The sequence below is a fragment of the Erythrolamprus reginae genome, chromosome 3 (genome assembly GCF_031021105.1).
Source record: "Erythrolamprus reginae isolate rEryReg1 chromosome 3, rEryReg1.hap1, whole genome shotgun sequence".
Taxonomy (NCBI): domain Eukaryota; kingdom Metazoa; phylum Chordata; class Lepidosauria; order Squamata; family Dipsadidae; genus Erythrolamprus; species Erythrolamprus reginae.
In genome coordinates this window covers 127,055,490-127,127,578 of record NC_091952.1, presented here as the reverse complement: position 1 = coordinate 127,127,578, position 72,089 = coordinate 127,055,490, and the positions used below count along the sequence as shown (strand labels likewise).

Genomic DNA, 72,089 nt, shown 5'->3' with positions numbered 1-72,089 from the left:
ATGCTTCAACAACTCAGTTACTGAAGTCATATTTTTTACAGTCAAGTTTGGAGAGGTTAATATTAAGTTTAAATCTGTTGTGTGCTCTTGTGTTTTTGTGGTTGAAGCTGAAGTAGTCGCCGACAGGCAGGACGTTGCAGCATATGATCTTGTGGGCAATACTTAGATCTTGTTTAAGGGGTCTTAGTTCTAAGCTTTCTAGGCCCAGGATTGAAAGTCTAGTCTCGTAGGGTATTCTATTTCGAGTGGAGGAGTGAAGGGCTCTTCTGGTGAAGTATCTTTGGACATTTTCATGGGTGTTAATGTCTGAGATGCGATATGGGTTCCAAACAGATGAGCTGTATTCAAGGAGGAGCCTGGCAAAAGTTTTGTAAACTCTGGTAAGTAGTGTGAGATTGCCAGAGCAGAAGCTGTGTAGGATTAGGTTTACAACTCTTGAAGCCTTCTTGGCTATGTTGTTGCAGTGGGCTTTGGCACTTAAATCTTTTGTTATTAGTATACCGAGGTCTTTAACCGGAATGGGGATTATCTGTGATAATTTGATTATTCAGTTCGTATTTGGAGTTCAGATTCTTCTTCCCAATGTGTAGGACAGAGCATTTGCTAGTTGAGATTTGGAGTTGCCATGTGTTACACCACTCAGAAACAGAGTCCAGGTCTTTTTGAAGAGTAGTTGTGTTATCGGTGGTGCTGAAGAGTTTTACATCATCGGCGAAGAGGATACAGTTGCTTGTGATGTAATCGCAAAGGTCATTGATGTAGAGAATGAAGAGCATTGGTCCCAGTACACTACCTTGGGGAACACCGCTTTTAACTGGGATGGGGGTGGATATGGTGCTTCCTATTTTGACCACTTGTTGTCTGTTTGACAGGAATGCTGTAACCCAGCTATGGAGGGATCCTGAGATGCCATAGGATTTGAGTTTTAGGAGTAGTTTGTTGTTTATCACACACTTAATGCCATGTATTCTTTAACTACCTGACTGTTTGACTGTTGTCACTGAACAAGTAGAAAAATAGTGATCGTATGTAATCCTCTATGAATGTCAGCTTAATTTTTTTTTCAATTGGCAATTCCACAAATGTCATGGGATTGTAGAGCAGTGTTTCCTCAAGTTTAGCAACTTTAGAACAAACCAGCAACGCTTTGAATTCTGGAAGTTGAAGTCCACTTTTGTTAAATTTGCTAAGGTTGAGAAACACTGCTTTGAGGTTAATTTGTCTCTTCTTGGTCTCTTTCTCTCTTCTCTCCACTTGGCTTATTCTTTTGATCTTGAAACACACAGAATCATCCACACCTGACTGCAAATTTAGTCCTTTAAAAGCTAACTCTCCTATTTACAAAAGCATCTGGACCCTGGTAGCATATTCTTTGGTGCAATAAATGTATGGGTAATCCTCAATCATTTTATTTTATTTTCCTTTATTTATTTTGTCAATAATATGTAGATACATGATACTGGTAAAAGTTTAAAACTTGAAAGAAAAAAGAAAAGCATTAGAAGTAATAATATCCATACATATGCAACAAGTAAAAATGAAGAAACAGTAAGGACAGGGGACGGGAGGCACGCAGGTGCACTTATGCACATCCCTTGCTGACTTCTTAGGAATTGGGAGAGGTCAATAGTGGATAGTCTAATGGTAAAGTTTTGGGGGTTAGGAGATGATACTACAGAGTCTGGTGGTGAGTTCCATGCATCAACTACTTGGTTACTGAAGTTGTATTTCCTGCAGTCAAGTTTGGAGCGGTTTACATTAAGTTTGTATCTGTTGTGTGCTTGTGTGTTGTTGTGTGACCTATGACCAGCCCTTGCAGCACTTACAATCGTCAGAGTCATGTGATCAAAATTCAGGCACTTGGAAACCAGCATGTATTTACAATGGCTGCAGCATCTTAGGGTCATATGAGTGCCATCTGCAACCTTCCCAGCTGGCTTCCAACAAGCAAAGTCAATGGGGGAAGATGGATGCACTTAACTACATGATTTGCTTAACACTGTGACGATTCACTTCAGTCTTGGCAAAAAGGTTGTAAAATCAGGTGCAACCCACTTAACAATGGAATTTCAATGGAAATTCTGGTTCTGGTTGTAGTAGTAAATTAAGGATGCAATTTGCAATATGCAATTTGGAGGGTTGCAGTTCCTCACTGCTCTTACTTTGTCTGCTATACAATCTAATTCCAGGAGGGAGAGCCTTTCATAAACAATTTCCCATCCTCAGCTATATAACAATGCTTTCCTTTAAGACATTATTGCATCCTTTCTCGGTAATATATTTTACTGAAAACAAACTTGACTTCAGATCTGGGACACTGTCAGCGTTCCAAGATAGACCAAGCTTGGAAACCAAAGACACAAAAGCTAATATTACTTTTATTATAAGATTACAGTAACAGAATCTTTCAAGTCTGAATGTGTTTCTCCCTTTTTCTCCATGAGAATTATGAAAGGCCAGATCTAAGATGCTTTATCAAATTACATTTCTGTCCTGGACTTCTATTTCTTTTATCTGCTGTCTCGGCTGCAACTCTTTCTCCTGTTCCTAAAGATTATTCTTTTTCTCCCTTACAGACATAGAAGGCATTTTAATTGTTATACAAAGTACTTCTCTAATGAAAAACAGGATTTTATAAAGCTTCTTTCATCTGAGATGGCCTTTTACCCATTTGTCAAATAAATTATAAGTTTATACACTTACTGCATAAACTTTAAGTCTATAAACCTTCTTAAATATGATGTGACTGCAGAATCCTCTCCTGTTTTCTTATGCAGGCTGAAGTCAGTATGTTTTGACTTTTAAAATGAAGTCTAACAAGTTTGCCCTGCCTCCCTTTTCTAGAACAATTGGTTTGCAGATGACCCAAGCCCTTGCCCATGAATCATTTCCTTTCTTTTCTTCTGAAGGGTTTTAACAGAAACCACATCTCATTTTTAAAGAGTTATACAAAATACAATTTGATCAGTGACTTATCAACAAATTGAGATCTGCTTTCTTTCTCTTTCTAGTGTTTCCTTTAGTTGCTCAAGGAGATTCACTCTTCCTTGTTCCTTTGCAAATCTCTTTTTCACAATCGCTTCAGTTTCTGCAGTCTATAATTCTTTTGGAGAAGTGTCTTTATGTGTTCCTGACACCAGCCACAGCAATGATTAGTGAAGCTAGTTGTATAACCAGGTCAGTTTTCTAGATAGATGGATGGATGGATGGAAGCAGTGAAGGGCTACCCAATTTTTTACTACCACACTGTGGGTGTGGCTTATGCATTTTCTTTCAACATCTTTCAGTGCAAATTAGATACTCTGGGGTGGAGTTCCATTTTCGCTACCTCACTGCCCCCCCCTTCCAGGCAGTACCCCATCCCTGGATGTAAGATACATAGATATAACCTGCCGACTAAGCAATGCAAATTGGCGGGGCCGTGAGGGAGGGCCTTCTCTGTGGCCACCCCAACTCTATGGAACCAACTCCCCCTGATGTCCATACTTCTCCCACACTGTTGTCCTTCTGAAAGTCTACGAAGACCGGGCTTTGCCAGCAGGCCTGCGGGCCATGAATTTACATCTTTCATGGCCAAATTGTATTGAATGGTATGTTGTGTTGATTGGATTGCTGAGTTGTGAGTTTTTACTGGGGTTATTGTTTTAACTTTCTCCGGGACCGCCTTCTGCCGCACGAATCCCAGCAACCAATTAGGTCCCACAGAGTTGGCCTTCTCCGGGTCCCGTCGATGAAACAATGTCGTCTGGCAGGACCCAGGGAAAGAGCCTTCTCCGTGGTGGCCCTGACCCTCTAGAATCAACTCTCGCCGGAGATCAGGACTGCCCCCATCCTCCTTGCTTTTCACAAATTCCTTAAAACCCACCTCTGCCGTCAGGCATGGGGAAATTGATTCCCCTGGGCCATTCCGTTTTATGCATGGTATGTCTGATTGTTTTTATATTAAGGGTTTAAAATTGTTTTTAATAATTGGATTTGTACTGTGCTTTATTGTTGTGAGCCGCTCCGAGTCTTTGGAGAGGAGCGGCATACAAATCTAATAAATAATAATAATAATAATAATAACCTATATTGGACTTCTTTTGATTGTTAACTGTATTTTTATATTTTGTTGTAAGCCGCCCTGAGTCCTTCAGGATTGGGCAGCATAAAAGTGGAATAAATAAAGAGATAGAGATAGAGACAGAGACAGAGACAGAGACAGAGACAGATATATAGAGATATAGATTGAAATTGATCAACTCATACCTTATTAGTTTTGGTAAAGTTATTTAAAATAGAATTGTTTCAGAGGAACCTTGATAATGTCACCATCTTGTTAATTTGTGATTGATTGTTTTGATGGGGGGGGGGGTTTCTTACATTTTTAACTGTTTATATCTTTTTATAATTACCCACTTAATGTATTTACTGTGGAGGTTTTAACATGATGGTAACTTACCAAGAGTCTCTCAGCTGAGGCAGGAAAATATATAATGGATAAATGTTTCACGTATATTCCATTGCCCTCTTGTAGACTGTAGGTGCTGAAAAGTGAGCGCCACTGGAACCATATGACCAACACATCCCCAGAACTAAAGAAATTGCTGTATAAAACATCCAAATTTGCTATTTTGCCCAAAGTGCACCCCCTATATAGCAGATGTTGACAACATTATGCACAATCAGAAACCAGAATCATATAAAGAATTGGAATGGGACGCTTAAACCTCAAGTTTAATCTCTTCTTTAGGTCATATGATCGTACATGTTTTGTTATAGGATAGCCACTATTCTAAACAGGAGAGCCGCTTTGTTGTTCTGATTATTTGCAACCAATTTAGTCCTTACTGCTAGAACTTGGAATTCTATTATTTTACTGGTTTACTGCCCACCAAGAACTATATGGTCTCCAGGAAACTAAATGTGTGTCAGCAAAAAAAGAGCCTTAAAGGTGGAAGGAGAAAGAAACTATCTCTGTTGCATACAAAACTAAGGATGATGCAGTGCAAAACTAAGGATAATGCAGTGTGTGCTTCTCCAAGGATTTTTAACTGGGCCAATAAGTGTAAAATTATTACTGCATTTCTTCATTTCGGCTCTATTATTATTTCTATCTTTTTTGGACTTTCAAAGTAACATATGTACCCACTGACCACTAGATGGAGCAATTTAATTTCAGTAGTTCCGTATTAGAAGGAAGATCTGCAAATTTGAAATCTGAACAATTTCTCAGTACAGTACCATTTATCTAATTTTCCCATTTAAGAAAGACCAAAACAATTTGAAGCAACAGCTGTCTTTGTAGCATAAGCAAAAGACATTCTATTCTATATTAGGTAAAGCCCACAGATATTTTTTTTTAGTCAATATAATTTTTTATGTTTTACTTAAGTGCAACTAAATTTTCATAATATCCTTTTTTATTTAAATTAGCAATGCAAAAGTTAATGGCCTAATATTATCACCAGCATGTGTCATGTCAGCCCATTATTATAAGCCTGTGTGATTTGCTTTGAAATCACATTCCATTTCAGTATCATACACTATCTGTGCTCTTACAGTTATGGATTAAACCTGATGGAAGTAAATGGATGGGAAAATTATCCTAGCACAGTCTGCTCATTACCTACTGCCATTAAGAAATAAGACATGTTTTGTCTTCATGCTGGACATAGAGGTTATGCAGTTACTTATCCTTCCAGTAATGCTCACCTAGATTTCCTTGCCCCCTCTACTAATAACAAAAGCAGTCTGCAGAAGATCATGAGGAATGGGAAGAATACAGTTTTTACTTACAGGTACCAGCCATCTGATAAATAAAACCAAGCACTGAACTTTTGGCAAGCTTCTCCACTACTCTTATTTATTATTTATTTATTTATTGGATTTATATACCGCCCCTCTCCAAGGAATCAGGGCGGCTTACAATACATAAAGGAACAATATAGCATCCAAAATCAAAATCATTGCCATTCAATCAACTAGTTCACAATACATTCGTCGGCCAGGGAGCTAGAGTCTAGTGAACCCAAGCCTGGTATATATGAGTCTTTAGACTCTTGCAGAAGGCGAGGAGGGTGGGGGCAGTATGAACCTCTGGGGGGAGCTGATTTCAGAGAGCCGGGGGGCCCACAGAGAAGGCTCTTCTCCTAGGCCCTGCCAAGCGACATTGTCTGGTTGATGGGACCTGGAGAAGGTTGACTGTGTGGGACCTAATAGGTCACTGGGATTCATGCAGCAGAAAGCAATCCCACAAGTATTCAGATCTGATGCCATACAGGGCTTTGTAGGTCGTAACCAACACTTTGAATTGCACCCAGAAACCAATTTGCAGCCAATGCAGTCCGCGGAGTGCTAGAAAAACATGAGCAGGCCTAGGCAAGCCATTGACCGCTTGCGTGGCTGCACAATTTGCAGTTTCCGAACTCTTTTCAAAGGTAGCCCCATGTAGAGAGCATTGCAATAGTCGAATCTTGAGGTTATAAGGGCATGAGTGACTGTGAATAGAGACTCCATGTCCAAATAGGGCCGGAACTGGTGCACCAGGCGAACCTGGGCAAACGCCCCCCTCGTCACACCCGAAACATGATGTTCCAAAGTCAGCTGTGGATCGAGGAGGATGCCCAAGTTGTGGACCCTCTCTCAGGGGGTTGAAAGTTCCCCCTTCCCCACCAGGGTGATGGACAGACGGATGGAAGTGTCCTTGGGAGGCAGAACCCACAGCCACTCCATCTTGTCGGGGTTGAGCATGAGCCTGTTAGCACCCATCCAGACCCTAACAGCCTCCAGGCACCAGCACATCACTTCCATTGCTTCACTGAGTGCACACGAGGTGGAGAGGTATAGCTGAGTATCTTCAGCATACTGATGGTAACTCACCATGTCCTTGCATGCGCAGAAGCAAAAAATCTCCCCGGAACACGGGCACACCAGTGTCTCCGTGCATGGTTTTGCTACTTGCACAGGTGCAGAAGAATAATTCCGCTCAAAGTTACGATACCTCCAGAGCCGTGGAGGCGAGCCCAATTAAGCATTTCAGCTAGCAGCCCACCACTGTCTGGAATTAACAAGGAGTAAGTTGAAAACAGTCCTGGATCAGGGGTGGGTTCCACTTTTCGTTGCTACCAGTTCACTGGTTGCACGCGCATGTGCAGTTCAAAGGGAATAGAATTTCTGCATTGCAAACTAGACAAACAGCTATGGAGCAGAAATTCAACCTGCCCCTGATCAGCTGGGCTTCAGAAGCAGAGATAAAGTTCAGTATAACACAGGGGCTGGGTTGGAGTAGGCCCACTTTCATGGGCACAGGGAACCAGTACTGTCTCAGTTTGGAGTCATTGCTACTGGTTCTAAAGAACCGATCTGAATTAGCAGCAGCCCACCATTCTATGGATTCTATGAGCCCAGAACCTTACAGAAAATAAGTCGCTAGATCCCTGGTTTCCTGCTGATTTAACCGAAGGAAATTAGAACTATACTGCTCAAAAAGAATAAAGGGAACACTCAAATAACACATCCTAGATTTGAATGAATGAAACATTCTCAGTGAATATTTCATTTGCACAGCTATTCCATTTGCACAACAGCATGTGAAATTGACTGTCAATCGGTGTTGCTTCCTAAGTGGACAGTTTGATTTCACAGAAGTTTGATTTACTTGAAGTTATATTCTGGTTTTTTTTAAGTGTTCCCTTTATTTTTTTGAGCAGTGTATATTTTCTTCTTGGTTGCTGATTAGAAGCTCTATAGGCATATTTCATACAGCTGTAACTTATCTACCTATATATTCAAATAATGCACTGCAGTTAGCATTTGGGGAGAGATAAGCTATTCAATGCCCGCCAGATGTTTTGGACTTTAAAATGTATCACTTTTTATCTTGGCAAACGGCAAGAAGACAAGTTGAGAGCCAACTCCTACATTACAGCAAAGATTTCTTGACAAATTACCTCTCTCCAAAAATGTGGTGCTACTTGAGCATCAGCGAAATGTGTTATGAGCTGTTATGCCTCCCCTTAAATCCCATAAGAAGAAAGAATCGTAAGTATTATAAAGCTGCACGCTTGCTCCAAGGTACTTTGAACAGATTACAGTTTTAATATTGTAAGCTGCCCAGAGTTACCCTGTGGTAAGATGAGTGGGCAATAAATTTGACAGACAGTCAGATGATAGGAAGGTAGCTAGATAGATATATACCGTAAGTAGTAGGAAGGTAGCTAAGTAGAAAGGAAGGAGAGGGGGCAAGCATGGATGGATGGGGAGTAAGGAAGGAAGGAAGGAAGGAAGGAAGGAAGGAAGGAAGGAAGGAAGGAAGGAAGGAAGGAAGGAAGGAAGGAAGGAAGGAAGGAAGGAAAGAGACAGAGACAGAGACAGAGATAGAGATTATTTTTATTTTTTATTATTATTATTTATTAGATTTGTTTGCCGCCCTTCTCCATAGACTCGGGGCGGCTTACAGCAATAATAAGAACAATATACGGTAACAAATCTAATAATTAAAAAACTAAAAAAAACCTTATTTAAAAATAAAACATACACACAAACATACCATGCATAAAATATATAGGCCAGGGGAGATGTCTCAATTCCCCAATGCCTGACGGCAGAGGTGGGTCTTAAGAAGTTTACGAAAGGCAAGGAGGGTGGGGGCAATCCTAATCTCCGAGGGGAGCTGGTTCCAAAGGGTTGAGGCCACCACAGAGAAGGCTCTTCCCCTGGTCCCGCCAGCCGACATTGTTTAGTCCAGTGTTTCCCAACCTTTTTTGAGTCGCGGCACATTATTCATATTTTCAAAATCCCGGGGAACACTGAAAGGGGGGGGCGGGGCGGGGGGGAGGGCTAAAGAAAAGTTTGGACAAAAAAACCCTCTCTCTTCCTCCCTTTCGCTCTATTTCTCCCTCTTTCTCTTTTCCTTCCTTCCCTTCTTTCTCTCTCTCCATCCCTCTTTCTTTCTTTCTCTCTTTTTTGCTCTCTTTCTCTCTCCCTCCTTCCCTTCCTCTATGTCTTTCTCTCTCCTTTGCTCTCTCTCTCTCTCTGTCTCTCTTGCTATCTCTTTCTTGCTTTTCTCTCTCTCTTGCTCTCTCTCTCTCTTTCACTGTCTTGCTATATGTCTCTTTCTTTCTCTTTGCCTCTCTTGCTATCTCTCTTTCTTTCTCTTTCTCTCTTTCTCTCTCTCTGTCTCTCTTGCTATGTCTCTCTTTCTTTCTCTTTCTCTCTCTCTCTGTGCCTCTCTTGCTAAGTCTCTCTTTTTCTCTTGCTATGTCTCTCTTTCTTTTTCTCTCTCTCTGCCTCTCTTGCTATGTCTCTCTTTCTCTGCCTCTCTTTCTTGCTCTGTCTCTCTCTCTCTGCCTCTCTTGCTATGTCTCTCTTTCTCTCTCTCTCTTTCTCTGCCTCTCTTTCTTGCTCTGTCTCTTTCTCTGCCTCTCTTGCTATGTCTCTCTTTCTCTCTCTCTCTGCCTCTCTTATATGTCTCTCTTTCTTTCTCTCTCTCAGCTGACTGCAAGCGGGAGCCCTGACGGCGGCAGCTGGACGTGCTGCTGGACACCGTATATGCCAGGCCCGCAGCGCCAGCATGTACGACGTCTAGCAGCACGTCCAACCGCCACCGTCAGGGCTCCCGCTTGCAGTCAGCTGAGAGAGAGAGAGAGAGCGCTCCCTCTCGCCGCCGCCATCTCCCCACGACTGCCTGCGGCCACTGCGGCCGCCCCCGCCCCCCGCTCCCATCGCCAGTGCCCTCCCGCCGGGCCACAAAGGACACTTGCCGTCGACGCAGGAGAAGCTCCAGCTGGGCGGGGCGCTGCCGGTACTTCCGTCTTGGGGCTCCCGCTTGCAGCTGTCAACCGGCTCCTGCTCGATGCCGCGGTTTTCGGCGCTCTCCTGCTGGGTCCCAAAGAAGGAAGGCGGGGAAAAGGCGCGAAGAATAAAGCTCTCCTTCTTCCTGCCTTCCTTCTTTGGCGCCCAGCAGGAGAGCGCCGAAAACCGCGGCATCGAGCAGGAGGCGGAGGACAGCTGTGAGCGGGAGCCCCAGGACGGAAGTACCGGCAGCGCCCCGCCCAGCTGGAGCTTAGCGGCACACCTGGCCATGTCTCGCGGCACACCGGTGTGCCGCGGCACACCGGTTGGAAAACGCTGGTTTAGTCGACAGGACCTGGAGAAAGCCAACTCTGTGGGACCTAACTGGCCGCTGGGATTCGTGCGGCAGAAGGCGGTCCCGGAGATATTCTGGTCCGATGCCATAAAGGGCTTTATAGGTCATAACCAACACTTTGAATTGTGACCAGAAACTGATCGGAAACCAATGCGGAGTGTTGGTGTAACATGGGCAAACTTAGGGAAGCCCATGATTGCTCTCGCAACTGCATTCTGCACGATCTGAAGTTTCTGAAAACTTTTCAAAGGTAGCCCCATGTAGAGAGCATTACAGTAGTCGAACCTCAAGGTGATGAGGGCATGAGTGACTGTGAGCAGTGACTCCCGGTCCAAATAGGGCCGCAACTGGTGCACCAGGCAAACCTGGGCAAATGCCCCCCTCGCCACAGCTGAAAGATGGTTCTCTAATGTGAGCTATGGATCAAGGAGGACACCCAAGTTGCGGACCCTCTCTGAGGGGGTCAGTGATTCCCCTCTCAGGGTAATGGACGGATAGATTGAATTGTCCTTGGGAGGCAAAACCCACAGCCACTCCATCTTATCAGGGTTGAGTTTGAGTCTGTTGACACCCATCCAGACCCCAACAGCGTCCAGAAACCGGCACATCACTTCCACTGCTTTGTTGACTGGACATGGGGTGGAGATGTACAACTGGGTGTCATCAGCGTACTGATAATACCTCACCCCATGCCCTTGGATGACCTCGCCCAGAGATAGAGATAGAGATATGCAGATAGATGAGAGAGAGATGGATGGATAAATAGATAAGTAGGTAAGTAGGTAGGTAGGTAGGTAGGTAGGTAGGTAGGTGGGTGGGTGGGTGGATGGATGGATGGATGGATGGATGGATGGATGGATGGATAGATAGATAGATAGATAGATAGATAGATAGATAGATAGATAGATAGATAGATGGATGGATAGATAGATAGATTAGACTAATGATGGCGAACCTATGGCATGGGTGCTACAGGTGGCACATGGAGCCATATCTGCTGGCACATGAGCCATTGTCCTAGTTCAGCTCTAACATGCATGTGTGTGCCAGCCAGTTGATTTTTTTGCTCTGTGAGTCTCCGGGAGGGCGTTTTTGGCTTCCAGAGAGCCTCCGGGGGGGAAGGGATTTTTACCCTCCCCTGGCTCCAGGGAAGCCTTTGGAACCCGGGGAGGGTGAAACACAAGCCTATTGGGCCCACCAGAAGTTGGGAAACAGTCCATTTCAAGCCTCCAGGGGGGAGGAGAAGCTTTTTACGCCTTCCCCAGGCATTGAATTGTAGGTGTGGGCACTCGTGCATACTATAGTGTGCACACATGCTTTTTCGGCGTCCAAGGAAAAAAAGGTACACCATCCCTGAATTAGACGACAGATCAGCGAGACAAATTAGATATAGGTATAGGTATAAATTATATATAGATAGATATATTTAGATATACCGATATAGATATATAGATCAACAAGATACAAATTCCTTGTGTTTCTAATCACATTTGGCCAATAAATAATTTTAATTCTGATAGATAGATAATATGTATGTACTGTACTATGTAGGTAGATAGACAGGCAGACAGATAGACAGACACATAGACAGATAGACTATTGATACTTCTTCATTCCGGGATGTGAGCCAGCAGCGAGGCTGAGTACATTTCAGATGCAATTTCCCACTTACAGTACGCTTGTTCTTTGATAAACCACTTAGCCAGAACATGTGCCTTGGCAGGACTGAGATTTAAGTAGCTTTGTCCTTTTCCGGCATTTTACCAATTCCAAGCCTTAGTTTAGGACATTCATGGTTTCACCTAAAAGAAACCAAGGGGAAAATAGAAAATAAGCGTAAGCTGAATTTTGTAAATTAAGAAATTGTCACTTTAAAGCAGTTATATGTCTCTGCCATGCCAAAGAGAAGACAATTTCAGTGACAAGAGCCATCTGTCAAAAGGAGAGGTTAAATAATTCCAGCCAATCTGAAACCATTTGCACTAATAAGCTTGCCTAACTTTATGAGGCTTGGAATTGTCAGAGAAACCAATACATGGGAACTAACTAATGTACAGAATGGGTATTCCTTGTATTTCAGATCAATTTCAGTGGGGTATTTAAACTTGTTAACATCAGACATGTGCCAGAAATAATTTAAGTAAGGCATTATTTTAAGGCCTTGTTTTTCTCTGATAGATAAGCCGGCACATAATAATAATTTAATAATAATTTATTAGATTTGTATGCCGCCCCTCTCCGAAGACATGCGACACAGGGAAGGTATGTCCATAAAAAATTACAGAGAAAGATAGTTATGCAATCAAATAAGGATACGTTATTGTAAATATATTTAACTAATATGAAATATGTACAAAAGAAAAATGATGTTGTGATAAAATGTGTGCTTATGATATGCAATGTACAGTGGTACCTCTACCTAAGAACACCTCTTCTTAAGAACCATTTTCTACTTAACAACCGGAGCCCGGAAAAATTTCCCAGGAAATTTGAGAGCAGCACGAAGGCCGGCCAGTTTCCTGCCATTCCCCCTGGGTTTCTCTCTCTGGCACAGTGTATGGGAGGCAGCCACACACCGGGTGTATGGGAGGCACATGCTCCTCCTCGCCGCCTCACAGTACCTCTCTTTTTTTTAAGCCTTAAAGTTTTGGAGTTTTTTTTATTCCCCTCACCTCACCTTCTTCCTTTGGCAGCGACTGTCCTCCTCCTCTTCTTCCTCCTCCTCCTCTCACCCAAATTCCGAGCTTTTATTTCTTTCCTAATGGGTATGCATGCTTTTACATTGATTCCTACGGGAAAAATTGCTTCTACTTACAAACTTTTCTACTCAAGAACCTGGTCATGGAACAAATTAAGTTCTTAAGTAGAGGGACCACTGTATGTTTATATGTTTGTTGGTCAAACTTTTTGTTGTTTTTTTAATTTAAATATTTAATAAAGATTTTTTTTTTAAACTACAATTATTAAACATGCAATACTGAATTACTGCTATATCCTATCATCTCTGCAAGCAGAAATATTCTCTTATTTATTCCATTATTTCAAGAATAAAAGGTGCAGCAGAAGTTCCTACTTCACAGGGGAAGTTAGAAAGCTTCTTGTGATCTTTCATGTCATCAAAAACACCGTACTTCAATCCTGAGCTACAGCTGCTATTGGAAGTTGTGCTTTCTCTAAGTTTGCCAAACCACTAAGAGCCATATCTATTAGCACCTCATCCACAGAATACAATTCACATCAATGAACACTACTTTTGAAAACTACTGATTTTAAAAGATGGTCAATTCAATATCATCGATGCTATATACTCGAATGAATCCGCCAAAATTATCTTAAATAATGAACAAACAGAAAGGTTAGAATTATTTAGAGGAGTTAGACGGCATTGCTCTATCTCACCATTGTTATTTATTTTAACGTTAGAAACATTATTAATAAAAATAAGAGCCAACAGAGATATTAAAGGATTAGAGATTAAAAAAGAATCTTATAAAGCTCAGACATTCGCTGACAACGTAGTTTTTATAACAGAAGACCCTTTGACATCAATATCAAAATTAATAGAATTAATAGAAGATTATGGAAAAGTGGCAGGTTTGAAAATTAATAAGGAAAAAACGCAATTATTAACTAAAATTATGATAGATTTACAGAAAAATCAATTAGAGAAACATGAAAAAACATGAAAAATCAATTGACAAACATGAAAATAGCAAAGAAAGTAAAATATTTAGGTATTTGGATTACAGCCAAAACTATATAATTAAAGAATGATAATTATGAGAAACTCTTAGGCAAAATTAAAAAAGATCTAGAAATATGGAATAATCTACAATTAACACTACTTGGAAGAATTTCTACAATAAAAATGAATATTCTTCCCAAAATATTGTTCCTATTTCAGGTGATCCCAATCAATCCGGAAACAAATTTTTTAAGGAATTGACTAAGATCAGAAAAAAATGTATATGGCAAGGGGAAAAAACCAAGAATAAAACAAAGTGCCTTAGAAGATTTGAAGATGAGGGGCGGACTCGCTCTTCCATATTGGAAGTTGTATTACCAAGCAGCAGCCTTACCTTGGATAAAAGAATGGTTAACTTTAGAAAATAGAAGATTATTAACTCTTGAAGGACACGATTTAATCTTAGGATGGCATTTGGTATGATAAGTATAAACAACATTTTTACTTTAAAAGACATACAATCAGAAAGGCTTTACTAAATAAATGGAATACAATAAGGAAAAATCATTTCTTAGTAATGCCAGAATGGATCTCTCCAATAGAAGCTACATGCCCCCCAAACTTACTACAAGAAGGTATAGATATAGAATAGATCATATAAAGAAATACTATAGAGATGTTTCACTTTTCTGATCTGATCTAAATAATAATACACTTTTCTTTTCTGTATTAACATAACTTCAACACTGAGCGGAGCATTTGTAGCTCCTTTTCATGTTATGTGTTATATTTTGTTTATTTTATGTTGGTTTGTCTTGTTATGTCTTATTATTTTGAAAATAATAAAAATATTTTTTTTAAAAAATAGAAGATTGCTGAGAAGACAAGAGGAGTTGCATAGAAAAAGGTATTAGCTCACAGACTTAGCCTCTTTGGGATGTGATGTCACTTTCAAGCAGTATAAAAGAAAGGGATTTGGGGTAATTGGGAGTGGGATTTAGAACAGATTGTGGAGTGGGGGTGTGCTTGAGCAAGGCTTCAAAACCATGATTTCTGCCTCAATAAAAGACATTCTCTGCTGGAAGAGTTTTGCTCTGAATCTTGTTGAGCCGATTCATATGCTTAAATAATAAATGGACTTGTTATCTAAGGGTTATCTAAGGGTCCTCGGAGAGGGGCGGCATACAAGACTAATAAATAATAATAATAATAATAATAATAATAATAATAATAATAATAATAATAATAATAATGTGGTACAGATGATCCACTGGAACCTGTGCCAGAACTACCATTTACCAGTGGCAAAGAACTGGTGGGACCATAAGGCCGAAAAAGTGGTCGAAAATGAGCAAGCAAACTACTGTGGGACTTCCGACTTCAGACTGACCGAATTCTGAAGCATAACACACCAGACATTGTGATCGTGGAGAAAAAGAAAGTATGGATCATCAACATTGCAATCCCAGGAGACAGCAGAATTGAGGAGAAGCAGCTAGAGAAATTAGTGAAATACGAAGATCTAAATATCGAGCTTCAATGACTCTGGCATAAGCCAGTGAAAGTGGTCCCAGTGGTACTTGGCACGTTGGGCACAGTATCAAAGGATCTCAGTGGACATTTGAAAACCATCGGAATTGATAAAATCTCCACCTGTCAATTGCAAAAGGCCACTTTACTGGGATTGGCAAACATAATTCGCCGCTACATCACACAGTCCTAGATGCTTGGGAAGCGCCCGACTGGTGATGAAATACGAAATCCAACATAGTGATCTCGTTTGCTGTGTTGTACTGACATAATAATAATAATAATAATAATAATAATAATAATAATAATAACAACAACAACAACAACAACAACAACAACAACAATAAAGTTGATGCTTAGCTCCAGAGAGAAAAATAACTCTCTTCTTCCCTGCCGTTGAAAATCTGCTTTTAACTATGTGTGCTTTTATCAATTAAAAAGTTTGATTTTGCCATGAAAGAAGGGATTTTTGAGTTGGTGGGTTTGCTCCGAGGGTTGTGCACAGAACAGTTGCCATCTTGTTTTCGGCTTTTTCCCCCCCAGATTTTTCGGCACTCCACATGCATGAGCCCATGAGGTATGCCCACATGATGCAGGAGGAAGCGAACCAATATCAAGCTAAGTTAGAACCCACCCCTGTCAGGGACCTTAACAGAATGTACATTCTGAGACCAATCTTGTTGATGACTTACGTACTGGAAGAAGATTGAGTTCATCCAGCTTTTTTCTGTCACTGAGGCAATTACAGAGGGAGGTTTTCCTCACACCCTTCCCATTATCCATAATTCATTTTTATTTTTTATTTTTTGGCAGGTCCCCACTTGTGTAAACAATACATTTATAGAGGAAGACTAAGCTCAGGAAGAAATTCCATCCCAAAATGAAGCCAGCAAAGCTAAAAGGATTCGGCAAAAAGCCTGAACCAATGTTGTATTTATTGCACATAATTCAAAACACACTTTCTGTTGCATGCTGAATGCTAAGGTTTTTGCAGATGTTGTGCCATCTCTTCTGTCCTCTGCCTCACCAAAACAAGTTCCCCTTGGGCTACTGTTATGTTCCAGCCTATGAGAGCTTTCTGGTTAAACTGACTTGAATGCCAAATTTCCACTAGTTCAGTTATGTCTGCCAGAATATTGCCCACTGTCTCCTTTTCAAAACACATTCTCCCTCCCTCCTTCTCTTTTTTTTTTAATACAGAGTTGTTCTCTTGATTTGAATTATAGCTCCAGATGCCAACTCTTTGTTTTCATCCCTCTTTTTCAATCTATTTCTTCCAAACTATCTAAACAGAAAAGCATTTTTTGCAGAGCAGAACCTATGATTTATTTTTTTTAGCCACACATATTTAGTGTGCTTCCCTTAAAAGTTCATTAGATTAGTATTTCCCCCTCAAAAGCAATAATTTTGAAAAAGCAACCCTTTTGGAAAGTTAGCAAAATTGTATTTGTACAGGCTCGGGGGAGGCGTTTGCTCCTTTAAAAAAAATCTATCTTGTCAGTTGTCTCACACTTGCCTCAAATGAGGTTACATGGAGAAGTTCTAAAAATCAGTGGAAAAAATATGGTGCTGAGTCAATACTCTCCACCCTGTTTTCCAAACCTAGTGAGCATGCTCAAACCAACGGACTTAAAAAATCAGGCTCTATAATTCTGTCAACTTCCAAAAAAGCCATGGGAGTGAAAGCTGCAGAAGGGAATCTCTGGAATTGGGGAGTACCAAGGAAGAACAAACACTTAAATTATTTAAAGGTAAACTTTAAATTTTCTTCTTCTCTTGATAAATTCTGTAGCATGCTCTTTTCCCCACCTTTTGAATCTTTTATTTTCCTTCAATATGGGAAAGGAATATTGTCTGTATTTACCAAGTCATGAGATTTCCACATTAGGCCTTCTTTGTCTGCTTCCTTAAGAAAATACTCTGTTTTGCTCTAACAAAAAGAATCTGCCCACAAAACAAAGAAAAAGGAATTCTAACCAAACTACAGTACTTAGTATCAAATCCTCAGGTTTTACTAAGCCAATTTTATACTTGATCATAGTCAGACAGTCTTGTTTTCGGGTAACAAGCACATCCTCTTTTGAAGCATCTCTGATAAAACTCAGAATCACCTTTCCAGGCCAAATGTGGTTGAACGATGAAAATTATTGATTAATAAATTAAATTCTATTTGTATTAAATTAGTTCAGGATGGGCATGTTCTGTTTGCTTGTACCTCTGTACATTCCAAAGCACAGACCCTGAGATAAACTGCAACAAATAAATTTATTTAGAATTTTGGAAGACTTCTATTTCCTGGCTTGTTGCACTCATTTTGCAACAGTTGCATTAGCTTCGAATTCACCCTTAAAAGGCCACCTTACCCTAGCCTTTTAAAAAGAGGCAAAGCAAATTCTTCTCCGTATCCTAATTGTAGTGAAGGTATTATTCTTATTGATAGAGAAGCAGAGAGTGCTTCATGGAATTTCTTACCTAGGTAGGCTCAGCTAACACCTCCTGCCTTAGCTTTCTACAATCTGGCTAAGGAATTTTTATTTATTTTTATTTTTATTTTTATTTTTTATTTTTATTTGTTTGTTTGTTTGTTTGTTTTGTCCAATACACAATGAAGATTATAGAGGTTATACTCGAGTAAAATATATTAGAGAAAGAATAGAAGTGACAATTTAGGAATAGAATATATCAATTAGAGAATAGAAGGATATTATGAGAGTAGTATAAGAGGATTAGAATAGAAGAATAGTAGATATGATATATGAGATATACGGGAGACAATTGGTCAGGGGATGGGAGGCACGCTAGTGCACTTATGCACACCCCTTACTGACCTCTTAGGAATCTGGAGAGGTCAACTGTGGATAGTCTAAGGGTAAAGTGTTGGGGGTTTGGGGATGACACTATGGAGTCCGGTAATGAGTTCCATGCTTCAACAACTCGATTACTAAAGTCGTATTTTTTACAGTCCAATTTGGAGCAGTTAATATTAAGCTTGTATCTGTTGTGTGCTCTTGTGTTGTTGTGGTTGAAGCTGAAGTTGAAGCAGGACATTGCAACATATGATCTTGTGGGCAATACTTAGATCATATTTAAGGCGTCGCAGTTGTAAGCTTTCTAGACCTTAATCTTAATGAAATAATGCCCTTGTTACAAATTGGGGTTTTTTTCTGCTGCACCTATTGATTATTATTGTTACTGAGTTCATGATTTAAAAAGAAAACTGAGTTCACAAGTTAATAGCACTAGTATGAAATACTTGCAAGTTGATTCCAAAGCAGAAATAATGGCTCAAGAAAAGACAACTGCTGTCTAGGTTCTCATAACACAATGACAACTATGGTCTGGCTTCAACAGAGGTTTGTTTCAGCCTTGATTTATTAGATAACCCGCAGATGCATTTATATCCATCAAAAGAATCAAATCAAACCCAGAGGTGAAATGCTCTCGCTTCGCTCGTGCCTGTCAGTCATCGGAGAGCCAGTTGCGAAGAGAGAGCGAGGTTCTGCCCACCTGCCCAGACACTGCCATTTGGGTTCTTTTATCCACTGTGCATACGCAAAGCATATGAGCATGCGCAGAGTTTAAAAATCCAAATGGTGGCAGCTGGGTGGAGCCTCACACTCCCTTTGCGACCAGCTCTTCTATGACTGACAGGCACGAGAGAATCGGGAGCATTTCACCCCTGTCCAAACCACAATAAGGCTTATCAAAACGAGTGGACCCAGCAACTATTTATTTCACATAAGTCACTATTTCACAAAAGTTAAGTTTGTGATTATGATTGAAGTTGGATTTCGTCTCTGGCTAATCAAAGATTTAATGCCATCATTTTCAGTTATGAACATAGACTATTTTAAAAGTCCCAGAAGCTTTGCATGAAAGAGCTGCAAATATGATGAAGAATGTATGGGTATATTAGATTTTGTTCCAATAAGCCATTTTTATTGGACTATTAAATCTGAATCAGTTCCTTTTTCCAAAAAGGATGTAAAGTATCTTTACAGAATTTTGATAACCTTTATCTCTGGCAAACAAACTAAAACAAATATTTATGCACAGTCAGGAAAGTTCATTCACAGTAAAATCTCACTAAGTTCAGTAGGACACCACTTCAAGATTATAACCTGATGTAAACTTGGCCTTTTATTGTTTCTATTTGTAAACTAGGTTAAGTTGCTCTATGATTCTCTGCATTTTACAAAGATTTTTTTTCCTAGAAAGTACTCTTTAGGCTAACAAACCATTTGATATTTTGTTTGTCTCATGATAAAATAACATGATTATTGGGCTTATTTAGTAATAATAATAATAATAATAATAATAATAATAATAATTTATTAGATTTGTATGCTGCCCCTATCTGAGGAATTGAAGCAGCTCACAACAAGTAAAAACATCAAATACAGATCCAATATTAAAACAGTTTTTAAAAAACCCTATCAAAAAACAATCATACAACCCAAACACACTATATATAAAGTCAAGACAGTTCCCCCCCCCTTATCTTTCTTCTTACTAGAGCCGCCACAGAGAAGGCTCTTCCCCTGGGTCCCACCAGACGGCATTGTTTTATCAACGAGACCCGGAGAAGGCCAACTCTCAGTCGGTGGGATTCATGCAGCAGCAGGCAGTCCCAGAGATATTCTGGTCCAATGCCATGTAGGGCTTTATAGGTCATAACCAACACTTTGAATTGTGACCCGAAACTGATCAGCAGACAGTGCAGGCTGCAGAGTGTTGATGAAATCTGGGAATGCCCATGATATCTGGGAATGCCCATGATAGCTCTGGCACACGCATTCTGCATGATCTGAAGTTTCTGAACACTTTTCAAAGGTAGCCCCAGGCTGGTTATGTTAACTGATACTGGTTATGTTAACTGATACAGAACAGAACAGAATAGAATTCTTTATCTGCCCCGAGTCTTCGGAGAGGGGTTGCAATGTTTATGGTGCATATGCTCTCAATGTACATAAACGAAAAGATGCATTTGTCAAGAATCATGAGGTACAACACTTAATGATTGTCATAGGGTATAAATAAGCAAACCGGAAACAATATTAATATATATTGTAATCATACAAGCAACAAGTTATAGTCATACAGTCATAAGTAGGAGGAGGTGAGTGATAAGAATGACAGTGGTGAGGGAATTATTTGTTTAGCAGAATGATGGCGTTCAAGAAAAAAATGTTCTTGTGTCTGGTTGTCTTGGTGTGCAGTGCTCTATAGCATTTTTTTGAGGGTACGAGTTGAAACAATTTATGTCCAGGAGGCGAGGGGTTGGTAAATATTTTCAAAGGCCTCTTTTTGACTTGTACAGTATACAGGTCCTCAATGGAAGGTAGGTTGGTAGCATTTTTTTCTGCAGTTCTAATTATCCTCTGAAGTCTGTGTCTGTCTTATTGGGTTGCAGAACCGAACCGGACCATTGTTGAGGTACAGATGACAAACTCAATAATTCCTCTGTAGAATTGTATCAGCAGCTCCTTGGGCAGTTTGAGCTACCTGAGTTGGTGAAGAAAGAACATTCTTTGTTGTGTGTTTTTTTAAAAAAAATTAATGTTAGGTTACCATTTTAGATCTTGAGCGATGATAGAACCTAGAAATTTGAAGGTCTCTACTGTTGACATTGTGTTGTCTAGTATTATAAGAGGTGGTAGAATGGGAAGGTTTCCCCTAAAGTCTACCATCATTTCTTCAGCTTTAAGTGTGTTCAGTTCCAGATTGTTCTGATCATATCATGAGACTAGTTGTTCAACCTCCCATCTGTATGCGGTTTTATCACTATCTCAAATGACATAAATCACTGTTGTGTCATCTGCAAAATTCAGTAGTGTAACAGATGGATCGTTTGAGATGCAGTCATTGGTATATAGAGAGAAGTGGTGAGAGCACACAGCTTTGGGAGGACCCTGTGTGCTAATTGTGATTTTGCCTAGCTTCATCTGCTGCTTCCTGTTTGTTAGGAAGCTTGTGATCCACTTACAAGTGTGTTCAGGTACCGTTAGTTTAGTTAAAAGAATGTCCGGTATAATGATATTGAATGCTGAACTAAAGTCTACAAAGAGAACCCTTGTGTAGGTCTTCGGAGATTCAAGATATTATAGAATATAGTGCAGAGCCATATTAACAACATCATCTGTCAATCTATTTGCTCAGTATGCAAATTTCAGGGAGGGGGGTGTCTAACAGTGGATCAGTAATGGTTTTCAAGTGGGACAGCACTAGCCTTTCAAAGGTTTTCATAATTAGAGATAATAAAGCAACTGGTCTGTGGTCATTCAGTTCCTTGATGGAGGGCTTCTCCGGCACTGGAATGATAGTGGAGTGTTTGAAGCAAGAAGGAACATGGCAGTGATCTAGTGATTTGTTGAAGATTTGGGTAAAAAATGGGGGGCAATTGGTCAGTACAGACTTTTAAGCAAGAAAAAGTTATCTTGTTTGGGCCTGGGCTTTTCTTGGCTTCTGTCTGTGAAACAGATCTTGCACTTCCTTTTCTGTGATCGCCAGGGGTTGTGAACCCAATGGGATGGGGTCAGCTGTAGGAGGTTTGACTGTTGTTGGTGTGTCTTGAGATGGAGATTGTGGAGATAGGTGGCTGTAGTTTCCTTTCAAAGCTGCAGGTCATCTGCCAGTTGCTGATTTCCTTCAGTTTGGGAAGGAGGTTTGCCATAACCAGTGATGTTTTTAAGAGTTTTCCATATGTTTGCTGGTTCATTTATTGAGAACTGATTCCTAGCTTTTCAGAGTAGCTTCTTTTTGCTGCTCTGATCTCTCTTGTTAATACATTTTTGGCCTGATTGTACAACATTCTATCACCTTTTCTGTAGGCTTCCTCTTTGGAATGACATAGCTGCTTAGGTTTAGCTGTAAAACAAGATTTATTGTTACTGTATATTTGCAGGTTCCTGGTCGGTACACATAGGTCTTCACAGAATTGATATATGATGTTACAGTATCTGTGAGTTCATCCAGGTCTACAGAGGTGTCTTTAAAAATATTCCAGTCCATGCAGTCAAAGCAAGCTTGTAGCTTTAACTTTGCCTCTTCGGTCCAAGTCCTCATTGATTTAATTGTTGGTTTCCTGGTGTTAAATCTTTGTCTGTAAGCAGGTACAAAAGGTGAATCATGCAATGATCAGAGTGGCTCACAGCTGCTCATGGTAAGAACCAATAAGCATCTTTTAGTGCTGTATAGCAGTGGCCTAAAGTATTCTTGCCTCTGGTGGGACAATTGACATGCTGAAAATATTTTGGAAGCACTTCCCTTAAGTTACCTTTGTTGAAATCACCTGGAATAATGGCCAGTGAATCTGGGTATTTGGCTTTAGCCTCTATTATCTGGTAAGCTAGAGTTCATAAGGCCTTGTTTACACAGGCTTGTGGTAAGATACACAACAGCAGGCCTAAGGGCTATGAGAAATTGATACTTCTCTTGATTTCTGCCTCAATAATATATGAATTTGGTTGTATGCTATTGTGTGATTGTATGAATGAGATTATGTTTTATACTATTGTCATTGTGTTTATTAATTGTATATATTGTTTTATTATTCTTGTTGTTGTAAGCGATGGGAGGCATACAAATTTAAACAAACAAATGAATGAATGAATAAAAATGATGAGAACTCACATGGAGAATAAAAAGGTTTGCAGTTGATAAGTAAAGACAGGTTTTCATCTCAGAATTTGTATATTAGTTATGTCTTGAGACCAGTTATGTTGATATATATCATAAGCTTCCTACTTTTTTTCCCTGACAGTTCTACAATCCTACCTGCTCTAAGTATTTCAAACTCTGGTATATGCATGCTATTGTCTCAAATTTCTTTGTTTAGTCAGGATTCAATAAAGAATAGGGGAGATGCTTGTAAAAATCAGAATTACATCTATTTAAAAGGAGTATTTTATCCATCTTCATAGCAGGTGAACATAAATTGGTAAGAGTTCCAAAGGAGGGGGGATTTAACTCCCTTATTCCTTAGTCTATTTAAAATGCCCTCCCCCCTTTACCTCTTCATCTCTGGCATCTGTGTTTGCTTTTAGTGATCCATAACTCTGGGGCAGGGTTAGGTTCTAATCTCGCTGCCAGCTTGCTTCCGCCCACGCTATGAGGGCACGCCTCTTGGGCACATGTACATATGCATGCACAGTGCTAAAAAATCTGGAAAAAAATTAAAAAGCCCAAAACAAGATGGTGACCACACGCACAGTGCCTGAAACTCAGCTTCTGCACATGCTCAAAATAAAAAAAATCAATTAAAAAAAAATAATTAAAAAATTGGTAGCACTTACGGACCAGCACCAGTAGTGGATTCCTGTCGGTACGGCTAATTGCATGCAGCTCAATGACTCTGGCACACGAGTGCAGGTTCAAGCGCAATTTTGCTTCATGCACCAGGTAGCAAAATCTCACACAAGGATGCACGTGCATGCATGTTTTGATGAGGTTTTTTTGCACGGAAGCATGTGCAGAAGCAAAAACCTCACCGAAACATGCACACATGTATGTCTCCATGTGAGATTTTGCTACCTACACAGGTGCAGGTTCCTTAAGCTCCCAATAACATTAATTATTTCTTTTTAAAGTAAAAAATAGAATTTATACTTAATGTTTGTTTTCCCCGGCAGATGATAATAGACTCTTTAAATTCATTTGCTGGCTGGGGAATTCTGGGAGTTGAAGTCCAAATATCTTAAAGTTGCCAAGGTTGGGAAACACTGGACTAGATAATTGGGAGATGCAAAGATGGCATATCATCAGCCAATAGGATACTTTAAAAAAACATTTTAAAGCAGTACTTCGCTACTGTTCATATACTTGCAATACAATAGTAGTAGACTAAAAAAATGAGTATGAGTCAACAGTGGGATGGAGATGCAAAAACATAACATTTTAAGCTGTATCAGCAGAAATATAATTCCAAATTATGGGGGAAATGTCATATCTATCACATCAAAGAAACAGGACATAAAATAATACAGCTAAGGAACAAAGATTCTGATTGAATGTTAGACAAAACATTGTTAGGCAAAAGAAAGAGGAGTTTGAGTAAAATCAGTTACCCAGAGATGTAGATGGTTCTTCTTCCATGGACATGTTTAGCTAGGATGGTTCTTCTTCCATGGACATGTTTAGGTAGGAGCTAGTCAGCCATGTGCATAGGATACTTTTAGATATCTGCACTCAGCAGAAGGAGTGGACTCATGCTCTTTTTTTGGACATTTTACAGGCCAGGAGCAAATTGCTTTATGGAGCAACCTATATTTTTGTCCCTGGTAAACTAATCTAATAGCAGTGGGCAATAATGAATAGGAACATAAGCATTTAGTTTTTGATTTATTTATATCCAGCCTTTATTGTTTTTATAATATTAAATATCTGGGGTACTGACTCAGTCTTTTCATACATTATCTTTAGTGATGCTACTTGAGCTTGTGTCCCCCTCTTATGAGTCGGACCCTGTATTACCTGGAAGCCATGAATTCCTGCACAGCCTCTGAGGAGCGATGGCAAATTGAAGTCGCTCAGGACCATAAGTCTGGGCAACTCCATCGCCAGCCTGGCCACCACCTCAAGTAGCAAACGCACCCGGCCACTGCCTCGAGTAGCACATTTCATTTGAATGTACCAATTAGTATACAGTGATCCCTCGATTATCGCGGGGGTTACGTTCCAAGACCTCCCACGATAATCGATTTTCCGTGGTATAGTGGTGCGGAAGTAAAAACACCATCTGCGCATGCGCGCCCTTTTTTCCATGGCCACGCATGCGCAGATGGTGGAGCAGGTGGCTGGGGAGGTGGATTCGCCGCCCCCACCAGCCCGATCTCCCTCCGGTGGCTGGGGAGGTGGATTCGCCGCCCCCACCAGCCCGATCTCCCTCCGGTGGCTGGGGAGGTGGATTCGCCGCCCCCACCAGCCCTTCCTGCTCTGGGCCAGAGCCACGGAAACCTTCGGCTCGCCGAGGCTGCGTCTGACCCCTTCGTTTTTATTGCAGCGAAGGAGCCGAAGCAAGGCTCCAAGCTCGCCTGCCGCCGCCGCCTCTACGCCTCCGCCACCTCAGCCACTCCCTCTGCTCTGTAGGGACCTCGCATGCCACGATCTCCCTCTCTCGCCCTCCCCGCGCTTCTCCTCGGTGGCGGCCAAGTGGCAGACCCGAACTCTCCCGGGTCCCTCTCTATCCTATCCCCACCACCACACACACACACGCCGCCGCCATCCACCCCGCCGGGTTCCCCGCTTGCTCTTCGAAAAGGAGCACTTACGTAAAGAGAGGCGCTTGGGTTGCTCCTGCTTCCTCCTGGGCATTTCCCCCCCCCTTTTCACATTCTCCTTTGTTTAATGGGAGACCAAAGGCGAAAAAAGAAAAGAAAAAAAATCCCCAAAAGAGAGGGACAAGAGGCAGGCACAAAGCGGGGGCACAAGGGGAGCTGCCCGGCAGAGGTTGCTTTTTTTTCTTCTCGTGGGCAAGTGGAGGGGGGGAGAGAGAAGGAAAGAGAGAGAAGGAAAGAAAGAGATGAGAGAGGGAGTAAGAGAGTGTGAGAGAGGAAGAAAGAGAGAAATGATAGAAAAAAGGGGAGAAAAAAAGAGAAATGAGAAAATGATTGAAGCAGAGAATGACAGGAAAGAAAGAGAAAGAGACAGAGAAGTGACTCTTGGTGATGACGTATGACGTCATCGGGTGGGAAAAACCGTGGTATAGCAAAAAAACCGTGTATTTTTTAATTAATATTTTTTGAAAAACCGTGGTATAGCGTTTCGCGAAAATCGAGACCGCGAAAATCGAGGGACATTTAAATTGGCAAAGTTTTTATTCTATTCTACAAATAACTCATGTGCAATATCCATTTCTTCTCATATTTCCCTCACGTCCCTGTGAGGTGAATTGGGCTGAGAGTGTTATAGTCTCCTCTTAACCACTACACCAAATTGGCTCATTAACCACGACACCAAATTGGCTCATTGTTTTTATAATATTTATTTCTGAATGTATTTTTTAAAAATAGCTGTTGTGTTTTTAGTTTTTATACCTGTGGTTTCTTTCTCTCTTTTTTTACGATTGTTGTGTACTACCCAGAGTTACTTTTGGTGAGATGGGCAGATACAGAATAGAATAGAATAGAATATATATTCATTTATCAAAAATCAAAAAGATGAATAGGCTACTTTTTTAACTTAAAAGCAGTTTTAAACTTGTTTTTTAAATTGTTTTCCCCCACCCAAGATATTGTTTTTATTGTTGTAAGCAGCCCAGTCCTTAGGGAGTTGGGTTGCATATAAATCAATCAACCAATCAACCAATCAACCATTCAACTCTGGATTACATGGCAGCAAAGATACAGTAAACTCTAGGCTGCCGTCTGATGGTTTAAGGCTTAGATGCTTAACGTGACCACTAATATGGCACAATCCCTTCTTTTATCACCTAATAACAGAATAGAATTCTTTATTGGCCAAGTGTGATTGGATACACAAGGAATTTGTCTTGGTGCTTATGCTCTCCGTGTACATAAAAGAAAATATAGATTTGTCAAGAATCATGTGGTACAACACTTAATGATTGTCATAGGGGTCAAATAAACAATGAAGAAACAATCAATATTAATAAAAATCTTAGGATACAAGCAACAAGTTACAGTCATACAGTCCTAAGTGGGAGGAAATGGGTGATAGGAATTATGAGAAAAAACTAGTAGTAATAGTAATGCAGACTTAGTAAAAAGTTTGAGTGTTGAGGGAATTATTTTAGTAGTGATGGCGTTCGGGAAAAAACTTTGTCTAGTTGTCTTGGTGTGCAGTGCTCTGTAGGGACGTTTTGAGGGTAGAAATTGAAACAGTTTGTGTCCAGGATGCGAGGGGTCAGTAAATATTTTCACAGCCCTCTTTTTGCCTCGTGCAGTATACAGGTCCTCAATGGAAGGCAGGTTGGCAGCAATTGTTTTTTCTGCAGTTCTGATGAGGAAGAGGAAGGGAAAATGTGTACGGGTTGTGATTTTAAAGAGAAAAGAGACGGAGAGAGAAATCGATGCCTCCTCGCCCGACCTTCCCCGATCGAAGGGAAGATCCCAGGATTTTTCCCCCAGCCTGCAGGAGGCTCCGTGTCCTCCTCCTTAGCCCCCACCCACCCCCGGCGGTCACCTGATTCAAGAAGCCGCAAAGCACTCTGCTTTTGCGGCAGGGTGACAACCAAAGGGCGCGACAAGGAGCGTCGGCGGCCAAAAGCTGGGGAGGGAGGGGGGGAGGAGTCGGGCGCGTAGTGGGCGGGAGGAGGGAAACGGGAGGGCCGGTGCGGGCGGTGGGCGGGAGCGAGCGAGGGAGTGCGACGCCCGTCCCGACGTGAAACTACCCCCCTCCCTTTTCCCCTCATGGGAATCTGAGTCGAGGGGGTTAACACCCCCCACCCACCCAAAGACGCACGCACGCACGCGGCGCTCTGCTCCTCCGGCCGCCCGAGGGTGCGAGCCATAGCTGCCACCCACCCACCGTCCCTCCACCCGGTCCTGACCCAGAGCCGCCTGCCCGGCGGCGGTGTCCAGGTGCGAAGCCCGGACCTGAAAGCAATGGCGTCCAACGCGACAGAGAGGGAGATTTTCTTCACGGAGCTGCAACAGGTAGAGAAAAGAAATTGGGGTGGGGTGGGGTGGGGAGAGGGCAGGTCCCCTTCCTTCCCTTCTTTCTTTCCTTCCTTCCTTCCCTCCAGTCAAAAAAGTTGCTTCCTTTCATCTTCCCTTCCTTCCCTCTCCTAGTCAAAAAAGTTATTTCCTTCCTTCCAGTCAAAAAAGTTCCTTCCTTCCTTTCTTCTTCCCTCTCCTGGTCAAATAAATTCGTTCCTTCACTCCAATCAAAATTGTTTCATCCTTCTTAGCTCCTTCTTTTCCTTCCCTCTCCTATTAAAAAAAGTTCCTTCTTTCCTTCCCTCCATTCAAAAAAGTTCCTTCTTTCCTTTCTTCCTTCCCTCTCCTACTCAAAAACTTTGCATCCTTTCTTCTTTCCCTTCTTTCCTTCCTTTCCTCTCCTACACAAACAAGTTCCTTCCCTCATTCCTTCCTTCCTTCCATTCAAAAAAGTTCCTTCTTTCCTTCCTTCCTTTCCTCTCCTACTCAAAAACTTTGCATCCTTTCTTCTTTCCCTTCTTTCCTTCCTTTCCTTTCCTCTCCTACTCAAACAAGTTCCTTCCCTCATTTCTTCCTTCCTTCCCTCCAGTCAAAAAAGTTCCTCCCTCCCTCCCTCCCTTCCTTCCTTCCCTCCCTCTCCTAGTCAAAAAAGTTCCTTCCTTCATTCCAATCAAGAAAGTTGCATCCTTTCTTTTTCCTTCCCTTCTTTCCTTGCCTCCCACCCTCACCCTCTCCATCTTCTTCAGCTCCTGACTGGGAAGGTGGAGCCGCCCCCTCCAGGCCCCCTTTCTCGCCTGGTTGGCGCACCCTCCGTCCTCGACTTTAATCTCCTTTACGGGAGTTAGCCTTGCCTTGCCGATCGCCTGGCCTAGAAGACCCCTGGAGTCCTTCCTCCCCGTCTTTCTTTTTCCTGGTTGCTTTTAACTGAAAGTAAAACTTCTTGTTTTTTGTTTTTTTTTTATTCCTCCTTTCCCACCCCACTTTCTTTCCAAGTTTAGTTTGGGCTTGAAGGATTCTTTTAACCATGGAAATGGGAGAAATCTCTGCTGGATTTTGGTACCCACAGTTGTTACTTTGTCATCGTCATTCCCCAACTTTAAAAATGTTGTTGAATATCGCATTATCTTGACTATTTGAGGAAAAGAAGGCATAGCAGCAGATACGTTGGATTTCAGCCCTTCTGATTACTTAGCAAGTAGTACTGTATATAGGCTGGGCTTGATGGAGTTGCTATCCTGTGCATCCAGAAAGCACCAGTGAGGGCAAAGCTGATCTAATAGCTAAGCAATGGACGGGAAATGATTAGAGCAATTGTTTAACATGCATCTCCTAACTTAGGAATATAAGAAGAGCTGTTCTAGATCAACCCTCCCCCCCAAAAAACCCTGATCTGGTCCTTCATTCTTTTCTTAGAGAGACCAATTAATTGCCTGTAGGCAGGACACAAATGGGCAAGGATATGTTCTTGTTTAGATTTTGCAGCAGCTTTCTGGTAAACATTTTCGGGGTTGTGGCAGCATCCCTTGCTTCTTGCACAGTATCAACTGAGACAAACTGTTGTGGAAATTTTACAAGTGTTGTAAACCAACCGAATATATATCAACATATAACTTTTCAAATTTAGATTCAACTCCATTCAAATTACATGGTTTTGTAATTTGCCCAGAATAGGTACAGAGATGGGTGGCATACACAACAGTGTTGATTTAGGAAGCTTGATTTTTTTTACCAACTGTAAAACTTAATTTTATTACAGATTGCATTAATAATCTGGATAACTTCAAATTCAACAAGTGTCCTAAAAGTTTATGATTAAAAAAACCTTTGTATTTGTTTAAACTGAAACATATGATTGGGCCAAGATATGAAATAAAAGGATTGTCTGTTTCCTCTATGGGTACCAAGATGGTCAAACTATTTTGTGGTTGTGAAACAGTGGAAAAATTAAGAAGGCTCTAAAAATGGGTGTCTGTTTGGCAAAGGGGCTGCTGGGGGAGGGGGAAGAGAGTGGGCAATTCACACCAATCTTACTCTATTTGCCTCAAAAATTTCCTTCAAATGTTGTTTTGATCAAAATATGGAAAATCAAAAATGTTCCAGCTTTTGCTTCTAGTAAATTGTGTTCAAAATGAAAAGGTACAGCATAATTTTGACCACCTTCTGCCGCATGAATCCCAGCGACCAGTTAGGTCCCACAGAGTTGGCCTTTTCCGGGTCCCATCGGCTAGACAATGTTGTTTGGCAGGGCTCAGGGGAAGGGCCTTCTCTGTAGCGGCCCCAGCCCTCTGGAATCAGCTCCCTCCAGAGATTTGCACTGCCCCCCACCCTCCTCGCCTTTCGCAAGAGCCTCAAAGCTCATTTATGTCGCCAGGAATGGGGCAATTAGACCAAGCCCCCTTCCTCTGTTTATGAGATGTAATGTGCGGTTGTGGATGAATTGGCTGACTGATTTGTATATGGGATTTTAGTAGTAATTTTTTATTAATTAGATTTGTTGTTGTGTTGTTTTGTATCTTGTGAGCCACCCCGAGTCTTTGGAGAAGGGCGGCATACAAATCTAAATAATAATAATAATAATAATAATAATAATAATAATAATAATAATAATAATAATAATAATATAAAATTTATTTTATGTTCAAAACAACATGCACTTTGGGCTCTGTGTACATGTTTAAAAATGTTTATAGTGTTTAAAATACAGGCAGTCCTTGACTTAATTAAGCCCAACGTTTCTGTTGTTAAGTGAGACATTTGTTAGATGACTTTTGCCCCATTTTACAACCTTTCTTGTGACAGTTAAGTGAATTGCTGGAATTTGGAAGTTAGTAACCCAGTTGTTAAGTGAATCTGGCTTCTCCAATGGCTTTGCTTGTTAAAAAGTCATAAAAGGTAATCCCTTGACCTCAATACTCAGCAACCATCATAAATATGGGCCAGTGACCAGCATGTGCATTTTGATCACATGACCATAGGAATGCTGCAAAACTTGTAAATGTGAAAATTGATCATAAGTCATTTTTTAAAGTGCAGTTGTAACTTCAAACAGTCACTAACTAAATGGTAAGTTGAGGGCTACCATATTTTTTGGAGTATAAGACACACCTTTCCCCCCTAAAAGTGGGTGGAAATGTTGGTGCGTGTTATATACCGAATGCAGCCATATTTGGCCCACCAAAGTCCTGCCATTTTTGCAAAAAAATGAATCCGTTTTTCACAAAAATGTGGTGCACAGAGTGCTTGGGAGGCCTGCAGAGTGCTCCTGGGGCCTGGGGGAAGGCAAAAACACCCCATTTTTGCAGAAAAAATAGGCAAAAATGGGGACATTTTTGCCTAGGAGCACTCTGAGGGTGTCAAGCTGGTGCAGAAGTTTGTGATAAATTAACGGTTTGCCACACTATCTATAGAAGGCATGATGTTTGTGGGAACTTGGGAGGGGTGATTTTCATGAGGGAACAGATGCAGCCACAAACATTCTTTTGAGTGGTTCAAGGCCATTTTTTGCCCACTCACCTGGGTGGAAGCAGAAGGAGGACTGGCCACTATGGCACAATCTGAGTGGGCAACCTGACACGGGATGTGAACTTTCAACTGGGTGGGAAATTCAGGTTCAGGTTTCCCCAGTGTAGATGCCAGGATGGCTCCGGTAATAAATTGAAACTTTGAGCAGTACTTCGATTTAGTTCGGATGCTACCTGGAACCTTGACAACAGGCCTTCCAAATCCACTGCACTTTTTCCAAAAAAATGTGTGAAAACGGGCTCTTTTTCGCACAAATTAGGCCTCTTTTTTTGCCTTCCCTCAGCCCCCAGGAGCACTCTGCAGACTTCCCAAACCCTCTGCATTTTTCAAAAAAATGTTTTTCCAAAAATGGGGTGCACAGAGGGTTTGGGAGGTCCCGGGGGACAGGGAGGACAAAACCTTTCTTTACTTATTTACTTTTTTGAAATCTTGGGGCATCTTATAGTCTGAAAAATATAGTACAGTGGTACCTCTACTTAAGAACTTAATTTGTTCCGTGACCAGGTTCTTAAGTAGAAACGTTCTTAAGTAGAAGCAATTTTCCCCATAGGAATCAATGTAAAAGCAAATAATGCTTGCAAACCCATTAGGAAAGAAATAAAAACTCGGAATCTGGGTGGGAGGAGGAGGAGGAAGAAGAGGAGGAGGACAGTCGCTGCCAAAGGAAGAAGGTGAGGTGAGGGGAATCAAAAAAATCCAAAACTTTAAGGCTTTTTTTAAAAAAAGAGGGACTTTGAAGCGGCGAGGAGGAGCATGTGCCTCCAGTGCACCTCCCATTCACTGTTTTCCATACACTGGCTGCTGCTGCTGCTACCTGCTGCCTCTTCCTTCCCATGCTGAAGGGCTCCCCTCTCCTCTCGCTCGCTTGCTTTGTAGCTGGCGCTTTTCCTTCGCTGTGGTGACCCCTCGGCTGCTCAGAGCGAAGGGAACGTTTCTTTTCTCTGGCTGCTGGCAGAGGTTTATTCCCTCACCAAGCGCCCAGAGAAAGGAAAATGCTTTGTTCACTCTGGACTGCCAAAGCCTCCTTAAGCACCACCAAAAGACTCCTCTGGCAGCCCAGATGGCCAGGATTAAAGGGAGAATGGCAGGAAACTGGCCGGGCCTTCATGCCGCTCTCAAATTTCCTGGGAAATTTTTCTGGGCTTGAAGTAGAAAATGGTTCTTAAGTAGAGGCAAAAAAATCTTGAACACCCGGTTCTTATCTAGAAAAGTTCTTAAGTAGAGGCGTTCTTAAGTAGAGGTACCACTGTACTTTTATCCTCATGAAATGTCTGGCCATAGTTAATATTCTATAAGAGGCAAATGGTAGAATGGGAAAGATCAGGCTGAAAACTGAAATTTAGTCATTGCCCTGGGGTGTGAAGAAACAATTCTCTAATCTGTCAACCTACTCTAAACAAATGTTAGATGATGTTGAACTGCTTACGGCATATACTATAGTACTCATGTTGACTTTTTTCTATTTAAGGGCAATTTTTTTTTAAAAAAAAATAAATCTTATTTTCCATAACACCACTTGCCATATGCAACAATTAAAAATATTTCATATGAAATTTAAGCAGTTTTGCTGTGAACAAATGGCGTTGTTGAATTAAATGGTATTTTATATATTATATTATATTATATATTTATATTATATTTATTAGATTTGTATGCCGCTCCTCTCCGAAGACTCAGAGCGGCTCACAACATATTATCTCAGAATATAAAAATGAATGGAAAATCAGAATAAACAAAAATTCCATGCACATGGTCACTGAGATACCTAAACATTCTGAGGAGCTAAGGCATGATTTTGCTCCCATTGAAAAATAGAATTAATAGTAATTCTGTAATGTTTGCTTCATTTATTAGAAAAAATAATTTGCTTTTAGAAATTATCATAACAATAATAAAAGTTTAATTTTTTAAAGTGGTAAGAAGTACAGAAAAGGTTACTGCAATTTTGCTAGCAGAGAAAAAGGAGCTTTTGTGTCTTTTGTGGCCACTTCTTAATGCATAGTTCAATAGTGCTTTTCACTTTCAATGTATAACATAGTACTGGCAGCTATAAAGGGCCAATAATCCCTGTTGGCTATAAATTCTGCAACCAGAAATCCCAATATGATACTGTGGTTAAAGCACCAGGATAGTCTTGCCTTAAGCTCAAAGCCAGCTGGATGACCTTGGGCCAGTCATTCTTTCTAACCCTTAGAAGAAGTCAGTGACAAACCACTTTGAAAATTGCCAAGAAAACTGCAGGGATTAGTGCAAAAAGTAGTCAGGAGTTAATACAGTGGTACCTCTACTTACGAACTTAATTCGTTCGGTGACCAGGTTCTTAAAATTGTAAGAAACAATTTTTCCCATAGGAATCAATGTAAAAGCAAATAATGTGTGTGATGGAGTGGAGGCCCTGTTTCCTCCCAGGAGATTCCTAGAGAGGCCCCATGGAGGCTTCTCCCTGCCTTTTCTGATTACAGTTTTGGAGGCTCAGGTTTGTAAGTGGAAAATGGTTCTTGAGAAGAGGCAAAAAAATCTTGAACACCCGGTTCTTATCTAAAAAAGTCCGTAAGTAGAGGCGTTCTTAAGTAGAGGTACCACTGTACTGACTTGAAGGTGCACACACACACACAACTCTCAGATATAGCATATCTGGAAAGGGTTGGTATTTGTTATTTATTGTTATTTATTAAATTTTTCTGAGAAAATGGTGAATTACTTCGGCAATCATATTCACTTGGGTAGTGAATTAATGTTACTGATTCTCAGATTGAAACAGCCCCTGTTCCCAGCTCCTGATATTCCACAGTAACATTTTTCACTGCATTGCATGCCTCTGAGCTTATAAGCACCTTCTCTATTCCTCAGTCACAATTTCAGCATACTAGCCTTCTAATCTTCCCAAAATGTTCTTCTGTTGCTACTTCCCCCATATCCACTTAGTCTCACTTTTATTCACCCTTCCCCAAAACACTTCTTTCTGAAAGCAACTGTGTTTTTTGGCTTGCATTTAAAATGAAATTTTATTCTTTGTCTAGCCCAAGCATAAATTTTGATTTTAGACTTAAACCAGTCGAAACCAACATTTCTGAATATGGAATAGTTCTTGCATAAACTGTTTTGCAATTTTTCATGGACTAGCTTTCATGCCTCACTTCATGTTTCTAGCTTCTAATATGCACGATGGAAATACATCTTGCTCTTTATATATAGACAACAAGAAAAATCTTGAACATTTTGTGACCCACATTAGTAAATTACATAGACCCAGAGAGTATCTGAGACTGTGTTTAAGCGAGAGAAATTTAGCTGCAATTTGAAATGTAATTTATATGTTATTTTATATTAGAAACCAGATGGAGATGAACTATAGATTAACTCCTTATTCCAGTCTTTGGTCATAAAACCAAGTGTGAGGAGCAGCCATAAGTTGGAATAAGATGGAAATGTCTACATTGCTCCAATTCATTTGAATTACCCATGTGTATATTTTATTCAACAACAGTGGGTTTTTTCCTAAGTAGCTTCATCCATATCTATCTGACAACATTTTGATTGTGGTATCCCTCCCCTCCCCCCATAAATGGGAAATTCAAAAATGTTGATCATAGCAAACTCACTGCAAAGGTGACTGTGGCATCCGTCAAGAAGAAGGGGGAATTGCAAATGATCAATAGCAACAGTTTGCTTTCTTGGCCAACAGTGTAAACTTGGAGGTAATGATGATGATGAGATTTATCCTAAGTATAACCAGAGGTGGGCTGCTAAGATGGAACGGTGATGTGTGCTCGTCCCCATGGCTCTGAGTGCTAGCGGAGTCCAGCGCAATTATGCTACTGCACCTGGGCAGGTAGCAAAACCATGCCCAGACACACAGGTGTGCCCGTGTATCGGCACGGTTTTGTTACCTGCCCAGGTGCAGTAGCATAATTGCGCTGGACTCCGCTAGCACTCAGGTCCACGGAGGTGAGCACACGTCAACGTTCCACCTTAGCAGTCCACCTCTGAGTATAGCCATTCTAGCTTCTAGAACCATTCTAACTTCTAGCATTAGAAGACGTTATTGGACTGAGAGCTAGTAGCAGCAAGTGAAGATGAACAGCACTGTGCTGTTCATCTTCACTTGGACTTGGGAATTCTAGGCTCAAGAATTTCATATCCTGATCCAGAGTAACCCTGATCTAAAAAGAGATATTCTGCAAATAGGGTTTTTTCCTTCTAATATGCATAGCAAACCTCCCCAATGTAAACAGCAGTATAAAGAGTCTATCAGCATGTATTCTTACACATAAGTTGTAATCCTTCTGTGAAAGCAATTTTAACTCAGTAGCTGAGAAACAGAATTCAACAGGACCTTTGTTGCTATCCGTTTTTGAGGAAGACATTCTTAAAGAATCTAATCATATTTAGTAATGGGTGGGCAGTTTCTAATTTGTCATTTCTCAATTGCATATATAATTTATAACTTTTATAAAATAACCCAAAGTAGCTCATGAAAAAAAATCATAATATTCATGTCCAAAATTTTGAAAAAGCAGAAAAAAGATAACATACATAAAAGTGGAGAAACAAATTGTTAATCTTTATTGATAGTTCATGAAACAAAGTTATCTTACTGAGTCAATTAAGTTTCAAATGATTTGTATTATAAATTTTGTGGTCTATTTGAAGATTAACAACGTGTTTAAAACATCTTCTCCCCCAACACTCCAAATATTATTTGAGTGCTAAGTAATACATTTGCTGGTATTACAAAAATCAGTTGTGCCAATTGTGGACATTTTCTATCCGTACATTTTAATTACAGAAAAGGTAACATATATTTTTAATTTCTATTTATTTCTTATTTATCAAGCATCTGAATGTAAGTTTCTGTCAGTGTGAACCTTATTTATAAGCCTGTGTAAATTGTTTAGACAAGTTAGCTATATATACCGGTAGTACATTTTGTCTAATATCTTGCAATAGCTTATGTGTTGCAATGTTGAAATATTCAGTGTTATTTTGGAAATTCCAGTAGGAGTGAAAAACTTGCTCATTGTCATCCTCGTTGCTTTTGATATAGATACCATTTATTCAGATGTTTGATGTAATGCTAAATGCATATTGGGTTGGGACTGTGTACAATATTTAATTGGATAGTGAAATATTGCTGCAAAACCCATTACTGTAGAGATAATACAGTAGTTACTTGTTGTATACCAATATCATCTGACCCCCCCAAGACTGAATTATTTTTAAAAAGATGGACTGAAATCCAGGAAGTATTAAAATAAAATTTATTACACTGTTTTACAGTTATGGCGACACATTTTAATCATCAAATTTACTTCCTTTTTATTGTTTGGCTATTTTATTTTTCAAGAGAAAATAATGTAAAAACCAGAGAATTATGAAAGACCATATCTATCATAATTAATTCTCCTCACTTTTTATTCTGGTGTTTCTTTCATGCTAGAGTGCATCTTGATTTATTAAATCTTACATGTTCCACTTAGGATACCTTAGGAGTATTCATTTTGGTCCTACATGAGAAAGGATTGAATAGGCACAAATCTATTGAAGAAGACAGAGATATGTAGACCTCAGCTTTCACAATTGGTTGAGAATTGATTGTGAATAAGGAGATTCAACTGTCTAACATGTATATATCAAGTTGGAAATAAGAATGGCTGCTTTAACAACCAAGAAAAAAATGTTTGGTGAACCCAAACTTTTTTTTTGTTTTTTGTTCTTCATTGCAATTATAGGCAGGTGATGGCATTCTGAATAAGACCATTACAGAAAGCTTAAGGAAATTAAAGACAGTTCATATATGTTTAATATTAGTTCTTGGTTAACTATTTTTATTTTTTGACTAGCTATTTATAGAATCTGATATTTAAAAACTTATATTGACGTTTGATGTGCTCTAAAGTTAGAAGCAGCCCTGGAAATGTAAGAGTAATGTAAATCAAGCATGCCAGACTACTGCTGTAGTTCTTGAATCGTTGCCCATGTAGAGAGCTCTGTAATCTCCTTTAATGGAGACATGTTTTCTTTGATAGCAAAGTTTGTTTGTTTGGTACGTTGAATCTTAAACCCAATATGGTAATTGTCTCCTTCTGTTTTGTGATTGGAAAACTCCAAATACTTTTTAATCAGCTAGATTTTTCATCATTTCTTTTTAAATGGTAAAAGTTTACCTACTTTCATTTGGTTTCTTACACCATGAATGCAAAGTATTAACAATGAGCTGTTTTAAATATAAAGATTGTGAATGAACATTACAATAGAAAATTTCTTGCAAATATTTACTGTAGATTCTTGAAAATATCATTGGTTAAGACTATAAATACTGTCTCATGACTTGGATTCTACTTAACACTGTATTGGCAGGAGCAGTTATTCTGGAGAGATCTCTTCTTGTGTTGTTGCCAGTGGAGGGATAATTTATATTTATTCTCCCCCCACCCCCGTGTTTCTTAATATATGCTCCAGAAGTTCTATAGGAATGGACAGTAGTATAGGGATACAACTTCACATTCAATGAAAAATGCATGAAAATAATCTTTCTCCTGAAGCTTCTGCTTTCTTGAAAAGAAGGACACAGAAGGAAATTTCTTAATGTATTAAACAAAATGTAAACATCAGTACTGGTCAGTACTGTCCAGTTCTCTGTATATAAGCTAAATATATTTGCCAATTCAGGCATAACTGTCCCATGCTCATTAGCTATTTGTAATGATTGATAAACAACCATATCAGGTAAAGCAAAATTAATATGGTTTACTAAAAGATTTGAGAGAAAGACATGTTTCCTTTTTCTGTCATGTTGTAGCTGTGTAATTGAAATCAACGTATAACTGTGATTGTAGAATTAGGTTTTGCTGATTCAGTCTCCACTTCAAGGCAGCCTATATACCAGTGATGGCAAAACGTTTAGGGACTGGGTGTCCAAACTGCAACCCATACCATACTTATTTATCACAATAATAATAATAATAATAATAATAATAATTATTATTATTATTATTATTATTATTATTATTATTATTTATTAGATTTGTATGCCGCCCCTCTCCGAAGACACACTCACAAAGTGCCAACACGTCAATTTAACCTGGATAATGAGGTTTTGCTACCTAAAATAAGGATAAATGCACAGTTTAGCTAATTGTTCTAAGAAAAACGTGATAAATGTACTTTTATGCTGCTTCATTTTTTTCTGATTTTGAAATATTACATTTAGCAGCAATAAAAAAGAATTTTTTTTGTAATATCTCTCTTTTTCCCTCTGTCTTTCTCTCTCTTTCCTCCCACTCTCTCTTTCTCTCCCTCCTCTCTTTCTATCTTTCTCTCTTGCCCTAACTCTCTTTCCCTCTCTCTGTATTATCCATCCATCCATCTATCCTCTTGTCCAGTTTTATGTGTTGTGCGAATCCAATCTCTTGGGCTGTGGACTCATTATTTATTTGTTTGTTTGTTTGTTTGTTTGTTTGTTTGACTTCTATGCTGCCCAATCCCAGGGTGAAGGGACTCAGGGTGTGGAGGGGGGGAGGGGGCTGTCAGGCAAAGCCAAGTATTAGAGATCCACATAAAACAAGGCAACTTCAATCTGTATCCTGTTGGGGAGACACCCCCCCTTCTCTCTCCCCCCACTGCTTCACATTGGGGGAGGCAGGGTCCCATCCTTCTCCTGAAGCCTATTACGACATGTGGACCCACAATGCAACACTGTGTCAGTTCAGGGCAGCAAAAAAAGAGAGTTCCTTTTCCTGCAGAGCTGCCTGTGTTGGGATGCCCCGCCTTTCCGCCAGCCAGCTGAGCATGAGCACGCTCCTCCTGGGCTCATCGGCCTTCAGACATCATTCCCTGTAGAAGAGTTTTAAGGTGACAGTAAAATGACTAAAACTAAAAATTATTTACTACAGGTATTTCTATTTAATCGTAAAGCCTTCAGAACTGAGCTAGTTAAGCTTGTTTGCTTCTTGTAAAGGAGGGAAATGATTAATAGTAACCTATTTGGGGAGAAAAACTGGAAAAGGTGAATGATATAACTGACATATCTCTGCAATTATCTAAAGTGCCTCAGAACATAAATTTTAAAGAGAAAAGGCAAGTTGGTTTATTCGTAACATACAAATAAATTCGACACTTCCTCTTAGGTTTGTACAGCATTGTTTGAGTTGAGAAAACTTCATATTCCTTCAACATGGATCAAATGTTTTATTACATATATGTTATTATGAATTAGAAAACTTTAAAACTATTTCTAGTATATAATCATTTTAGGTTCCAGATAGGCTAACATTAGTGTCCATTAATTAGTAGTTTGGGGCATGTTTTGCAAAGATAAGGGGAATACAGAGAAATAAAAAACCTGGCAGGCTGCCTGTCTCTCAGTGTGAGGATTCTAGTACATTGATGGCAAACCTTTTTGGCGTTGCGTGCCAAAAGTCCAAGCGCGAGAGTACTGTTACGCTCGTGCATGCTGGCACCCATAATGCAATGTGCGCATGGCAAACACTTGCCCTGCGCATGCTCCCCACACTGCACATGCAAACCCCTTACTGCGTATTTGTGCACCTCCACACATGCGCTCCCCACTTCTTCCAAGGTGGCCAATGTGCCTCTTACCAGAGGATAACTAGGTAGCAGCCCATTCTCTGGTGAGTCAGAGCAGCAGCCATTCCCAAGCAGGCGGCAACTCTCTTAGCCCCACCACCTTGAAAGCGCCATTTGCCTGCTGGGGAAGCTCCAAAACACGTGGCCTTGCCTTGGCTCCTCCCCACTGGGAATCACAATTCCCTGGCCGGCAGCAACTCTCTGTGCTCCCCCAACATGGGAGCCAGAGAAGTTCCGAATATGCAGCCATGCCTAGTATCCTCCCTGCTGGGAGCCACCATTCCCTGACTGGCATCAGCTCTCTCTACCCCCCCCCCCACCTTGGCAACTGGAGAAGCTCTAAACGTGCAGCCATGCCTAGATTCTCCCTAATGGAAACCACAGTTCCCTGACCAGCGACAGCTCTCATTGACCCCTCACCTCGGCAGCAGGAGAAGCTCCAAATGTGCAGCCATGCCTAGGACCTTCCCTGCTGGGATCCATCGTTCCCCAGCCGGCAACAGCTCTCTGTGCCCCCCATCTCAGCATCCAGAGAAGCTCCAAACATGTGGCCTTGCCTGGGATCCTCTCCGTTGGGAACCACCTTTCCCCAGCCAGCAGCTGTCGAGGTAGGAGGGCAGAGAGTGCTGATGGTGACTGGGGAACAGTGGATTACAGCAGGGAGGATCCCAGGCAAGACCGCGGGTTCGGAGGTTCTGCAGCTGCCAATGTGGGCGGGGGCAGAGAGCTCCGCCAGCAGCTGGGGAATGGTGGCTCCCAGCAGGGAGGAGCCCAGGCCATTGGGTCATCTGCACAGGTAGCTCACCTCCAACACCCTGCCCTCACCGGCTGCTTGTCCACTGTACTCCGGACCAACTGGGGCCATACAAGAAGCCTGTGCAAGGAGGGAGGGAAGCCCAGCGTATCTTGCTCTGATCCCTTAGGAAGCAACTGCCAGGATCCCTCTCTGCATCTTTTGGCATGCTTGCCTGTTGCTGGTCTTTGTGCTCTCATGAGCGCCATCAACCAGACCAACTGGCCAGTGCGCATGTGCACCTGTGGGTATGAAAACCACTTGGCTGGTGCACCGGAATCTGGAAAAACAATGGGCGATGGTTCCACATGCCCAGAGAAATGGCTCTGCGTGCCACTTCCAGCACACATGCCATAGGTTTGCCATCACGGCTCTAGTATATGGTAAGATTATAAAAAGGGGTTGGGTGCTGGATGAGATATTCCCAGACATCCTTCCCTAAACTGCAGTTCAGGAGCCCAGAACTCTGCTGAAATCTTTGGTGATGAATTATGGGCAAATTGGTTATATTTCGCCAGCCTCAAATCTTACTTTCTCCTAACTACCAACAGGTGTAAAGATGCAGGGGTTTGTGAGCGTTCTAGTGTTTCACATTTATGGATATGACATTTAGGAAGGGTTATTTTGAACTTCATTGATACAGTTGTTACTTGACAAATATTTACGTTACTTATTTTTCATTTCATTGGGTCATTGTGGTGCACCTAGCTCATAAACATTCTCTGAAAATAACAACATTGTACCTTTTTGCATTAGGGTGCGATGAACAAAATAGGCTCTTGCCCAGAAAGAATTGACCTTTTAAAAAAATAATAAAATCATAGTTAGCAGGGACAAATCATTTAAGGGTATCCAGTTTGTCTGATGCATTGCTGAGCTAGGACTGAAAATATCCCAGGTGAGCACACCTAAATATTTAGTACTGATGTCTAGAAATTGGCACTACTCCTCTCTGGTTGTATTTTGAAACATTAAACATATGAAAATGAAATGGAATATTTGGGAGAGTTGATTATTATTTTTCCAATGAGAACATGGTAGATTATTAATTTCCCTTAAAAACCATTGATTCTACAAAATCCGAAATAAGTATCTTGGTCCACAACACTAGATTCTTAAAGAAATCTATGAACAAAACCTTTCTAGTTGACCACTGACTCTTCTGATTGCTTAAATGGTGCAAGATAATAGCTGGATTCACACCCATTGCGCTTAGTTATATGATATGTAAAGCAGATTTTAGGTTCATTGTTTTGGGTGAACCCATTTGGTTGCAGTTTATTCAATAGCATAATGTATTAACTAATTGTTTTTTCCATCCCACACTCATTATGTATTTTCCAAATTGCAAAGCACTTGGTGTTTTTTATATTTAATAGTTTATTCTTTTTTTTTACTCATTATCATTATGAGAATAAATAGGATAAGTAATAAAATTAATGGATTCATTTCTTAAATTATGAAAGATTGAAATAATGGCTTTTATATATTAATGTATTTATTCATAGAAAGCTATAATTTACATTTTTGACAGTGTTAGGCAAATGCGTAACATGGTAATTTTAGATAATGTGAGAACAGAATATCATAGAGAATGAGCTATGATATATTTTCAAACCCCACCCCATCCTTTCTTTAGTTAACAGGTTGGTGATTGAGGAATTACAAGACTCTATTAATTTGCAGAAACATCTAATGGTACAATTTCAGTTACAGTTCATATTGTATTATACCTGGAGCTGCTGATTTGCGATCTGCTATAATTGATGGAGGTCATATTTTTCTGAAATATTCAATCCAGTGGGTAATTTAATACAGGTACTCATCACGTAATGAGCATAATTGGGATTGGCAACTCCATTCTTAAGTAACATATCATAATGACTACTACAGACTTATAACCACACTTCTGCCATCATCCTTCCTTTGGTTTTCAATACTAACACACAATATTTGCTGGGATAGTTCACAGTTTATTCAAAGTCAGAGATAACAAAAGAATGCAAACCAAAACACAATCTCTAACAAACACTTGTTTGAACAATTAGCTTTTTAATAAGAGTTTGCAGAAGAATAGTCCCAAATCAGTCCAAGGTTCCAAGAGTTGGATTAGATTTGTCAGCCAATTAAAAGATCAGAATTTTACAGGCAAAATCTACCCAAATTATCACACATCCACCAGAGAACAGACAAGTTGTTTTAAGCAAAAGAATTTGGGATAAGGCTGCCTTTTAAATCAGGCTGTAGCCAGCTGTTGCTGATCAAGAGACTTATTCCCTTGCTTGGCAAAAAATAGAGAAGTCTCCTCTCTGTTCTTCTTTCTACTTGCTGGGTGTGGGGGCTGGGAGACCTTACGTCATTCTCATCTGACACTCTGGCTGTCCAGGTGATGCCTGTTTTTGATCAGCCTCATGTGATTCTTGGCTTTGTGTTTCCTGAGCCTGATTTTCCACAAGTTCGGTTGGAGTATCTTCTTCAAACTGAGAATCAGCATCTAAGTTTTGGCCATATCAGTTACAGTATTAAGCAAATCACCTATAGCGGTTGTCAGAATCGGGGCCCAGATGCGTCACACAATGACCATTCCCACTCCTGTTTTAGCAAAGGGGGGAAAGGCACAATATGTCACATGGTGATGTGATGCTGCGAGTTTGACATCCCTGACAAACAGCTGCTAAACAGAGCAGTTGTTAAGGGAGACTATGCAAACCTCTACTGGTAAAGTTAGTAATAGTAGTGCTGATAGTAGCAACTATTTGTTAGTATTTATTTTAGGACATTTATATTGCTGCTTGTTTGCACATGGCTACTTAAGTCGGCTTACAGGAATATAAAAACCACACGCGGAAGCAAAATACTGGGATAGAAAATATGGATAGAGAAAATTTGTTTTCTCTATCACACAATACTAGGACAAAGGAGCACTCCCTAAAGCTCATAGGTAAGAAAGTGAGGACAAATCAAGGGAAATATTTCTTCACCCAGAGGGTCATTGGTTTATGGAATTCACTTCCAGAAGAGGTAGTGACAGCTGTCAGCCTTGATAGCTTCAAGGCAGGATTAGACAGATTCTTGGATGCCAAGTGTATCGGTGGTTATTGAAACGGATGTCCAAGTGCCACCTCTATGTTGGTTGAGGCAGGCAGGAGTCCCTTTAGTGTCATTTGTTGGGGGTCAAGGGAAAGGGAGGGTCTTGCCTTCTCTTTCTGCTCAAGATCCCCATGTACAATTGGCGGGCCACTGTGTGACACAGAATGCTGGACTCGATGGGCTTTGGCCTAATTCAGCATGAATCTTCTTATGTTCTTATGTACCGAAACACGGGCGCACCTGCGTTTCCACACACGGTTCTGCTACCTGCGTAGCTGCAGTAGCAGAATTGCGCTGGACTCCGCTAGCACTCAGAGCCACAGAGGTGAGCAAACTTCACCGTTCCACCTTAGCAGCCTACCTCTTGTTATAGGGTACTGTTTTATTAGAGGAAAAGATACTAGCTAATAGATACTTGTTTTGGGGTTTTTTTTAAAAAAAAAAACCTCTGCAAAAACATCTAAAAGAAGACACAATGTAAAAATGTAACCATCCAAATAATTTAATTTTTCTTGAAATTTCTCTGTATAAAAATCTTCATTGAATTGCTTTATTTTGAGAACATACTCATAGAGTTGTATGGAAATAGCTTTGAAGAAAGTAGGTGGCAGCCGTTATAAAAACTTCAGCTTAGCCCAGAAAAACAGGAGAGGATGATGATGAAAATTGCTCTGGTTTGACTCTTTGGTTAATTTCTTAATTTTCAAAATTCAGAAGCCTATATCAATAAATTAGAGTACTAGCATTTCTTGTAGTGTCTGTTTTTGACCTAATCTGCTTCAGAAGGCTTATAGTACACCTTCCTCTTGTTTGGCAATCACAATCTTTCCCTTAAACCAGAAATGAAATTGTCTCTTAATTGGGAAGATCACTGGCTATTGCTATTACATTCAGATAAAGTTATATGGTACAGTGTCCTATGCTTGCCTGCTGTGTTATTTTTTTAAGTTGATTTTTGCCATGTCACTTGGTAAGTAACTTATTAAAAGGTTTTACAATAGCTATTATTTAAAGAAATACATTCAAAGGAAAAATAAAGTAGATGTGAGAATGAAAAAAGAAAGGAAAACAAAGAAAATAAACTGTGTGTGTAAGTAAAATAAAGAAGTGCTTCTAATCTTCCTCTTGGCAAACCTAATCAGTCCTCTCTCTCTAGTCCAGCGTTTCCCAACCGGTGTGCCGCGGCACACTAGTGTGCCGCGAGACACAGTCAGGTGTGCCGCCAAGCTCCTAGGGAAGCTCCAGCTGGGCGGGGCGCTGCCGGTGCCTCCGAGCTCCCACTCGCAGCTGTCCTCCGGTTCCTGCCCGTTGCCGCGGTTTCTGGCGCTCTCCTGCTGGGCTCCAAAGAAGGAAGGTGGGAAAAAGGAGAGCTTGATTCTTCGCGCCTACTTTTTCCTGGCTTCCTTCTTTGGGGCCCAGCAGGAGAGCGCCAGAAACCGCGGCATCAGGCAGGAGCCGGGGGACAGCTGCGAGTGGGAGCTCGGAGGCACCGGCAGCGCCCCGCCCAGCTGGAGTTTCCTGGCGTCGGCGGCAAGTGTCCTTTGGGCCCGGCGGGAGGGCACTGGCGGTGGGAGCGGGAGCGTGCCGGCTGCAGCGGCCCCAGGCGGTCGCGGGGAGATGGGGCGGCGAGAGGGAGCATCAGCGCCACCCCTCTACAAGCAGCAAGAGCCTCAGCGACGGGGCACGCCGTTTGCCTTTCGGCTCCGTCGCTGAGGCTTTTGCTGCTCGTGGAGGGAAAGGTGCCGATGCCCAAAGCCTCAGCGACGTTTGGCTGCCAGGGGGGTGGGGAGGAGAAAATCCTCCCCCCCCTCCAGGAGCAGCAAAAGCCTAAGTGACGGATTGCGCCGTTTGCCTTTCGGCTCCGTCGCTGAGGCTTTTGCTGCTCGTGGAGGGGGGGTTGGCGGTGCCGATGCCAAATGCTTTCCCTCCGCGGTGGGGGGTGGAGGGCAGGCGCAGTCAGCCCCAGGAGACAAAGAGGGAATGAGAGAAAGGAAAGAGACAGAAAGGGAGGGAGAGAAAGAACAAGTGAGAGATAGAAAGGATAGAGAGAAAGGGAATGAGAGAAAGGAAAGAGAGAGAAAGGGAGGGAGAGAAGGAATGAGGAAAAAAGGGAGGAAGAGAGAGAAATGAGAAACATGAGAGAGAAAAGGGGGAAAGACAGGAGAAGTACCCAGAAATGAGACAGTGGTATAAATTTCAGGAGGGATGATTGATGATTGACTGTACAGGTATTTATAAGGGGATGTTACATGGGATTGTATATATGAGGGGGTTATTTATTTATTTATTTATGTATGTATGTATGTATGTATTTATTTATTTATTTATTTATTAGATTTGTGTCATTTTGGTTGGTGGTGTGCCCCAGAATTTTGTAAATGTAAAAAATGTGCTGCGGCTCAAAAAAGGTTGAAAATCACTGCTCTAGTCTATATGATAATTCCCTTCTTATAGCCTTTTGTTTCCAAACATCAAAATCATGTCACAAATTCATTTTCTTTTTTATACCATGAACATAAGAGTTTTCTATTCATTGATGATGTGACTTTAATTAGTTGAATAAAACCTGCCCATTGAGATTGCTGCTTGAAACTGACTAGACCTTAATTGGTTTCATACGAAATGCTTTGTCATGGGCAGGAAATTTGATTTAAAAAATAGCTCAGAAAATGATGTATACATACTATACTATGATTCATGGTGTTTGTTAGACTGTTTAGCATTTCAGATTCAAAGGGAAAAGGAAGTTTAGGAGTATACAGGATCTCGTGTGACACCTGTCAGCAACTCCTTAAAGAAGGCAGATCTTCTTCTGCTCTTACACACTGCAACATGATTAAGATTAATTTGAACTAAGAAGTTATCAACAGGTGTGTTACATAGGTACCCACGCATGTTCTGAAACACAGTTTTCCCTTTAAATTCAAGTGTTGCACAACCTTATTATGCAGTTTGTCCATTAAACACCTGAACTCTTGGGGCTTTATTATTTCTATACTTTATATGGGATCTGTGTAGTGGCATAAATTTCATTCTGAGTCATACATACTTCCCTTGCAAACTTGCTTAACTAGCTGTACAACTTATAATTAAGTCTTCCCCTGTATATACATTTGCTGCTTCTCCAGCTCAGTACAGTCCTTCTAGTTCAGACATTTCTGTAGATAACAAAGAAACAAAAAGATATCTGTTATTAGGAACATATCTTTGTGATATAGATGTGTATATTATGTTGCATTACATATTTGACAGAATAATAGTTGGAAGGGACCTTGGAGGTCAAGGTGGCATTTCAATCTGAGATGAGAAAAAATAGTTTCTGAGTCCCACTTATGCAACAATAGCAGTAACAGAATTACAGTACCCTACCCTAGTTCTCCAGAAAATTCTGATTTAGAAAGTTTCCTATTGAAATTAACCTAGTTGTTAACAAGGAATATGTTTTTTATATTAAAAACATTTTTGTTCCTTAAATTGCAATAGAATCTCAGTGTTTAATTTTATCCTGCCATTATTATTTTTATAAATAATTCAAAGTGGCAAACGTATTTAATACTCTTTCCTTCTCTGAATTATGTGTGTATAAATAAAAAATAAAATCTGCCATAAACTCTATTAATTTCAAAATAATTGTTTCCATAATGTTGATTAGTATTACTGAGTTGGGCCGTTGTATTCAAGGATATTGTTCTTGATTAAATATTGTTGTTGTTTGCGAGAAATAATTCCACAATGTTTTTAATATACTGCATTTGTCATGTTTTTAGAGGAGACAAAAACCTTCTCAAAGGGCTTTCTTCTCAAAAGAGTTATCCATTGAGTCAGGGGAAGGCATCAAGTACAGATGCCCCAATGATCAGTTCTGAATCTTTCACGCTTCAGTATTTTGCTGATTTGGATAAAGAATTGCAACTTACGCTTATCAAAATATAAACTTGAATGGGCTATTGACACTTGACAAGATAACAAAAATCAATACTATTTTTTGTAGTTTGGCAAAATAGGCTGAAAATAGCACATGAAATTTCAGAGACAAGTTCCAAATTCTTTACTCAGGAAACAAAACAAAAAAACCAAACATATAGGATGGCTTATATCTGGCTTGGTAATACTTGCAGAAGAGAAAAGTAATTGCAAATTTAATATGAACCAGCAAGGGTAATGAGGCTGCAAAGAGCAGAATAATTGTGAGCTACATCAGCAACATATATTTCTCAAATAATGGAAGATAATTGTTCTACTCTTTTCTTTTGGTCAACTCCTCCCCCTCTTCAAGAACTATGTTCAGTTCTGAGCACCCGGTTTTAAGAATGATTCTAACCAATTGGAAAAGGTACAAAAAATTGCAATATTGATCAGAATATTAGAAACGAAGCCATATAAAATGATTTGAAGGAACTTAGAGAATGGATACCTGGAGTGGCAGGACAGCACTCTTCCAGCACTTGACTGGATGTTACCTAGGACAAGCTGATGTATTTCTCTTATTTCTAAATGCAGATCATGGAATGGTAAATATAAGCTTTAAAAAGGCTGATTCTAGCTAAATGCTAGAGAAAAAGCAATGAGAAGAGTTTGACAATAGCGCCAATTACCTTGGTGTGCTCTTCTTTACACAACCAGTAGCACAGAATGAGGAGGTCTCCTCGTCACAATTTTTCAGTGACATGGTCCAAAAACAATGGGCCCAACCAGAAACATATCCCAACCCAAATGGGAATGACAGGAAATTTTATAATGTAGCCACAGACTTCACAGAGGAGCTACAATTACCTACAGTAGACGGGCCGGTAGCAGCCTTAACATCTTATAACCTTGTGTCCCAAGACACAGCAGACACTCTGAAATCAGTCGTTAGGAGGGCAGAGTTTTCCCTTTGCAGGGTTCATCAGTTGGCGGCCTGGGCGGTCAGAACAACTACAACCACCTTGCTTTTCAATACAGCCTCCTTAGCCTGACTTCACCAGATACAAAATAAAACTGTACCTGATGACTAATGCCTCCATCAAAACATCAACAAACTGATAGCAATGACAGAATTCTTGTTGATCTACCCTGGATGAAGCGAAATTCGCTTCCAGGGCTATAGTACCAGTAGTAACGGCCCGCCACATGTTTTGGCTTTGCAACTGGCAGGCGGATGCCAAGTCCAAATGGAGACTAGCCTCTGCCTTCACGGGTGGCAAGCTGTTTGGGGAGGCCATGGAGCCCATATCGGTAGAAACCAAGGACAGGAGGAAAATCCTGCCCTCTCTACACAGGCAAGCGAACCGACGGCCCTTGCCCTATGTTCGTAGTTTCCCCTTTTGGCCAGCAGAGACTGGACTGGCCTACTTCCAAAGGAGGTTCCCACAGGAAACTGATTGACAAATAGATAGAGCCGAATTTCAAGATAGAGACACAAACAGCAATTCCAGGCCAAGAAACCATTTCGTGGCTCTGAAAGCTGTCCTAGTGCTACCCCAGGTCAAACTTCCCATGGCAGCCGCCTAGAGCTATTCACAAAACAATGGGAAGCAACAATGTCAGACACCCGGGTTCTAAACAGAGTGAGACTAGGCCTTGCTCAAATTTGTCTCTACACCCCAAAGATTCTTCATACATTGACCCATATCAGGAGGCAACACAAAGAAGGGCCCCAGAGAGATCGCTGCCCAACACTTGTTGGACATTCAAGCTGGTTCCGATGGGCCAATAGGCATGGATTCTGTTCCATACTATTTGTGTCGAATTTATGGTTCCCAAGGTCGGGGGGGTGAGGGGTGGAGAGCAATTCTAGACCTAAAAAGATTAATAAGTACCTCATTTACAAGAGGTTCAAAATGTGCTGAATGAGAATTCAATCCCATCCTGGCAACCGTCTGGCCCAGTGTCCAGGAGTGGACAACAAGTCCAATGGTACATCGTCAAGAGCTACATCTTCATCAAACAGGTTCAATCAGGAGAGGCGTGACAGAAAAGTTTAATGGGTTCAGTCTCTAAAAGGAAGAAGGCGGAGTTAACCCATACTTTGGATTCTTAGCACATTGAGAAGGAGCGTGTCAGGTTAAGACCAAGGCCCTTGCTAACTAAATGTTAGGGGGAAAGCAATGTGAGGAGTTTGACAATAGCACCAATTACCTTGGTAGTGGGCTCCACCTCATGATATGTGTTCAAAGTAGATAGCTATCTGAGACGCTTTAGTTTGGATTTCTCTTCAAAGAAGGGAGTTCACTTCAATGACCTAAATGATGTTATTGTTATGATTATTCATGTTAAAGAGGTATTAGTTGTTTTGAACTTCATGTGCTAGAAGTAGGCAGCTTCACTGCTGCATTGGACTAAGACTCAATGAAGCTTCCTTGATTTCCACTTAACGTGAATTCACATAATAATCATAGGGAAGCATGCTTTATGATTTAATATAGAAATATTTAAAGGAAAATATATTTTGTTCTGAACTTGGAACAAAACAGTCTGATAACAGTCTGTTCAGTCTGAACAGTTTGATACTTTCTGTACAAATATATTTGGTGGAATAAAACTCAATAGTGCTCTAGCTAGGGAAAAAACATTGAAAATTTAGGATCAGTTGCCACTTTCTTGTTTTTCAGCCAGAACCACAAGTAAGGGTGAGGCAGTGTCTATAATGAGTTGCTATCTCTTATCGTTGAAATCACAGAAAATCAGACAGCTGTCATTTCAGTTTTAATAAATAATTTCCTTCAGCAAACTTTTTATATATAATCTCTTTCACTAATCTGACCTCCCATTTACTAAGCAATATAAGCAGATTTGATATGTATCTTCTTTTTGTAGCTGCTTACCAAGTGCAAGTAAAATAATGTGTGTGATTCTCTGTTGATTTTTTCCCCTGCACAAAGTATAATAGTGTTGCTAGCTGCTGGTACTTCTTAATTGCATAGAGAGTATTAACAAGACATAGACATCAGAATTTAACAACTCAACCCAATATTATACTAGTACTACAACTTCAGTAGGATTCACTATGCACACTACCTTCCTACACCTAAGTGGTTTTAAAAAGTAATTTATCAGTTGGACTGGCATGCATGCAGCTGTGTGGAGTCTTCTTTTTTCTGGCAACAACTGCTCCTTCTCAAAATTGTACATTACACATCTTAGCTAATCAGAACAGGAATATAACTGGAATCTGCTGCTATATAGACTAAACTCTGGGGGAAAAAAACCTGGATTGTCATAGAACATAGTCCAGTGGCATTCTGAGAATACTCAAAATATTTTTTTTCCCTTGCTGGGGACAAAACATTCATTCTGAGTTGGACACACACTCTCAGAAAACATGTTGGCTTCAAACTTAGCACACATGAAATGTCTGCTTTATGATTGGAACATTATGAATCCCTACAGTTTAATATGCTGTGCAAACCAAACCATTTATAATTTACTCCAAACAAGGATAATTTTATTTTCCTTTCCTCTGCCTATTTAGTTTTCAGTGCATAGAGGGGAAAAAAGTACCTGTCTTGCAATATTTTATACATTTATTTCCCTCTGCAATCCTTGCCAACTCCGAATGGGTAGCAATAAAATAAAACATTTTATACACATAAGCACATAAACAGCATATGAAATGTAGAAGAAAATGATTTTAACTTTTTGTTTTCCTCACTGTGCCAGTAAGTAATCTGATCATGGTTGAAGCTCTTTGAGCTGAATGGAGCCTTCCGGCCAGAAGCCCCACAACAATGCTCTATATAAGTGACATCTCATTTCCCACTTGATCTGTTCTTTTGCAAACCACATGATCTAATATTTTTTAAACAGGGTGTAATATTTTATAACCCATATAAGTTAAAATTTTACTTAAGTCTGCACTACTATTTCTGCTAGTTTTTTCTCATCATTCCTATCACCGATTTCCTCCCACTTATGACTGTAACTTGTTGCTTGTATCCTTATGGTTTATATTAATATTGATTGTTTCCTGATTGCTTATTTGTACCCTATGACGATCATTAAGTGTTGTACTTCATGATTCTTGATAAATGTATCTTTTCTTTCATGTACACTGAGAGCACCAAAGAGAAATTCCTTGTATGTCCCGTCACGCTTGGCCAATAAGGAATTCTATTCTATTCTACTCTTGGTGTGGGAAATCTCCAATTTTTCTCTCTCTTTAGGCATTTCTGTTTCTCCTCTAGGATTAGCTGAAAGCCACAAAAGGGGAAAGCCCCATCTTCAAAGCCAGCAGCAGCAAGGCTGAATCTAGTAATTTGAACATCAAGATAGTGTCAGTGAAGCTGCTTGTAACATACAGTGGTACCTCTACCTACGAACGCCTATACTTATGAACTTTTCTAGATACGAACCGGGTGTTCAAGATTTTTTTGCTTCTTGTCACGAACCATTTTCCACTTACAAACCCTCATTTTTCTCTTGGTGGCGGCTGCTGCGAGCATTAGCCAAAACAAGCGCTTTTAAGTTCGCAGGCTCTGATGATCACAAGGGAACTGGAGCCAGGCTTTGCCGTGCAGGGTCTCCATCTCCCATCCTTTCTGGCAAAGCGCGAAGGTGTTTCAGGAGAGAGAGAATGGTGCGTCCGAGGCACTCTCCACAGCCACCCCATCTCACTTCCAAAATCCCCTCTTGCCCACCGCTTCCTTCGCCGCCCCATCTCGCTGGCAAAATCCCCTCTCGCCTGCCCCTACCTCTATCCTATCTCACTGCCACAATCACCTCTCGCCCACCGCTTCCTCCGGTCTCTGCTTTTTTTTTTAAGCCTTAAAGTTTTGGAACCAACTCCCCCCGGAGATTAGAACTGCCCCTACTCTTCCTGCCTTCCGCAAACTTCTTAAAACCCACCTTTGCCGTCAGGCATGGGGGAATTGAAACATCCCCCCCCCTGGGCACGTTGAATTTATATATGGTATGCTTGTGTGTGAGTCTGTTAGTTTGTGGGGTTTTTTAAATCTTTAAAATTTTAAATTGTTGATTACTTATGATTTGTCTTTTTACATGTTGTGAGCCGCCCCGAGTCTTCGGAGAGGGGCGGCATACAAATCCAAGTAATAAATAAATAATAATAATAATAATAAATAATTGGTTTGCACTCATTATTCACTTTTACATTGATTCCTATGGGAAAAATTGCTTCTTCTTACAAACTTTTCTACTTAAGGACCCGGTCTCGGAATGAATTAAATTCATAAGTAGAGGTACCACTGTATATATATTCTGATTTAGTCTATGAACTGAATATGGCATGTGAGATAAGATGGCTCAGGAAAAAAAAAAGTTCTTCAGTAGATAACAGCTGTTTCTTCTTCAGAAAACATTTTTTATTTAATTATTTATTTTCTTTCCAGCCTTCTTCAGACTGAAAGGGATCTGCTATTTTCTTACTGGAAAACCAGCTGCTCTGAAAAGGGTTTCCACTAGAATAAAGTGATTTGTGGAAGATAACAGAGCTGGCAATCCTTGGGAATTTCAAGGGGGTATAGCAGAGTTGTGAGAAGAGGCTTTTAGAGGCCTTTCATTGGAATCAGCAGCAGGTCTGAACCATTATACCTTCAGAATGAACAGCTCCTCACAAAAGACAACTTTTTCTGAAATTTCAAATTTCAAATACTACATACATTAGATTGAATTTTACAAATGTAGTATTACAGACTGATTGATTGAAAATACCATGGCTTTTGAAAGAATATTTAGTAACAAAAGAATAATGGTTTCTTATTAAAATCATTTCCTGTTTTCCCAGTCTTCTCCTTTCTTTTAAGCTATTTAGTATATAATTAATTTTATTAATTTCTTATTCATTCTCACCATGTCACCAAATGACCTCAACAAATTATTTCATGTGTCACTCTGCTTTGTATTGATAACGTCTGCACTCCAATCCAGGCATGTTATTGCAACATATAATCTATATAATATTTGCTAGAATTATTTAGGGTTGTCAGATTACCTACGTGTATTTAAATCCCAACCAACACCCTTCAAACATCAGCAGACGCATTCCTTGTGCATTTTTTCATTAATACATTAAACTCTCAAGGAGATATTAAATACCCTTGTCTTGCTGTATGTTGTATCATTCTCTAAGCATTTCATTTATTCTTACACAATTCTGACACTGTATGATATACACTTATATTCAGCAAACAACCTTCACATTCTTGCAGACAATTCTGTAACTCAAACTATATATTATCCTATACTTTTTCAATAACAAGTGGTAAAACATCCTGCTATATAAAACATATACAGTAAAGGTTCCAAGTGATATATTACTATTAAGTAGACCAGTGAGTAACCTATAATAGTACAAGATTATATATGTGCGTGCTTTTCCTAATCAGATTTGATCTTATTACCAACCAGCTTCTAAAGTGGTTTATTTTTATTTGGGATTTGGACTTCATCTCTTAGTTTAATTATCTGTTTTGACAGGAAGTGTTTTGAGCATTGTGGAAAAATCAGTATTAAATGGACCAATGGATAATTGACATCTGAAAAATATGGCAAGTTTCACCAATGTCTTATAATCATTCTAGACTGCATATTTGTTATCTGTGAGTGCCTGTACGTGTTCACACAGTTAGAAGGAAGATAAAAGGATGAATTGTCTAGAAAAAAAATGATGGTTTTTGTCTTTGTAGAGGTGATATATAAATGAGGTAACAATACAGATAAACATAATTACTGCACTTTTCGGAGCACTTTTGTTCCCCTAAAACAGGGTGGAAATGTTGCTGCATCATATACACTAAATGCAGCATTTTTGGCCTCCCAAAACCCATCCTGCGCATCCCATTTTTGTCAAAAACAGGCCCATTTTTCATAAAAATGGGGCACGCAGAGGGTTTGGGAGGCCCGCAGAGTGCTTCTGGGGGCTAAAACTTTTTTTCTTGTTTTACCTCTTCAAAATCTTGGCACATCTTATACTCGGATGCATATTCAGTGATAATATTTCATTCATTCAGATCTAGGGTGTGTTATTTGAGTGTTCCCTTTATTTTTTTTGAGCAGTATATTAATAATATGCAGCATAATTGCTTAAATGTATTTCCCAAAATGTATTAGAGTAGATATGGTATATACATTTAAGTAGGAAACGTTCTCATGTAACTGAGAGGTATTTAGTTTTGAGTATGTGTAGGATTGCTGCGGTTCTCAGATTTATTAGAATAAAATTCCTGTGTTGCAAATCTTATGAAATTTTAAGGTATTTAGGTTAAAAATAGGCATACAACAAATTCTCTAAAAACGACACTTATATTAGTGTTATTAGTCATCATATTAAGCTCTGTGACTTTCGGGTAAAGAATGTCTGACAACAAATGAATAGTAGAAACTTATATACTTTTGCAAACTAATAATTTAACATATTTTTCTGATTTTTATAGGGAGATGTGCGAAATATCATTGTTCCTGACAACGTGAACATTGGACAGAAATTCGACTATTCGGACACAATGGTACAACAGAATTTGGATGAAGTGAAGGACCAAATTAAACGGGAAATAAGGAAGGAACTTAAAATCAAAGAAGGAGCAGAAAACCTCAGGAAGGTCACTACAGATAAAAAAAACTTGGCTTATGTAGATAACATTTTGAAAAAATCAAACAAGAAGCTGGAGGAATTGCACCACAAATTGCAGGAATTAAATGCTCACATTGTGGTAGCAGAACCTGAAGATGTTACAGGTATGCAACTTGTTTTCTTTCTTTTTGCCAAAGTTATAAAGTTTTTGCAGCAATGAAGGTGGAAATGGACTCTTTAATGTTTTCAACTATTCCTAAACATTTTACCTGCTTTTAAATATTGTAGGTTTTAGCAACATTTGCAGTTCATAACTTGCAGATGTTTGTATGTTAAAAAAAAAGTGGCCATCCTCATGTCTGTGTAGTTATATGTGGAAACATCTGAATTTGGAATGTTTGTGTCATCTGGTTGCGGTTAACCTTCTCTTCTGTATCATTATTATTTATGCCTTTTATTAAATACAGTGTTTCCCTGAAAATAAAACATCCGAAAATAAACACTTCCCCCAAAATAAGCTCTCCCACCCTAAAAATATTCAAATGCATGCGCAGCCAGTCCCTGCTATTTCCTCTGGTTAGGGAGACAGAGCTGGAACTCAGGTAAGCCTGCAAGAAGAGCCCCATCTTGCTCCGCACACCCCAATAACACCTCCCCCAAAATAAAGCCAAGTCCTTATTTCAGGGTCAAAAAAAATATAAGGCAGGGACTTATTTTCGGGGAAGCACAGTATATTGATACTTCTCTGCCAAAGTGTCTCAAACTGGTTAACAGTAAAAACAGCAGTAGAATACTTAAAACAATAAAATACAATATTTATGCATTTATTTACTTACTTACTTACTTACTTACTTACTTACTTACTTACTTACTTACTTACTTACTTACTTACTTATTAGAATGAATTTGTTAAAAGGATAAACATTATTCCATCATTATACTGGCAAGGGTCGGTCAAAGTTTCAAGAGAATGTGTTAATTGGTGCCTCCTGAATTTCAGAGCAGAAAGTGTTCCAGAATGAGGTGCCGCCACAGAGAAGTCCCTTACATAACTGTACAGAGGTTTTCAGCAGGACCTTCACTGAAAATCTGATCGAACAGTTTTTTAAAGGCAATCAGGCAGTATGATTTAGGAGATTTTGCTTCTAAATATTAAAAATATGATTACGTATGCTATAATGTTTTTAAAAATTCAGAAGAACGATGGGAATTCATCCTGTGCTAATTACAATTATTGTTCTGTATTTCAATTACAAGGTGTCTAATTTGATGGCTTGAATGACATGCATATTTTTTTTACTCCATAGTGTTACCCCACCCCCAAAGTGGAAATTTTAGTTCTGCAGTCTTGTTTCCTAACTACATTATGCTAATTTGCTGTAATAGGAGTGTTACTGTTTTCTTTAAGTTCATCATTTAGTTAGTTTTTGGTGCTAAAAATTAGTAGTTGCAAAACTTCAGCATTTGAGTAAATTGCTTTTCTACAAATTCCGAATCTATGAAATTATTTTATGTTTATACTCTTAAAGTTGATTGATGGATCTACAGGTAGTCCTCAATTTATGATCAGTTGTTTAATGTTCATTCAAAGTTAGGATGGACCCACCCAAAAGCTACTTACTACTTGATTTTGAAGTTACAACAGCTACGCAAATACATTATTGTAGTCATGTGATCATATTTTGGACACCTGGTTTTGGGTTTTTTTTTACTGTTTTGCCAGTTTCCAGCATTTAATTCCAGCAAAAAGGCCCCTTGGGTAAAATTCAGGGATGAATTTGCTTTACAACCATAGCATTCACTTAATGACTGCTACAAAATTGTTGTGTACTCAAATCTGGTTATGTGATGATATGCTTAATCATCACAATGACTTAACAACTGCAATTCTGGGCTCAATTACAGTGGTCAGTTGAGTACCTATATATCATTAACTAAATATAATTTGAATTGCCTGAATTTCATATTTATTTTTACTGTAACATGCTGGTAGGATGAGGTTATTTTTCTGCCACCTGAGACAACAGTGTTTTTTCTATGATTTACATCAATATTCCAAGCCATATTCCATGGTGAGAAAAGCAGGTAATCATGGTGTACTGACAGATTAGTAGTCTAAAACATTTATGGTCTTATTCAAACAGCTGTACTTGATTTGTTCTGCCATAAAGATTAGTATAAATTATTAAAGTTTGTTGCAGAAAAATCAGTTTACAGAAGCACACACAGATAACTGATTCAGGTGAATTAATTAACTTCTTTATATACAAGAATATAGATGAAGTAAATTTTACAGTAGCAATATAGATTCTTCAAGCAGTTACATGTAGCAGAGAATAGTTAGTTTCCTTTCAGCAGCAGACAAACACAGAGTGGACAAGAGAGGAGAGTGGGCTAAGCCATGGCCAGCCTTAAGCTTAAGTTTTAGTTTTGATTCTCTGCATAGACTCAGAAGTGTTTACCTCCCATTGGCAGATTTAGTTGCTATGCTTAATCACTGGCTTACCTTGTTACCATTGGCTCTCCCAGTTCATGAATATCTTAACATAAATGATGATAACATTAAAAATGCAATGATAGGTGCAGTGGTGGCACAGTAGTTATAATGTATAAGGTAAAGATTCCCCTCGGACGGACGTGCTAGTCGTTTCCGACTCTAGGGGGCGGTGCTCATCTCCATTTCAAAGCCGAAGAGCCAACGCTGTCTGAAGACGTCTCTGTGGCAAGCATGACTAAATGGCACATGGAATGCTGTTACCTTCCCACCAAAGGCGGTCCCTATTTTCCTAATTGCATTTTTACACGGCTTTGAGCTGCGAAGTTGGCAGAAACTTGGACAAGTAACAGGAGCTCACTCCATTACGTTGTGCTAGGGATTCAAACCGCCAAACTGCCGATCTTTGATTGACAAGCTCAGCATCTTAGTCACTGAGCCACCGCGTACCTTAGAATGAATGTTGTGCAAAAGGGTGTGATTGATTTTAATATAACTGGGGATTTTAGATAGTCTTACGTGATTTTAATTAATTGGATTTAACTTATTGTAACCTTCTATTCTTTTATAAGTTGTAAGCCGTCCTGAGTCCTCGGTGGGGGGGGGGGGGGGTGTTGGATATAAATCAAATAAATAAATAAATAAATAAATAATGCAGTATTGCAGGCTAATTCTGCCAACTTCCCTGAATTCGATTTTAACTGGCTCTAGGTTGACTCAACTTTTCCTCCTTCCAAGGTCAGTAAAATGAGGGCCCAGATTGTTGGGGTCAATATTTGGAATCTGTAAACTGCTTAGAGAGGGCTGTAAAATACAGTGAAGCAATAAACAAGAAGTGCTATTGCTATAATGGTGATTAAATAAAGCTCATAATGGCAAAAATTACTTAAAACTGGCAATATTAGGGGTACCTTAAAATTAAAGTATACTACTTTGTTCTGTCTTTATTATAATGTCTTTTTTAAATGTTGTAATACAGTGCATACATTCCTTCCCCATTTACAGTTGCTATGTATTTCAAGGTCAGGTTTTCGCCTTTTTTATTATATCATTGAGATTTGATTTGGGAGAGTGACAATGTCACTTTCACTAAATTTTGTCCTATAGCAGCCTTAATCTGTAGATGATGGAGGTAGTGTCAAGGGTGATCTAATGACAGTGCATGGTCTTGTCATGTATGTGGTTGTCAATAAATGTCTATAACGTTGGGCTGGTGGGACAGTTAGGATTCTGCTTGTGCATTTCATCTTACTGCAATGTCAAGTTTCTCCTTGACTTCTTGAAACTTACTGTAGGGCTGAGCTTTGAATAATCAATAGTTTTCATTTCCGTATGTGTGAAGAAGGTTTTGGAGAAATTCGGGAGACAATCATCAGTTGGAAATGAGATACATAGGCAGTTACACTTTGGGTTTGGGTTTTAGGTCCCATCACCTGTATGGTGATCCGAAATTGGAAAGTAGAAGTGTGAGTTCTTTCGCATAGTCACATCAACCCAGGATTGCTCTGAGATTTGTCACCTCAGAATGCTTCTGCACACTGGGTAGACCAGCTAAGAGGTCTGCCTCAAGCCTGTAGGACAGGGGTGTCAAACTCGATTTCATTGAAGGCCACATCAGAGTTGTGTTTGACCTGGGCAGGGGGAGCATCTGTGGTGGCCAAGTCCTAAGGCAGGATTTCACTCTGGCGCTCCCTCACTCTCATTATAATATTCCTTCCACATTCTCCTTTCTTCTTCCTTCCCCCCTTTCCTTATTTTTCTTTCCTTGCTCTCTTCCCATCTTCCCTTCTTTTTGTCTTTGCTCTTTCACTTTCTCCGTACTGAAGGAGCGGGTCCAGCAGTCACATGGGTTGCTCATGTCCAATCCGGTGGAACTGAGCCTAGTGTTAAAAAAGCTTGCCGGATCCGCCCCTTCCCCAGAATTCGCTCAGTTCGCATATCCTGCGGTTGTATTGTGATAGCTCGTTCAACATTCTAACACCTTCCCTTCGATCTTTTCCTTCAAAAGTAGTAAGAATTGTTTATCCTTATTTATTTACTTGCACTAATAGCGCCAGCCGTTTGTGGCTCGGCTTTTTTCCTTGGGAGAAGTTGCGGTTTTGTTTCCCCCCGGCTGTTTTGCCGTTTACGATCCCCGCTGCCGCTTGTGGATTCCTTTAATCCTTTGGCCTGGAGGTCTTGGTGCAAGTATTGATTCATTGATTCATTATTGTATTATTGTTAAAGGGCTTAAGAAATACCTCCTGCGGAGTGAGACGCTTGTTTCTAGTCTCCTGGACTTAGTCGATCGCTTCCCCTTTAAGATTTCTATTACGGAGCGATTTTTCGGCGCGAAGGCCTTCGCGCCCTTTTTAAATTTAGGCCTCTCGTGTTGGCCTCCTGCCAGCCGCGTAGGCCTCAGTCCACCGCGTGGATCCCGGAGTGGGCTTTGGGACGCTCAGGCTTAATTCTCCACCGGCTAAGCCTCCAACCAGAGTGCCTTGGTTTACTTTAATTAAAGTTTAGGGAGGCTGGCCACGCTGTATTTGGGGACACGAACTCTGGGTTTGCCCAGATTGCCCTCAAGTCTCAGCAGCTCCGAGGCCTCGGAGCAGGATCCATTCCTCTTGGGAAGGCTTTGAAATTCTTCTCCCTAATTATTCAGTTATTTGGCTCAGCCTGGTCTTCTGTTAATTGTCAGACTATGGCTACTTTTCCCAAGAGAGGCACAACTAAAGGTCCCAGAGAGGCCAGGCCTACAGGCGATGAGATTACCAGTATCCCCCAGGCCTCGACCTCCTCTTCTTCAGGGGCCCGCCCCTCGACCAAGGTCACCAGGGCTGAGAAGAGAAGGGACCTAGCCCTACAAAGAATCCATGACAAATCAGCAAAGCGTTTGAAAGTACAGGCCCAAGTACTCAGTAGTCAAGACCCCCCAGAGGCTTCTAGTCTGCCTCCTTCTGGAGTCCCTGTGTTATCTCTGGATGAGCCAAACCTAGACAGACCCCAACCTAACCTATGGGGAATAGGTCCAGAGGAACCAGATATTATTGAAGATTCCCCCCAGCCAGGACCCTCCCAGGCCTTCAGGGATTCTTCTGCCATTCCTGCTGATATTTCTAGTTTACCTCCTGAATTCCAATCTATTTTTTCTGTGTTGTCCAAGGCCATTGATGCTAAATTCTCTACCATCAATGAGCTTCCCTTACCTCCTCCACCTCCTCGTCCCTCCCGCCCCTTGGGTTCTTCCCCAGCGGTTAGAGCTCCTATTCAGGATGATTCAGAATCCTCTCAGGACGAATATGAGGATATGGAGGAGGATGAGGATCCCTTTCAAGGCCTCTCAGATGATGAGGAATCCCAAATAAAGGTTCCTTCTCCAATTACTATTTTTCCTTCTCAATTGTTCAAATCGAATTTCTACGGGATTGGCGGCCCAGGAGAAACAGGCCTCCACATCCACTGATCCCCCGGAGGAGAATTTACCTTACTTCACAGAGGAACAGGAGGATAACGAGGTAATTCCTATGCCTAAATTGTTTAAAGATGCCTTACTTAAGCAGTGGGATTTCCCAGCCTCTGGGCTTAATCCCTCAACCAAGGACAGAAAATTGTACAAACTTTCCTCTTCCTATGAGGAGCTCCTATCCTTTCCTAAACCGGATGAACCTGTCAAGATCCTTCACTCGGCGGCTGCTGTGCCAGGCGAAGCAGAGGAAGTCCTCCGCCCAGAGGACAAGCGGATTGAACAAATGCTCAAAAGAGGATTCACCGCAGATTCCTGGGCCATTAAAAGTTCTGCAGCGGCTTCCTTTTTCTCCAGAGCCATGCTTCTGTGGCTTCGCCAACTTCAACAGCATATTCCTCCCGATGACTTGAGAGGTCAACAAGACTTCAACAAGGTCTTTGCAGCTGCCCAGTACGTGGCTGATGCCACTTTACAATCTACTAGATTTTCTGCTAAGTCTATTGCAGCTTCTACAACGGCAAGAAGACTCCTATGGCTTCGCCCTTGGCAAGCGGGAGTACGCCAGAAGTGGCAGTTATCCCTGGGGCCCTTAAAGCGCGACCTTCTTTTCGGTGATCTTCTGGATCCACTCCTCACGGAAACCACGGACAAGAAGAAAGTTTTGGGTCCAACCACCAAAAAGGCTACCAAAACGCAGTCCTTTCGTCGCCCAGGGCGTCAGCAAGATCAAGCGGCTTCCTATCAGAGATCTCCAGGTCAGTATTCCCCCCGCTTTCGTTCCCAAGGTAGGAACTCCAGGGGCAGAGGTTTTCGCTTCCAAAGGGGAGCGTCCTCTAACAGGGCTTCAAAGAAACCTAGATGGTAATTCTTCCTCAATTCCCATAGGTGGTCGCCTAGCCCATTTCGCCTCTAATTGGCGTCTCACCTCCAAGGACCCCTGGGTCATTGACACTGTTCAAACAGGCCTTCTTTTAGAATTTATTTCTCCCCCCCCGAAACGTTTTATTTCCTGCCCTTCTCCCAGGTCCTCCTCAGATTGTAACCGTATGGAGGAGGCCATTTCCCACTTATTGTCCATCAGAGCCATTCAACCGGTTCCCTCCGGTCAGAAGGGTCTAGGTTTTTATTCCATCCTATTTATGGTTCCAAAATCCTCCGGAGGTTGGAGAGCCATTTTGGATTTAAAGAAGCTGAACCTATTCATCAAATATAGGAAGTTTAAGATGCACTCCTTATCATCTATTTTGGCCGCCATCCACACGGGAGATTTCATGGTCTCTTTAGACCTCACTGAGGCCTACCTCCACATTCCTATAGCCAAATGCCACAGAAATTTTTTACGTTTCTCCTTTCAAGGCAGGCATTTCCAGTATAGGGCGATGCCATTTGGCCTTTCCTCGGCCCCTCGGGTCTTTACAAAGCTCTTGGGGTCCCTGGCGGCCTATATCCGGGCGTCTCCCATTCACATTTTATGTTATCTTGATGATATTTTGATTCATGGGAACTCCCTAGAGAAAGTGAAAACAGACCTTTCTATCACCATGTCAGTCCTTCAGGACCATGGATTTTCCATCAACTTTGATAAAAGTCACCTCCAACCTTCCACATCCATCTTACACCTGGGATCCATTATTAATTCAGAATCCTCCCAGGTTTTTCTCTCTCCCGAGAGAAAATTCAGTATAGGGGAGTTAATTTCTTGCATTTTATCCAAACCTTCAGTATCCATAGTAACCCTGTCTTCCCTTTTGGGGAAGATGGTGTCATGCATAGGCATCATTCCCTGGGCTCGCCTTCATGCTAGGGAACTTCAGTGGCTCCTATTACCCTTTCAGAGATCGGGACACAGCAACTCAAATCGTCGCATTGTCATCCCACCAATTGTTCGCAGATCCTTCAAGTGGTGGAAGTCTCCGGCCATGGACAAAGGATCCCCGTTCAGGTGCCCGGATCAATTTGTCATCACCACAGATGCCAGTCTATCGGGATGAGGCGCCCACGCCCAGGGGATGATAGCCCAGGGCACCTGGTCCCCGGAGGAAGCTTCCAAGCCAATCAATTGGCTAGAGTTAAGAGCCGTTTCCCTGGCTCTGAAGCATTTCTCTCCTCGCATTCCCAACCGGCACGTTCTCATTCTCACCGACAACATTGCCACAAAAAGCCATATCTGCAGACAGGGGGGCACGAGATCCAAGGCCCTCATGAGGGAGGCCCTCAAGTTAGGCCTTTGGGCGGAAAAACATCTTCGGTCGCTCCTAGCCGACCACATCTCGGGGAGCCTCAACGTCCAGGCGGATTGGCTATCTCGAGCAACGATAGACCCAGGAGAGTGGAACCTCCATCAAGACCTGTTCCATCAAATCAGCCTCAGATTCGGCCTACCAATTCTGGATCTCTTCGCGACCAATGCAAACGCCCAACTCCCTCGCTTCTTTTCCAGATTTCCATCCCCGGGAGCGGAAGCAATCAATGCCCTCCGGAGCCCATGGCCTCCAGGCCTACTTTACGCATTCCCTCCAATTCCAATTCTCCCGGACGTGATTCACAAGGTCCTCACCGAGAGGGCCCGAGTAATCTTAATCGCCCCTCATTGGCCCTGCCGGCCCTGGTTCGCGGATCTCCAACAGTTGTCCGTCCAGAACCCTTGGCGACTCCCCGTTTCGGGGGATATGCTGCGGCAGGGGGCCTCATTCCATCCAGACCCGGAGTGGTTCCACCTCACCGCCTGGCTGTTATCAGGAGAGACTTAGAACTGCGTGGTCACGACCCCGATACAGTGGAGGTCATTTTAAAGGCCAGAAGGGGTTCGACCAATCGAATCTACGACCACACGTGGTCCAAGTTTCACCAGTGGTGTCTACAGGAAGGCCTCTCTCCCCTGTGCATTCCCATACACAGAATCATTTCCTTCCTTATGCTAGGTTTCCATAAAGGACTTTCCACCAGCACCCTCCGGCGTCATCTGGCAGCCATTTCATCTGTCCTAGGGGGCCCCCGCAGACAGCCTCTCCGATCCTTCCCAGAAGTTCAGGAATTCCTCAAGGGCATAGCCAACCTCAGACCTTCCAAGGTCCACAGGTATCCATCCTGGGATTTGCCACGGGTTCTCCATTCCCTCACGCAGGCACCATACGAACCCCTAAAATCGGCGTCCCTCAGGTACCTATCCTTTAAAGTAGCATTCCTGGTGGCTATTACCTCTGCCCGACGCATTTCGGAGCTGGCTGCCCTCTCAATCAGGCAGGACCTTTGTCAATTTCATCAGGACAAGGTAGTCTTGCGACTGGACCCCACCTTCTTACCCAAGGTCAGTTCCATGTTCCACAGAACTCAGGATATTGTCCTACCTTCCTTCTGCCTCCAACGAGACCATCCCTTGGCAATTAGATGGCACACCCTGGATCTCATTAGAGCGCTGAGAATCTATATCCAACGCACAGGACCCTTTCGGAGGTCAGAAGCACTTTTTATAGCCTATCACCCCAGAGTCATGGGTGCCAAAGTGTCTTCAACAGTAATAGGCCGTTGGATCAGAGGGACTATATCTAAGGCCTATGAGTCGGCCTCCCTCTCAGTTCCAAGGAACATCACAGCGCATTCCACCAGGAGCGCAGCCACCTCGGCCGCTTGGGCGACTCAAGCCCCGTTGGAGGAGGTCTGCAAAGCAGCCACTTGGGCCTCGCCAAATTCCTTCATCAGGCACTACAAGATTGATTCTTACGCTTCAGCGGACGCTGCCTTCGGCAGAAGGGTACTCCAATCCGTTATCTCACACGATAGCAATCTAATCCCACCCTAGGGACCATCTATTGGGTATGTCCCATGTGACTGCTGGACCCGCTCCTTCAGTACGGAGAATAGGCGTTGATTGCTTACCTGAACGCCTCTTCTCGTACGGTGAGCGGGTACAGCAGTCACTTCCCGCCCTTGTATGTGTCTTCTTTACCTTCCTATAACCTTTCTTCCTCTAACAATAAGAGTTGAACACTACAGAGCTTCACAGCTGAGCCTAGTCTATGGATTCGCGAATTCTGGGGAAGGGGCGGATCCGGCAAGCTTTTTTAACACTAGGCTCAGTTCCACCGGATTGGACATGAGCAACCCATGTGACTGCTGTACCCGCTCACCGTACGAGAAGAGGCGTTCAGGTAAGCAATCAACGCCTATTCTCTTTTCCTTCCCTTCTTGGATGCTCAAATGCAAAGGGGAAACAATTCCCCTTTTGTTTTTAGTTTGTTTTGCTAGCCTTCCAACAGTGAAAACAGAGGTTGGGAGGGGCGTTTTCAGCCTGGACGGCCTCCTGCAGCCCTCTGCCACCAAAAATGGAGTGGGGGGCCATGTGCGGGCGGCGTGGCGGACAAGCTCCATTTTTGCTAGCAGAGGGCTGCAGGTGGCCAACACAGCCAAAAACAGATCCTGAAAGGGCCACATGTGGCCCTCCTTGACTCCATTTTTGCTGACACAGGCATTGCAGGCCAGTCCTTTGCTGTTGCCAGGGCAGCTCCGCAGGCCAGATCTACGTACCCCGCAGTCTGGATCTAGCCCACAGGCCCTGAGTTTAACACATAAGATCCACATAGATTTCAGAAGTGATTTTTGGACCTTTGCCGTAATTGTGTAAAGCAGTCCAGTTAAGCTCTGATTGATCTCTGGAATTTACAGAAGCCCAGAGACAAGACTGGTCTCTGAGCCTAAATTTTAATGTGTTTACTGAGGAGTTCCAGTGGAGAAAGATCAGGGGTGAATTGGACCGGATTCTAGTAAAAGATTACACTCAAGACAATACCATTATTGTAAGAGTAATAAGAAAGACTTGTTTTTGCCCCAATTGTATCCACAGCAGCTCTTGCTATACTTTACACATTTTGGAGGTGGAAGTCATAAAAGTATTGCCTGAGGGGCAGGCTGAAATTTTCTGACCTGGATCCTACATGAGCAAGGTCAGAAGAGGTTACTGTGATCAAATGTTGCAGTGAAGAAACAGCTTAAAACTGAACCAAGCACAACAGAATTACTCTCTGTCCATTTAAAATTTTGTTCAGATCTAGTGTTGTCTCTTGATGATGCGGCACTGGAATAGTAAGTTAATGCCATATTTAATATATTTTATTTTGAATTGTTTATATTTTACATATATATATGTGTGTGTGTGTGTGTGTGTTTTCGTAGATTTTCACGGGTACAGGTATGACCTGTATATACCAAGACCGTTATATATATATGTGTGTGTGTGTGTGTGTGTGTGTGTGTGTCAAATGTTTTTTTAAGCTGGAATTTTAAAATTAAGGGAGACTAGGATGGTCCCATTTCGGCCTTGTTCTGGCCTCATCAGCTAGCCACACCCTTCCTTACTGGGATTTGATCCTGTGGACTCTGCCTTGTAAGGCAGAGACTTAGCAGAGGTGCTATCAAATCAGATCCCTTCCAGCTGTGTACCAGGGAGGGGCTATATGTTTTTTTATGTCGGATCACCCTGGTATATTGAAGGAACGTCACAGCTCCTAGAGGCAAAAAGGAGCTGTGACGTTCCTTCAATATACCAGGGTGATCCGACATAAAACACACACACACACACACACACACACACACATATATATATATATATATATGTTTGTTCCTATTACTTTAATTATTGTTTCATTTTATGTTTAAAATGAAATACTGTAGCAAGAGCAAGAGCTCTTAGACTTATATACTACTATGCAGTGCTTTACAGCCCTTTCTATGCAGTTTACAGAGTCAACCTATTGCCCCGATCAATCTGGGTACTCATCTTGCCCACCTCAGTCAACCTTGAACTGGTCAGGATTCAGGGAACTGAACTCCTGGCAATGTGAACAGGGTTTGTTAGCCTGCAATACTGCATTCTAACGACTGCACCAACACAGATACAGGTTGTCAATGTTAATTGTTTTGTAAACTGCTATGAGTTTGCATTGCTTTTGCAGAATATAAGTAAAATCAAATAATCTCTACTCAGCATTCTATTCATTTAGTGACCAGAATCGGGACTGGCAATACAATTCTTTAGTAAAGTTTATCACTAAGTGAAAAATCACATGAATCACAATTATGCTTACAATTTTCCTTCAGTTTTCTTTGGCTTTACAGAAGGATAATAATAATAATAATAATAATAATAATAATAATAATAATAATAATAACAACAACAACAACAACAACAACAACAATAATAACAATAATAACAATAACAACAACTATTATTATTATTATTATTATTATTATTATTATTATTATTATTATTATTATTTAGATTTGTATGCCGCCCCTCTCCGAAGACTCGGAGCCCTCAAAACAGCCCTCAAAACAGTCAGATAAGCCCAAATGGCAGGAAAGGTTTCTGGAATTCAACTCAGGAGGGAGCAGGGAAAAGGGGCAAATTGTATAGTCTTCCCCCCCCACACACACACACACATTCCTGCTCACCCTTGCATTAGGGTAATTAGCAAGAGGAGAATTGATGTTTGTATTTATCTTTATTGGAAAAGAAGGGATTACAAGAGAATACACATACACATTCTTTTGTATGTGTATTCACAATGGTGAATACACATACAAAAGAATACCCTAGCATTGCCTGTTTGCCTATTGGGAGCTCCCGGCTGCAAGTCCTTTAGGAGGGTTAAAAAAAAAGGCTGCTGTGTGAAATTGATTAGGGTTTTGCCAGTATCAGGCAGCACTGCCAGCTGGTAGGAAGACTTTAATCAACTAAGGTCACAGCTGAGCTGGGTAACTTGCAGATATGTATTTATTTTACTTTCAAGTCTTGATATCAATAGTAATAGCACTTAGACTTATATATTGTTTTATAAAGCCCATTCTAAGTGATTTACAGATCAACATATTGTCCCACAACAGTCTGGATCTTCAGAAGGATAGAAGGCCTGAGTCAACTGTTAGCTATGATCAGAATCAAACTCCTGGAATGAGCAGTGAGTGAGCCTGCAGAACTGCACTGTAGCCACTGTGCCCCATGGCTCTTAGCATGGCTCATCAACATGAAATAAGGCCATGCAATCTTTTTGGCAACATGTTTCAGAAAGGGCTTGCCTTTACCTTCTTCTCAGGGCTATGAGAGGATGACTGTCAGTCACCCAGCAAACTCTGTGCCTAAAGGAGATCTAGATGACACAGTCTTTTGCTTTCTGTCCCAGGTCTTTTAAGCACGACACCAAAGTAGCTATGTATATTGCAATTGGATATCTGATAATCCTCATCTAAAAATATTCTGATTTGCTTCCTAATTTTCTTGTTCTGTTTAAGTTTTGTACTTCTTGGACATGTAGACGGGTTTCCAAAGTTTTATTTATATTTATTTTCCTATTTCTTTCATTATCGAATCAGGTATAATATATTCTATATATGTAATTAATATAAGTAAATTGTGTGTGTTTGGTTATGGAGGCTAAGGAGCAATGATAGCAAAGCAACACATAATCATACTCTCGTAGCAATTGTCAAATCTTTTTTTAAAAGTTCATATTTGAAAAATATAGTAAAATATAAAATAATATAAATAAATTTAATAAATATATAAAGAAAAGCATAACATGAGCTGTTTCTCAGGCCACATACTATCCATGACCTTGCTGTCAATATTTGCCCATTCTAAAATTTATCCATTTCCACATTTTTAGTAAACATCTTACAAGTACAAACACTGAGTCACTTGCTCACATTTTTTATTATTATTTACAGGATAATTTTATTATTATTTATGGGACCGTCTCCTGCCACATACCTCCCAGAGGCCTGTTTGATCCCACAGAATCGGCCTCCTCCAGATCCCGTCAATGAAATAATATGGGCAGGACTATGGGGGAGGGACTTTTCTATTGCCACCCTGGCTCTATGGAAAAAAAAAAACCCCCAATGTTTGCACTCCACTCTAATGGCTTTTCAAAAAGCTGTTAAAACCTGTCTTTGTCAACAGGCCTGTGGGCCATGAAGTTAACATCAGACGTGTTAAAATTACATTTGTTTGGTGTGTATGTTGTTAAATTGTTTGGGGGGGTGTTAATGGATTGTTAGGGTTATGGGGTTTTATTTATTATTGTTGTTCAACTTATTTTTATTATTATATTATTGTATTGCTTTTTGTATTATTGTAAGCCACCCTGAATCCTATAGGATTGGGCAGCATTGAAGTTGAATAAATTAAATTAAATTAAATTAATTTTTTGGCATCTGTATATAACATGCAGTCATTTATTCCATCACCCACAATTGCCATATTCTTTGTTGTAACAGTGCAACCTATAACATTTGCTCAAAACCATGCAGCTTGTAGACCAACAACAGAGCATCATCTATATGCCAAAATGCATGTTCATTTATGTCCAAGTCAACACCCTTCTAACATCAGCCCAAATATTCCTTATACCAAGGATGCCGAACTTTTTTTCCCTTGGGTGCCGAAAGAGCATGAGTGCGCACTATTGCACAAACGCAAGTGCCCATACCCATAATTCAATGCCTGGAGAGGGTGAAGGGGTGAAAACAACTTCCCCCACCCTCTGGAGGCCATGCTTGCCAACTCCTGGTGGGCCCAGTAGGCTTGTATTTCACCCAGCCCAGCCTCCAAAGGTTCCTGGAGTCGAGCGAGGGTAAAAAATATTCTCCCCCATCCTCCCGGAGGCTCTCTGGAAACCAAAACGCCCTTCCAGAGCCTCCCTCTGAGCCAAAAATCATCTAGCTGGCACACACATGCACATTGGAGCTGGGCTAGGGCAACGGCTCGTGTGCCATAGGTTCGCCATCACTTCCTTATATGTTTATCCATAAATATACTGCTCAAAAAAATAAAGGGAACACTCAAATAAAACATCTTAAATCTGAATGAATGAAATATTCTCATTGAATATTCCATTTGCACAACAGCATGTGAAATTGATTGCCAATCAGTGTTGCTTCCTAAGTGGACAGTTTGATTTCACAGAAGATTGATTTACTTGGAGTTATATTCCATTGCTTAAGTGCTCCCTTTATTTTTTTGAGCAGTGTATATTAAACACTCAATGGAATATTGTTTGATAAATAATAATAAGGTATCCTTACGTTGCTCTGTGTTGAACTATTAACTAAGTGTTCCATTTATTTCTGTGCATGCCTACTTCTTCTATTTACACTTATGATATTTAGCAAACAGCCTGCAACTTTATTATTGTCCAAAGCATTCCATAATGTAAGATTTTTTAAGTTTGTAAAATACACACAGACACACGCGCACACACACAATAAACTTTCTCACATGAAGAATAAAATCTTGGGATGCACATGCCCTAACCTTCATAGAGACATGCTATACTTTCTAAATTTTCCTTGCATACACTTTCAAGCACCTTTAGAGGCATACTTAACAAATTAATATTTCAGTACCGTGTTTCCCCAAAAATAAGACCCTGTGTTATATTTTTTTGAACCCTGAAATAAGCGCTTGGTCTTATTGCCATGCACTCAAAAGCCCTATTGGGCTTATTATCAGGAGGCGTCTTATTTTGGGGTAGATTTGCATTCACTCAAACCACCTACTTCTGTACCCATAACAGTTTTTCAACATTCTCAGCCCAATTATGACTAAACTAAGACTTCTTATTTTCCTTTAATTCTAGCTTCTTTCGCTTCTCCCTTTTTTCCATATCGCTTTTTTTTCTCAAGACACATTCTTATGTATTATTAATTGGAAAAACTTTGCAATAACTTTGCCTTCTAGGACCCTAACATTCCTAAACTAAACTGAGTGTTCGTAACTTCCTTTAAATCTGTTAAATGGTAAAACACCCAACATAAGGAATTTTGCAAGCGACTGTTGTCAAGGGAAATTATCAGCAATTAAGATTATCCAAAGATTTGTCTATGAGCTTTTATCCTGAGGCCTCAAAAGGAATATTTAACTAAGGCCCTGTTACCTGTGTAAACATAATAAAAACAGAAGTGCTTATGTTTTGGTATAATATTTTATGGACAATAAACTAGAGTGCCTTCCCACTCCATAACATATTATTTCAAAATAAAGCTTTACTACATTTTTCAAGTGCCAACACAGTGACGTGAATATTTAAATATATATTTAGAAGTTCTGCCTGTAAATAATCAATAATTTAATTGGTCTTGTTATTTCACACTTGCAAATACTTGATAAAATATATTTGTAACCACTGTACTAGCAGTGTTTTCATGATCATTTGCAGACACATAGTCTTAAGAATTTGACACATTCCAAACTGAGATTTTAGTATTTGCTAATTCAGTGTTTGCCCCAACTTTATAGAATATAACTTCCATGAATAATGAGAACTGAGTGTATATTCAGACTTTGGAGGTGCTCCCAGTATGGTGAATGTTCATTAATTACTAAACATAATTTAATAGTAATTCACTAACAATGATACCTTGTAAAGGCACTAATATAGGTACAGCATTATAATTTGTAAAATTATAACTAGATCTGTTTTTGATTTCTTAAAGTAACTTCTCCAAAGCTACTTATAATCAAGAACAATATGCTGTGAATGTGTGTTAATGAAAATTTCAATGGATGATTGATTAAAGTAAAATTATTGTCTCTCCTTTAATTAAGGTAGACAGCGCTTCCTTCTTACGCCAGGAGGTAGCAATATCAAGCCAATGGGAACTCATACATCTTCAATGTATCATTTGCTA

General features: G+C 40.7%; 1 protein-coding gene across 1 annotated transcript; it reads left to right on the top strand.

Annotated features, from left to right (window-relative positions):
• Window positions 1–27,821: 27,821 nt before the first annotated feature.
• On the top strand, window positions 27,822–55,684 carry LOC139165387 (serine/threonine-protein kinase N2-like). The gene is made up of 2 exons (XM_070748575.1): window positions 27,822–27,958; window positions 55,328–55,684. The coding sequence occupies exons 1-2, from the start codon at window positions 27,908–27,910 to the stop codon at window positions 55,682–55,684; spliced, it is 408 nt and encodes a 135-aa protein (XP_070604676.1). The 5' UTR covers window positions 27,822–27,907.
• The last annotated feature ends 16,405 nt before the right edge of the window (window positions 55,685–72,089 follow it).

What these genes read in the sequence shown, in the direction of transcription:
- LOC139165387 (XM_070748575.1), top strand. Translation starts at nt 27,908, where the DNA reads ATGGCGTCCAACGCGACAGAGAGGGAGATTTTCTTCACGGAGCTGCAA. An exon ending in TCTTCACGGAGCTGCAACAG is followed by an intron (nt 27,959 to 55,327) that starts GTAGAGAAAAGA and finishes TGATTTTTATAG; the next exon opens with GGAGATGTGCGAAATATCAT.